This window comes from Choloepus didactylus, chromosome 1 (assembly GCF_015220235.1).
Source record: "Choloepus didactylus isolate mChoDid1 chromosome 1, mChoDid1.pri, whole genome shotgun sequence".
Taxonomy (NCBI): Eukaryota; Metazoa; Chordata; class Mammalia; order Pilosa; family Megalonychidae; genus Choloepus; species Choloepus didactylus.
In genome coordinates, this window is record NC_051307.1 from 223,207,562 (window position 1) to 223,279,650 (window position 72,089).

At 39.2% G+C, this 72,089-nt stretch overlaps 2 protein-coding genes across 2 annotated transcripts; one reads left to right on the plus strand and one right to left on the minus strand.

Annotated features, from left to right (window-relative positions):
* The first annotated feature begins 1,712 nt into the window (after nt 1-1,712).
* On the plus strand, nt 1,713-17,530 carry ARL6IP5 (ADP ribosylation factor like GTPase 6 interacting protein 5). Its single transcript, XM_037800139.1, is given in 4 exon segments — nt 1,713-2,114; nt 2,116-2,158; nt 13,941-14,159; nt 16,109-17,530. Coding segments are annotated over 4 exon segments (582 nt in total). The 5' UTR covers nt 1,713-1,967; the 3' UTR covers nt 16,282-17,530.
* A 9,657-nt stretch (nt 17,531-27,187) lies between these two features.
* Nucleotides 27,188-30,992, minus strand: LMOD3 (leiomodin 3). The gene is made up of 2 exons (XM_037826565.1): nt 30,691-30,992; nt 27,188-28,582 (listed from the first exon to the last, which is right to left on the minus strand). Exons 1-2 carry the CDS (start codon nt 30,982-30,984, stop codon nt 27,188-27,190), a joined length of 1,689 nt encoding a protein of 562 aa, XP_037682493.1. The 5' UTR covers nt 30,985-30,992.
* Nucleotides 30,993-72,089: the final 41,097 nt, after the last annotated feature.

The following is a 72,089-nucleotide window of genomic DNA, read 5'->3' on the forward strand; positions in this document are numbered from 1 at the left end:
GTTAGTTATTTAAGGGTCCCTTTAGAACCTTTAGAAAGAAATTTACAAGGAATACATAGCTACTGCATTGCAAGACCGTTAAAGGCTGTATCCTTCTCACATTTTTTTTTATTCCCCACAGTGCTTTTACAAGCACCTAAAGGACTCAAAATGTCTGTTAACTTTTTTCCCCCTATCATGTCTGATTAGATACAGTCATGACAGTAAAATTGCAACAAAATAGGGGAAAGTCAGTGGATGTTTATTATAAAAGCAAGAAAACAAATCAGGTTAAAACACTGTTAATACCACATGGATGAATCATGGGCTGTAATATTACTAGTAACAATAGCAGTAATACCTACCTGAGCACTTACTATGCAGTAAGTGCTTCCAATACACTTTATCCTAACTTACTAAAGGAAATGTAACTTATCAACCCCACGTTACACATAAAGACACTGAGGCTTAGGAGATTGATAATTTCCCCAAAGTCACACCACAAGAAATGTAAGAACTAGGTCTCTAATTTAGCTCTTTCTGACTTTACGCCTTCCTATTTTTTCCAGAATCAAGAAAACAGAAGCACTCAAAAACATATTCACATTTTAAACTTTATTCCAAAAGCAGCACCTAGGATATATCTTAGTACAGTTCAATTCAATCATCAAGAGTTCCCAAACCAGCAGATAGTAGTGATTCTTAGAGGCACAGTAAACTCCTTCATTGCTTTCTGAATCATCAAGGAAAAATTAAATTACATTTTCTAGACTTCATATTAGGTATATTTCATTGCTTTCCAATTTTTTTAAAATTGGTGATCAGAGTAGACTGAATTCATTTTTTTTTAAGTACCACTTGCAGATTCAGAGACTGTTATGTTAAACTCTGTCATCTTAGAATTCTGCTTACCACACTGTGCAATTAACCAATACTTTTTTTCTCCTGCATTCAAGATTAAAAGGAGGTTTACTCTATTAAGAACCCCCTTAACTGAAAAGAACTGACCCTTTGGAATCCTTAGAAAGAAATTTACAAGGAATAGATGTTTCTAGCCAGTTCTTTTTTGGGTTGGGATTAAAAGCTATCATCTTATCTGTTAAGATACTGAGCTCCCTTAGAGAAAGTTGTCCCCAAATATGGGGATTTTAAAACCAAAAAAGTTCTTCTTCTAGAGTGGTTTGTACCAGATTCTGCCCCAGAAAATACTAGGTTCACTGCAGACAATTGTTTTCTTTAAAGATGTAAACAACATGCCTAGCTGAAGGCTGAAGTGACCAGTGCGCCCCACTTATCAGAATGGCACAGCAACCTCAATAATTTTGCCCCAGAGAGAACAGAGAAGCGAATGAACAAACCACCCTTTCCGTTCTGTACGTCCTTCTTCTCATTTTGCCAATCTGATTTCAGCTCTAGTGACTCATAGTGAAACAGAAAGAAAAAAAAAAAAAAAAAACCAACAACATGAAATTGCATTCAGATGTTCAGAGTTTAGTAACTACTTGGTTTTCAAACCAGCTCATCCTCCAGTCTCACTACAGTGGCTTCCATTCCATTTCAGTTAGTTTGGATCTGAACCAGAGGCCCAGAATTTTTCCCTAAGGTAGAGAACGCACCTCTACGTTAAATACGCAAAAAGGGTATTTCAAAGGGAGCAAGAGCAGTTTTATTCTGACTGCAAAGGAAGGCGTTGCCCCTTCGCCTTAGACAGGGATTTCCGCTGGTTGCTTCTGTCATTTTCATCTCTATTCTGCAGTTTTTGTCCTTTGCTTCCGTCACGGGACCCCTGTTCTCCTGCAAGCAACCATTAGAGCCAATCAAGAATTGAAGAAGAGCAATAACGCCCGCCCGTTCCCAATTTTCTTTGCTCCGCTGCCTGCCAACCGCCAGAGTTGACCGAGCCGGAGAGCCTCAGTCGCGTCTTTAAGCCAACTCAGCTGATCGTTTGCCGCCGCCCGACCGCCGCCACATTCCGGAGACGAAGAAGGATGAAGCCGAGAGACATGGACGTGCAAATCGCCCCGCTCCGCGCCTGGGACGATTTCTTCCCGGGCTCTGACCGCTTCGCCCGGCCGGACTTCAGGGACATTTCCAAATGGAACAACCGCGTGGTGAGCAACCTGCTGTATTACCAGAACCAACTACCTGGTGGTGGCTGCCATGATGATCTCCGTTGTGGGTGTAAGTGGGGTCCCCCCACCCGGGATCAGCGCAGAGGGGTCGCAGGGCGCAAGATCCCCGGGATTAAGAGGACCCTCTCCACACCCGGCGCCGCCCCTGACAATTCTACAAGAGGCCAAGTCAGTGGACATTGCTGCTGGGCGAGGCCCGCAGCGATCTGGGAATCCCCTTTTTTGCGCTTCGGGCTGAATAATCTGGGGAGCCTAGGGGTGAGGGGTTGGGGGAAAAATTGCCAGCCTCGGACAGGGAAAATTGCCTTTTTTTTCTGTGTGCGATCAGTCTCTTCCTGGGAGGGTTTGAGGAGGTATTTGCAGTGCCTCCGTCTTTTAAAATAAGAAGAAAGAGGAAAGTAGTGTAACCTTATAAGGGGGCTGGTGGGGGACGGCACCACCCTGGGAGGCTTGGGGCCACAGGGTGTGTACCCGGGCTCAGACTTTCTGGTTGTGTACAAAGGGCATCCAAGTGGCAACACGCTTTCTTGGTTTCCTCACCTAGTACCTCCCACACTAGACAGGGAAGCTCAGTTTGGGAGCAAGAGGGTGGGTTGTTACCTAGTGACGCATCTCCCAATGTGGGTGAGGGCTGCCCCACCTCCAACAGGGTCCCCTAGCTTTTTCTCCAGGAGATACCAGGTGTGGTCACTTTGTCTTCACTTCCCAAGCTCAGCGTATCTGAAGGCCTCTTAAATACCTGATATTAAAATGTGAGTTATATAATATTTCTCACACACACAGACACACACAGCTTCCTGAGAAACCACCTTTCCTTATACCTCATCCTTTAAAGATAATGCTTCTCTCACTTTTGCAGGGTGGGGTGGTGATGTTATATATCTTGCTGATTGTCTCCTACACATCTTTAAAGAAAAAGCCACCCTCTGACATTACAAAGGATTCACTTGTCACTAAAGAAGTACCTATTTCAGTTTCAGAGCAAACACCAAGGGAAAGAGTGAGCTGGCTGGGGGAGAAAAAGGAGAAAACCCAAACTTGGTTGAGAATGAGGGAAAGGGTGAATCACCTCAAACATCCCAATGACTAAATTATTATTATTATTGTTGTTATTGTTATTGTTATCATTATACCTGAGGCTCAGAAGTGTTAAATATTTAACCCAGAGTCACAGACTGAGGATTGTGTTCTTAGTTACTATGCCATCTTCCTATGAGTCACGAGGTTTAGAATCTATAGTTTCTCAAAGCTGGAAGAAAAATTGATTGTACAACATTTCTCATTCTAAAGTGAACTACCCCCTTTTGTGCTGTTAGTAGATGGGTGAGTGAGAGTAGTGGCCGAGGCTGTTTTATCTGGATCCTCTACAGGCATCTGATATTCCTTGTGATGACTGGGTAGAGCGTGTAAGAAATGTGGCCTGGGTGATGCTGGGGAAATAACTGTGTTCCAAGATTATTCTTCCATCTGCTGCTGGTGAGAAGGGGCCTCAAGAGCATTGTAGATGGGCTCTAACCTTAGCTCTGAACACTCTTATATTGATGAAAACTACTTTGGGTGAGGATAGTAGGACTGGCTCTTCAGATTGCAGGAAGGGAGAGAGAAGACGGTGGTGGATGTATCTAGGCCCAAAACCACTAAAGGAGCTGCCTACAAAGATGGAGATAGAGGGTTTAGTATACAGAAGTCTGTAAATGGGGGGACTGATGAAGGTGAGGTTGGGAATCTATGCTTAGGAGTTTGGTCTTCATCTCAACAGCATGGTGTAACAGCAGGTGGCTCCCTCAGAAGGCTGTCTACTGTGCCTCGTAAAATTACCTGGCTAAGTCTTTTAGCTGGATAGCTCTTTTCGAGACTGTTGCCACTATCTTCTGCCTCGTCAGGTGGTATAAGGTAGTGATTAAGAGTTTTAGCTTTCCATAGTCGAGTGACTGTCATCACTAACTGAGTGACCTTTGGCAAGTTACTGAATTGTCCTGCGCCTTCAGATCCTTGTCTGTAAAATGGGATTAAATAATATACCTATTAAGATAGGGCTGCTGTGAGAATTAAATGAGTTAATATAGGTGAGGCTTTCAGGACATTCTGGGCTCCCCATTTTTGCTCCACAAATGTTACTTATCACTTTTAATCATTATTAGTGTTGTCATAGAGATTCTGAGAATTTAGACTGCATTCTTTTATGACAGTGGCTCCATCCACCTACACTCCAGTCCCCAATTTCCTCACCCACTCCTGTTTTCTCCTGCAGGACTCAACCTTGGGACCCACTTCTTTGAGGAAACATTCTCCCTTCTGTCTCACTCCCTTGTCTGAATTGAGTCCCTCACCTGTGCCTACATCTTGGCTGGTACTTATCCCACAGGTTTTTTTTTTTTGTTTTTTTTTTGTTTGTTTGTTTGTTTACATTTTTTTTTTGAAATATATTCAAAGTTATAGGAACAGTTGCAAAAAACTATACAAACCCCATACACAGAACTCCTGAATCCCTGACCCCCCCCGATATCCCGATCCATTAACTTTAACATGTTGTCACACCACTATTCTTTCCCTGCCTCCCTCCCTATCAATCCATCATCTATTGCTCTGTCTTCTGAACATATGGGAGCTAGCTGCACACATCCTTGAACAAAACACTATAATTCACATATACAATTCCCATGAACAAGAACATTCTTTTATGCAATCCATTAAGCGCAGCTAAAGAAGTACAAGAGATTCAACATGACACAAACTACATTCTATATTTCCTTTTTTCCTTATGTCTCAACTGTGTCCCTTTGAGCCTCCTGTCCTCCATCCTCAGATCCCATCCAGGATCATCCTTGGCATTCAATTGTCATCTATTTAGACTGTCTTTATTTTTTCTTTCTCAATTGTGGAAAACATATATACAGCCCTAAATCTTCCCATTCCACCCCCTCCCTAGCATTCCATTAGTGGGATTAATCACATTTAGAATGTTGTAATGCGATCACCTTCCCACCATCCATTACTAGACATTTCCCTTCACCTCAAACAGCAACCCTACACTCATTTCTTAACTCCCCATTGCCTCTTCCCCCATTTCTCTTAACCCATACTCTACTTTTCATCTCTATGGTAATATTCTCTGATAATTTCTTTGTGTTTACTGTGGGGCTTAAAATTAAACTCTTAAATCCATAACAATCTTGTTTTTCTTTGATATCCCACAGGTTTTTAAGTTGTCTGTTCACTTGTTTACACTTTAGAGTGTAGCCTCCTTGAGGTCAGAATCTGTAGGTTTTGCTTGTGAAGATTTTTTTCCTTTTCTTGTTGTAGTGGTGGTTGTTATTTTATTCTCTGTATCCCCAAGGCCTGCTATGTAGCACATGCTTAGTTGATCTGCCAAGAGTGAATAAATGAATGTAAGGCCTCAGCATGATCGCAGAGGCAACTTTTAACCTACTTAAGGGAGCAAATTATTTTGAGGCACATAGCAGCATGCCAGCACACAGCAATGACATGCTCTTAAAGTGATTCTAAGTGGGTCAGTATTGAAGGCACTATGCTACATATTGGTTAGGATTACCACATCTGTGTAAAATTTCAATTTAAAAAGTTTTTAATTCATACTCTTCACTAATTTGTATTGCCCTTGTGGAATTTTGGTGAAAAAATTGCATGGTTCCTCAACCTCAACACTACTGACATTTTGGACCATGTAATTCTTTGTTGTGGGGAGCTGTCCTGTGTATTGTATGGTGTTTGGCAACATCCCTGCCCTCTACTTATTAGATGCCAGTAGCACACACTCCTGCCCCAGTTGTCACAATCAAAAATGTCTCCAGACATTGCCACATGTTCTCCGGGGGCCATGGAAAAGCATGATGATTCCTCAACATCACCACTCACTGAATGCAAGTTGCTTCATAACAAGTTACAAAAAAAATAGCCCCTGGCATTACATGACTTTATCTCCTTACGTTTAATGAAATGTAAGAATGGCGTGCATTTGAAGTTTGCTCAGCTTTGATCATGTGTTAGCGTTAATTTATTAAATTTGTTACACTATCATTCTATTATTAGTCTTCCTGGAAGACTTTATGGTTTCTTCAGACTCAGCCTTTTTTTTTTTTTTTTTTTTAACAGTATTTTGGCATTTGCTTTCTGCTTAAAAGTTCACTTGCACTGGAGTTCCAGTATTATAAAATAGGAATCAAATGACTTAATTCATATAAAGTGCATTAAAGCCTAGCAAACAATAACACTCCAACATTAGCTGCTGTTATTAATCTATTAAATCCTAGCTTACAGGCATATTTAAAATTCTCATAACTTGTGCTCTCTTAGACACAAGTATTAGATGATGGATACACTTGAGTGGTTTTACCGTAATTGCAACTTGGAGTTTCTTTTAGAACTTTGCTTCCCTTGAAGACTTGAATTTCCTTTTGGGATTCAGGCATTATTTCAGAAGAGATTGAATGATTTAGAAGGCAGAGCAAGAAAAACAAGTTAGTAAATGTGTGCTTTGATGGAAATAGCTTTGGGTCCTTCTTATGGTTTGGAGATTTTATGTACCTCAGAAAACATCATGTTCTTTCAGTCCATCCCTGTGGGAACAGACCTATTGTGGATGGGAACTTTTGGTACAATTGAGATGTGACCCAGCCCATTCAAAAAGGGTCTTAATCCTTTACTGAAGTCCTTTATGAGACGATAAAAGGCAGAGACATTTGGGGAGAGCACATAGAGAGAGAAGTGCCCTGGAGATGCTAAGAGAGGACACACAGATGCTCAGAGAGGAGGCCACTGAACCAGAAGCTGAGAGCAACGAAACCCAGGAGTGAAGGACCAGCAGACACAAGCCACGTGCCTTCCCATGTGGCAGAGGTGTCCCAGAGGCCAGCAGCCTTTCTTCAGAGAAGTTATCCTCTTTTTGATGCCTTAATTTGGCCATTTTCATGGTCTTAGAATTGTAAAATTCTACGCTAATACCTTTGTAAAAGCCAACCCATTTTTGGTATATTGCATTTCAGCAGCTTTAGCAAACCGCAACAGTCCTTTAAATCAAGAAAGGAGAAATGTCTAAGTGGTTTACCTTCTCCATCCTTAAAATGAGTCATGTTGGCAGTAGATAGTATTTTCACATCACTCACAGCATTAGAAGCCTCTGCCTTGATTTTCAAAGTGAAAAGGCAACACCTAAATGCACTTTCAATTTAAGTACTAATCATGTGAGACATTCTAGTTGTGGACAAGAATTTCTATGTGCCTAATAGAATGCCAGAAGATTCGAGCTGGAGCAATTTATTCTATTCACAGTGTGGACCATGGACTGACAGCATCTGTTTCACCTGGGAGCTTTTAGAAATGAAGACTCTCAGGCCCCATCCCAGACCTGCTGGGTCAGAATCTGCATTTTTACAAGATTCCCAAATGATTCATAGGCACATTAAAATTTGAGAAGCACTGATCTGGTCTGATTCAAAAGAAACACTGAGAAAATTTTAATATGTCTATATGTCCAAGTGTCCCCTTCAGAGATTCTAAATATATAGTTATTGTCTGGATCCCAGTATCTGTATTTATTTTTCCCAAGTGATTCCGATACACACCCCCAAGATGAAGTTGAGAAGCACTGATCCCATCAAACTGCTCAACTTTCAGAAATATAAAGGCATGAGGTCTTATAGCTAATTGGAACCAAAACTGCTAATAGTGGTTTGGTTTATTGATATGCAATGGAATATTTTTCCATTAAACCCTATTGCAAATTTTCTAAAGCTCTTAACCAAATTCAACCAAATATGTCATTCCCACAACATTTTCATTATTGTGCTTGTCTTATTTTCACAAATTCCTCCCTGCCATCTGAACTCATATTGCCCCATATGGCCTCAGAAGCACCATCCATGCACAGAATTTGCAAGTATTTAAATGCCTCTGCTGCATATCATTTGTGTACCTTCATGTCTTCACCTTAAGACAGCACAATGTATCTGCTGAATGAATGAGCCCATGTTTTCTTGGCTAAAGTACCTCTCCACCACTGTGACCTGATAGTTCTGCCTGTGGAGTGTTACAAGAGGGTGGAAACTGTAGTTGCCACTTTATGCTTTCAGTTACTTGAGATGGTAAGGGCTCTGAAAGGCTGGCAATTCTAAATTTGAAAAATGTATTACTGTAATCTTTTCAGAATGGGTGTGGTCTCATAATGTGTTCTAGGCCTTTGGCTACCAGCATGTGGTATTAAGAAATGGTCAGATTGTTTCCACCTTTTAACTCTGCAAGGATGAAGAACCAAGTTTCCAACAGGCAGAGGAAGAAAAGGACAAGAGAGTTCTGTGATGCCCTGGATGTGAATGTATTAAACATTTGCAGATGATTTTAATTGCAGTTTGTTGTTGTTGTTGTTGTTGTTGTTGTTTGCTACAGCCTTGAATAATCTTGAGGTTATTCAGCTTTAACAACAGTTCTACAGTATTGCTCTTCTTTGTGTTGCTTCATTCAACAAAGAGTAGGAAGCACTTACCAACTTTTCAGGCACTGTGCTAGGAGCTACATCAGAGAATAAGACAGCTGTAATTCCTGCCTTCATGGAGTTTAGAGTCTAGAGAAAAGATGGCATTGGACAAAATAATATTTACACAGCATAGCAAGCTTACAAAAATATTCATCTACATAAACACACATTCTTTCTGACCTGGCTTAACAGATCTCCCCTGTACATTATGATTCCAGATTGCCGAAGTCTCTGGTAATGGGAATGGGGGACACGTTAAGCATGTGAATAGGGGAAGGGCTAAGTTTTACTCATCCTTGCCTGCAGCAGAAGCCTTCTACTCAAACGTATATTTACTGAGCATCTACTAGGTGCCAAACACTGTCTAGCCTCTGAGGATACAGGCAGGAATACAGCTCCAACCAGTCTTTCCAAATCCCCTTTATTTACACCTGAGGCAGAGCACTTGGAATGCTGGCATATGTCTTACCCAGTGGTTATGTGTTTGTTATGAGTAAAAAACTGTAAGAGTTCTATCAACACTCAGTACAATCTAAAAAGTCTTCATCTAATAAGGATTTCTTGTTAAATCATTTTCTGAGACTATTTATGTAACCCTGATCTTCTTGACTTCTTGCTCCTGCCCCCACTTTTTTTTTTTTTTTTTAAATTCTCTGCCACTGTTTACCTTGGGTTGGTGGTTTCCATCTCTTTTCCCCAGATAAAGATTTACAGTGATTCAGAGTAGCTGTACAAATAAATGAGCATTTGTTGCATTCATGACCTGCTTTCTTAGAAGGCAGAATCCAATTCTAAAAGATGAACTTGACCTATCCACTTAATACTAAATTGAGGAAATTTTCTTATTTTTCATTTGGACAAATAAATTCTACCCTTTATTGCTCACCTTCAGAATACTTACTCTTTAACACCCACCATTGTGTCTTCCAGTGGGTTTGGCTTCCTGTTTCAGGGAACCCTTTCATGCCTATGATCTTAAACAAAACGTACAGATTGCCTCTTGGTTCTGCAGGCATTTACAGATACGGTTTTCTGGCCTTCCCTCCATGGAGCATTTGCTAATAGAGACATCTAGAAGGCAGAAAGCCATTTGGAATAAAAAACTGAAGCTTTGCTTCCCATTTCTACTAACCTGCTTCATAGTCCATCAATGCTGCTGCTTCTTGCTCAGAGGAACAAATGAGAATACAGTAATTAGGTGTTAGTGCAAGGTAAGCAGATTAGGAAATTTCTTGTGGGAGGCGAGTTTGTGTGTCCCCAGGTTCCATAGCATATGTCCAACGCCTGTCTTCTCTCCACAGCTGTGTGAGAACTTGCCATGTGACAAGTATTCAGGAATAACAGTTTGTAAACAAATAGATGATCTTTCCACTTTAGTTCCAAAATATGGTTTGTGAGGATAACCACGGGTTCCTAACTGTTGAAGGCAGTGATCAGTACATGAGGGTTTGTTATAGCATTCTCTCCACTTTTCTGTATGTTAGAAATTTCCATCATAAAATGTTTAAAAAAGATTTGCTGCAATCTAATCAGAGACTTGTACACAGAGTATTATGTGAAGTTACATTGCTGTGGTAAGTGTCACATTTATGGCTTCTAACCCCTATCCAACCTGTTGTTTATTAAAACTAAAATGAGCACAAACAAAAAAATAACAGCTTGATAAAAGCAAAAGAAAACATGGAGGTTTATAAGGTATGTCTTAGTTTTAATACAAATACATTTAACATGGCAACTGCCACAAATACCCTGAGTAGTTTGGACATGTGTTTAAGTTTGGTGGTGACCAGCACCCAGGATGCAATAAATATTCAATACAGGGTGATTATGCAATAAATACTATGGGCTTTCCTAATTCACTCCATCAGGAAAGTCTCAAAGGTAGGTTACTCTAACCTTTCTGTCACAAAAGAGCTAGTCTCCCCTCTCCCTCCCAGGCCCCCAGCCTCGGTTAGCAAAGAGCTTACAAAGTTTCCACCTTCTGGCAAGCCAAACTGCCCTTTCACCTTATCTGATCACTTCATAATAATTATCCCTTACATTTGCATAGGGATTTAGATGTTTTTTGGTGCTTTTGGTTTTTTGTTCCTTTCATCACAACCCTGTGAAGGAATAAGGATAGGGACTATTTACTCAGAATATTTAGTGTAATATGAAAATAAGTAATTTGTCTAACATAAATCTCAAGTCACTTAATTTGTTTCCACAGAAACTTGTTGGCCTTATTTAAATCACACTAAAATGTGCTAGACTCTTACTTTTTTTTTTTTTTCTTTCTTTCAACAAGCATTTATTAAATACCTACTCTCTGCCAAGCACTGTGCCAAATGCTGGAGATAAAAATGTCACGCTCTCTGGCCTCACAGAGCTTGCACTCTAGTAGAGGGCAGTGACATTTATCCAAGACTCATTCAAATAAATTTAAAACTGCCACTGTGCTAAGTGCTGTAAAGAAGAGACATGTGACCTGGGCAGAGAGAGTGGGCAGGCCTTCTCCGAGAAAAGGCTGATTAACCTGAAATTTGAAGGAAGTAGGGGTGAATCACGCAGAGAGCTTATACACAGGCCTGTGATGGCCGGAGGCAGAGTGAATTCTAAGGATTGATAGGAGCTCCAAGGGGATGGAATTTAGAGTCAAGAGGAGATGGCCTGAGAAAGCTGGCAGATACAGGACGCTGCTAGCCCAGAGGGTTCCCTCATGCTAATTAGTAAAGACACCGTTACTCCTAGCAGAGGCAGCCTGAACCAAAATGGGCTATGTCCTAGCCCTACTCACCCCACACCCCTTTAGCCAGGCCTCCTTGTTCTGGGTACAAACTGCACAGCTCTGTTGGGTAGCCCTGGCCTCAGTGGCAAGCAAGGGCCTTGTAGAATGTGTAAGGAGTTCTGTCTTTTTTTAAAAGCAATTAAGACGCAAGAAAAGTGATGGGGTAGATTTATGTTTGCAATGATCCCTCTGGCTGTTTAAGGACTGTAGAAAAACATCAATTTAGAGAAGTCCTCTGTGAGTAAATTGTTGTTCCCCTTTTTTGGTGAGTCAGGCTTCCATGAGAACCACACTTCAGAAATAGCATTTCGAGTTAGAAAACCGGAATTCAGTGCAAAGCTGCTAAGGAAACATTTTGCTGCCTCTTTTGTTTTTATTGGCATTGCAGCATAACAGGAGTTATCAAATGTGCACTTGAGGTGATCTGATGATCTCTGTTTTGCTGATTATTTATCGCCAACTTTGCAATTGGTGGCTTTGGACAAATTTATTAAACTGTCTATTCCTTAGTTTGCTTATACATAAAATAAGGTCGGTTTTCAAGATCCCTCCTAGCTCTAAAATTCTGTGATTGACCAGGATTTTTTTCCTTACAGCAACTTGTGTTGAAACTATAGATAGAGTAGCTGAATCACGTTGGCAAGATTAGGATGTATGTTGAAACCCGCTAATAGCCATCTTCCTTCAGAGAGAAACGAGATGCTGTGGATTTCCCAGGATGATTCTTAGTTACCCAAGTGGAAGAATCCCGGTGGGAAAAAAAAAATCCCTAAAGGTGGTTAACAATTCAGAATGGGTTATATTGTGCATTGCTGTCACAATTACATCAATGGGTACCTTTTTTTTTTTTTTTTGCTTTGTCTCCCTGGATCCCTTTGAATATTTTGAATACTTGACTTCTCTGGGCCTCCATTTGTTCATCTGCATAAGGTACTGAACTTATTCATCTTTGAAGACTATGCTTAAGAAGTCTATGAAGGGATTCTAAACCTTTTTACATCCATAGTGACTCCTAGAATTTTTAACTATTATAGGAAAAGGTTTATTCATTGGAATGGAATATATATATACATATATATTACACACACACACATATATATTAACTCACAATAGAAAAACATATTTAAAGTTTTTCAGTTGCACTCTTGTGGAGGACAGTGACATTTATCCAAGACTCATTCAAATAAATTTAAAACTGCCACTGTGCTAAGTGCTGTAAAGAAGAGGCATGTGACCTGTTCAGAGAGGTCACATTTCCACCAAGGACAGAAAATCAAGTGTTGTTTCTTTCTCCTCTCTCCTCCTCCCCCTTCCCCTTTCCCCTTGCCCTTCTCTCTACCCTTTCTCCCTCCCTCCCTTTCCCTCTCTCTCTCTCATTTGTGGACTATCAGTAAATGAAACTCGATCCAGCAGAGCCCAGCTCACATGAAAGATGTGTGGTATATTTATGGAAAGTTTTGTCCTAAAGGTTCTTGAGGTTTACTGTGACTGGTGTGACTAACCGCCCAACTGTTGATTAAAAGCTTTACTCAGACAAGCACTGGTTCCTGAATTCCTGCACTCACTGGCAAATGAAATTACTCTGGAGGGCCGTGTGTGTGTTTTATTTTGCTCCACGTATAAGTGGGTGCCAGGGCATGGGTGTGCACTTCACCATTGCTTAGAATGGAATTGTGTATAAGCAGCATGCAGAAGAAAATCATTTCTGCTCTGAGTAACTTTGTTCACTTTTTCCGGCTTGGCAACTTGGTTCCTTTCTAATTATAGATTGTGGTTGGGTGTTGCAAGCTAAAACCAGTTCTATAGGACTTCTTGCCCTTTTCTTTTCCCTTGAACATGAGCAACAAGAACAGGTGAAAAGCAAATTTGGAATTGCTTTATTAGGCATGGATTTTTCACTGTTCTTTGTCCTGGGCTTTATTTAGACATTCAATCTAGATGTCTGCTTTATTTTTCCGGAGAAAAACAGAAAAAGTTTGAATTATATGTGTCATGTATTAATGTTTTTATGGGCATTCTGGAAAGAAGCAAGAAATCCCAAGTTTGTTCTATTTATTTATTTATTTCACATTGGTATTCAAGTAAATGCATTTAAAACACTATACAAACCAAGCAAAAATGTGCCTGTAGATTGGATCTGGCCTGTAGATTCTGGCCCATGGAGGCCATTGTGTGATCTCTTTCCTTCATTCATCTATCATGGCAACTTCTATGATGATTTAAACAAGACCTTAGAGCTAAGAAAATACAACCTAATGTGTACTAGAGCCCACCATATACAAAAGCTAAATATAACCCCTCCAATAAAACTTTAGACTTTTAGAATTGTGAGCCTCTAGTGAGATGGACTGACTAGTTTGATGGGTATGACTCTTGGCTCCGCCATTTTCTAACCTCTCTGTGCCTCAGTTTCTTCATTTGAGAAATGAATCAATAGAGTCTACCTCATAAGGCTATGAGAATCAAATGAAACAATTTAGATAAAGTGCTTAGTAAGTACCTTATACATCTATTTACTGCTGCTCCTCCTCCTCCTGGAGCTGATTGGGTCTCCCTTTTTTTCTGTGCTCCAGGTTCTTGAGTCCCTTCAACATGATCCTTGGAGGAATCGTGGTAGTGCTGGTGTTCACGGGGTTTGTGTGGGCGGCCCACAATAAAGACATCCTCCGCCAGATGAAGAAGCGGTACCCCACGACGTTTGTCATGGTGGTCATGTTAGCCAGCTATTTCCTCATATCCATGTTTGGGGGAGTCATGGTCTTTGTGTTTGGCATCACCTTTCCTTTGCTATGTAAGTTAACAGACTTTCTTTTCCTTATGTCATCCAAAAGGTAGGACCAGTTGTTGAACAGCGGTTACATAGCCCATTTCTTTTATGTGTTGGCATATCTGCAAAACCATGAGAACTCTCTAGAACAGCAGGCCGAGACCTAATGGTTCCATAATTCCACAAATATTTATTGGACGCATGCTGTGTGCCAGACATTTGTAAGGGGCACATCAGTAGACAACAGAGATAAAACTCCCAAGGTCCCACAGCAGGAAAGTGGTATAGCCTGTCCAGTGCTAGAGTTTGTCCTCAAACTTTAAATGCCATTCTTATTGTCCTGACACAGGAATGAATTTATTCATCATTTGGAAGTAAACTATTTACTCTCTACTTACTTAGAAGATCATAATTAGTCCTTGGGAATAATAGGCCCAAAATATAGATTCCAGATACTCTGATTCTGGTGAAGAGATACTTTCTAAATTTTACATGCAGTGTTTACTGAGACCCAAACACTATTTATCTGAAATAAAGAACAGGTGCAATTCCAGTGTCATCAGCAGAAATCTGATTAGAATTCTAGTGTATCAAGACACAGGAACATCCTTTTAATTTTTAATAGCATTTTTACTTGTGTGTTTATTCCTTTAAATAAAATAATTTGCTTATTTGTGATTTTGTTTGATTAAGCCCATATATTTATGGATGAATCCCACCCTTTGTTGGACAAAAGATTTGAATTGGCAAATTCAGACTTTTTAAACTATCCTTCAGGTTTTTCTCGTGTGTGTGTGGTGGTGGTGGGGGGGGGCTTTGTATTTTAATGTTTCTGTCGTGATTAAACAAATTGCTAGTTAACTTTAGTACTTTTCTTCATCAGCCTAAGACAAGCCAGTGTGATGAAAGGTATCATAAGTACAGAATCAGAGGTCCTGATTTCTATTTCTAGACCTTCTGGGAACCAGCCATGTGATTTGAACCAGTCATCCTCTATGGGCTGTAGTTCACTCATCTATAAAATAGAAAAATTGGACAAAAGCAGTGATTCCCAAACCTTGGGGATTGTGAGGATCATCTGGGATACTTTCTAAAAATATAAACTTCCTGGCAACATCCCCTGGAGTTCTTGATTCTGTGGGTCAACAGTGGAGCCCAAAGATTCTGTATTTTTAGAAAGCTCCTCAGATGGTTCTGTTGGGCATTTGGGAACCTCTAGATAAAAGGCAGATCAGTTTTTCTCTAAATGAGAATTCAGTGTCATTAGCATCAGAATCCTGCATAGTGATTGTTAAAACCCTACCTGAACCTTTTTTTTTTTTTTTCCCCTATCTCAGTCTTAAAAGTACATTTTGGGTGGTGGAGACTGGGAATTTCCCTGTTCAACAGGCTCTCCAGATGAGTTGTATGTACACTGAAGTTTGAAAATCACTGGTGTAGCTCACTTAACATACCCATTTAAAATAGATTCCCAGGCCCGATCCCTTTAAGGTTCTCATCCACAAGGTTCAGGAGAAGGGCTTGGTAATTTGTGGTTTTTAACAAATTCAGGTACTCTTAATGATCAAGCAAATCTGGGAAACACTAGGCTAGACAAGTTCTATAAAACTTATTTTTTTTAAGTTAAATCTTTTGTAACACAAGTGAAACCTAAATCAACTTATGTAAGTTGATTTTCATGTAGGTTGGAATTGCACTGATTCACTTTGAATTTCAGGGCATATAAGTAGTATCTGCAGGGAATAATGCCAATGCATGAAGGAAAGAGTATGGCTGCCAGATTATGGTCCTTCCTGGTGAATACATTTTCTTTCACACTAAGATCACGCTTAACATGTGCTTAACATATGACTTGATGTAGACTATCATCTAAAGTCTAGTTTGCATAAGTCGAGACCCATTGAAGACCTGGATCAAATAGGGAAAAAAGGAAACTGTCGATTTGGTGCTAACCATGTTTCACTTCTCCGTAGTGATGTTCATCCATGCGTCTTTGAGACTTCGGAACCTCAAGAACAAGATAGAGAATAAAATGGAGGGGATTGGTTTGAAGAAGACGCCAATGGGCATTGTCCTGGATGCACTGGAACAGCAGGAAGAAAACATCAACAAAATCACTGACTATATCAGTAAAGTGAAGGAATAAGCGTAGTTGACCTGGTGGTAGGGTCATGGCAGAAATTCAGTTGCAGTTTTCCCTTGTCCAGACCTACTTTCCATTTGTGTTATTTGAAATAGGAGGTGCAGGTGTCACCCAGCCATCTGTGGCCGTCCACATGTATAGATCAAACAGCATCCCTGAGGTTACTGAGAGAGGGCCTCAGAAACTGAAAACCACCCTCCTATTATGTCTGAAGTTTCAAGTGTGTTTATGAAGACTGATCAGAAAAGGATCACACTTATTTCTTTAGGGGAATAAAAGAAAATAAAAGGATAGTGGATAGCACAGCAACAAAACTGTAATCTCACAGGGAAAAAGTCACTGTAAAGTGTCGAGTTAACATGAGTAAATGAAAAGTAGATGATGTTTCGTGTTAGCATCCCCCTCCAAAAATATTCCCTAAGATTGTAATGTGTGGAGTATTAGTTTAGTCTTTATTATTACTCTTTTAAAATCAAAGATGATCTCTATCACTTTACTGCCTGTTTGATGTGCAGTGGAAACTGGATAAACCAGTGTATACTTTGTTTACAATTATAAAGATTGCTGTTTAGGAGAATATTTTGTCAAATTTTTGTAAATTTTTGAATTATTAGTAGTGTGTTTTCACCAGCAGTTATTTGCAAACTTAGTATTGTCTTCTTTAAGGAGGTTACAGCTAGGTAACCTCTATTAGTGACAGATTTACTAAACAAACAAAATAAAGCAAAACTTGAGTTCTGTTTATATTGCACATTTTTTGTTGTTATAATGGAAAAAAAAGGTGTCCAAGATAATATTTCCCATATTTTTTCATTGTTAATTTTTAACTGAAACATCTAAAAAGAAGGAAATGAATGTGCATTTTATTAATTCCTTAGGACACAAAGAAGTCAATAATGGCTGATCTCTTGGAAATCTGAAAAGCACCTTTAGATGACTGAGCAAAAAAAGACTTTTAAAAATAGCAATGAAAATGGGAGTGATCACCAGCTTGTGCAGGTCATAAAAATTTTAGGTAGCAAGTATTACAAGCATATGCTTTTATAGACAGATATTAGAATTAAGACAGCATGAGTTTTTGTATTCTGTTATTTTCTTCCCTTTATTTCCCATGTATTAGAAATAGATCATAGAAAATGTTTGCCAACCTGCAGCCTTCATCTCGAGCACCGTGATCTCACCATGATTACATAGACATGGTCTAGAGTTTGTATGCTTACCCAAATATGAAGAATAAAATGTATCCAAGGTGTTTTGTGAGACTTTATTTAATGCACATCTGTGTTAAATAGCTGAGAAACTTAATGACAACTCTATAAACCATGGGGTTGAAGTATACAGCCAATGCTCTTAGCTTGTGTTTCAAATATTCTTTAACAAAACCTTAACACTTTATTAATTTTCAGCCAGAATAAAACTGAATTCCAATGGGATCCTTTTATGAACCTGATATTGGTTGATGCACATTTTCTACATGGAACACTCTACTACCTAAATTCAATAACCTAAATTCAATAACTTTGCTGAAGTGACAACTTGAATAAACAAGACACTCACTATAATTACTAATGGTCATTGGTCAATTCTAGAAGGATAATAATACAAAAATGTAGTACATAAATGCCATAAATTAATATTACATTTAAAAAACAAGTTAAAGTCTTCATCAACTAAGGGGTTTTTAGGGTAGAGGTGGGTGGATAGAAAAAGCAAAATGTGAACTGCTTCACCTCTCTTGACAAAACCCATGTATTGAGGCAGTAAGCTATGAAATTGGATCATCTTTTTCATTTTGCACATCTGGGATTACTTTTTGAAATTCCTGACTGTATTGTTGCTGTGACTCTAAAAGCAAAGGGTTTTCCAGAACTTCTACTACTGATAAATATTAAGCTTGTAAAAATGTTCAGAGCCCCTTGTTCTGAGAGTTTAGCCTCTTAGATGTACAAGGGGCTACATGCTTAATAACATTTTATTTATTGTAGCCCTTTCTTAACCATTCTTGATATACAAAGAGGTTTTAAAGAAATATTAGATGAGATAGAGCTATCAGCTGTTGGTATCTCAAAATTACTTGATTGAAAACTATTTAAAACTATTTAAATTTAGATACACTTTTGTATATACTGCATCCTCTTTAAAAGTAAAAACACCATATTTCTTTCCAGTAGCTTGTCCTTCCAAATAACGTATTGTTCTTAATGTTTGTTGCCAATAGCTCCGATCTCTCCTAGCCTGTCACACTTGTTATGTAGCGCCCAGGGTTACTTAAAAGGAGACAGCAGGCAGGTACCAGTTATTCACTCAGGTAAAGAAGACACAAAAGGCACCAAAGCTTGACTTCCTAGTTTCTAGGGTTTGCTCCAACTCTATTTTTATAAAATCTCAAACTCTACAAGTCTAATGACCTGAAGGGATAATTAAGGGTCCTACCTAGGAACTTGGGAGGAGGAAAGAACACGGGTTAGAGTTGTCGGGGAAAGTTTTGGTGGATGAGATGGGACCTGGCCTTGGCCATGAAGATTGGGTTGAACGTGGGTGAAGGGAAGCGCAGGAAATTCTCCTGGGGAGTGTTCTACGGAAAGGTCAATCAGCAAAGGCATAAGTGTGTGTGAGGATGTTTTATCAGGAGGAGAATAAAGGATTGAGGAAGGTAAGACTTGATTAGTAAACCGGGGCCAGGAAATAGAAGTCCTTAAATGATAGGATAAGGTGTTTTAAGTTTAATCCTGTAAGCAAGCTTCCTCTACAAGACATTTGAGGAGAACAAGATCAAATCAGTCTCACAAATTAAGCTTAAACACACACACACACACACACACACACACACACACACAACAGAAAATGTAGCTAGCTAAAACCAAAAGTTTGTCAATAACTATATTATCTAACAAAAAAATTTCCCCTCAAAAACAGCATGCTGTCTCCCATTGTACTTATGGAAACACTGAAGGGAAATTTTTATATATATGCAGAGTTTATTTTACCCGTCCCTCTCTTTCTGGTGACACTTTGTTTGACCACATTCCATGGCTTCAGTATTCTGCCCCTCACAAATACTTCTGTCAGAAGTAAACCCTGAAACACCAGGGGAGTGGTGGGGGAGAAAGCCAGGCAGGGTTGGAAAGCAGAAATCTCAACTGATTCTCCAAAGAAAAGCTATCTAACAATTCTTCCTTTTCAAAGCATCACAAGGGTCTGGAGTACATTCATCCTTCTCGTTCCCATTGGGTGAAACATGAGTTGTTCGCTTTAAGATCTTGCCACTACTGGTAATAAATCACAGCAAGGAGATGGAAGGAATGAAAATGGCAATATAATAGGTAACACTTTAGCACTTTTGGTGTAGTTATTGTTACTTACCAGTAGAAAGCAATAATAAGGGGAACATTTACCAAATCAATAAATAAATAACTTTTGCTTATTTCTGTTTCTGGAAACACCTAAATCTCATTTAAGTCACTCAAATCAATCGGCAATAGAAAATGCTATTGTTGGGTATTAATATTTTATCTGCTTCCTCCTTCCTCTTCAGCTCTATTGAGTCATGTCCCAAACATTCTCCCTTTTACAAATACTCCTATCAGATGTTTGCTTTGCTCCCAGTTCTGCCACCTGGATCCAGAAGAATTGCCGTTGAAATGGTCTCCAAACTCTAATCCAAGCATCGTTTCAATTTCTTGTTCTTCTAGACACTTCTGTTTCCTTAGGCCAATTCTTTTGGTACTTGCACCTGTGATTTAATAATTTGAAGAATAGGGGAAAATGAATCCTGGAAATTCAAGGGCTTTATAGCAAAAATTACAAAATTTATGTTCCTCAAAGGATGCAGAATGGATTAGTAATTCTGGTCAGAGAGTCCCCAAGATCATGATAAAACAAAACAATACAACCACAGATACTATTCATTGGTCATTTACTGATGCCAGGGACTGTTCCAAGGCCTTTGAGCACATATGGTGAAGCATATAGGAGCAAGAGAGCAGGGAGTGGAGACTGCCTGGATTCAAATCCTGACACTAGCACTTAGAGCTGTGTGATGTTGGGCATTCAATGTTCTCAGCTGCAAAATGACAATAACAAATCCAGTTATTTTAGGTTGTTTTTCTTATTTCTCTGTTTTGTTTGAATTGTTTTTTTTTTTTAATTTTTTGATAAAGTAAAAAAAGCTATTGCATTTTAAAATGTTAGCTTCAGTGTACTTATTTTAGGTTATTTGGTTTTGCTTATGCCTATGTTGGATTATGGTTTGTTAATTTTCTTGGGGTATGGTAGGACCACGTCGGAAGCAACGTAGTTATTTTAGGTTGTTTTTCTTAATCCTTTGCTTTGTTTTGTTTGGAATGTTGGGTGTTTTTTTGTTTGTTTTTTAATTTTTCAATAAAGTTAAAAAAATGACAGTAACAGCATCTAATTCACAAAGCTATTAAATGGATTCAGTTATATAAATTAGTAATCAACATTTACACCAATTTTTAAAACATCTCATTTAAAACATTTCATTTGTAAGGAGGGAACAGGCTCAGAGAAGATAAATAATTTGCCTAAGGTCACACAGCTAAGAAATGGCAGAGCAGGGATTTGAACCGAGATATGCTTGGTTTCGATAGCCATGCCTTAACCACCATTATATGCTGCCTTTAAAAATGCCACAATAATATAAAATATATTCTTTCAAAACTCTTTGAAGCACAGTCTTAATTTGATGCTCGATAAAATTTAAAAATAAAGTATTATTTGGAGAACCCCTGAGGGCAAAAAAATTACAAAAGAACAACATAAATCCAAGCCTGCAAATCAACTTTATAGCTCTGAGTCACAGGAACAGCTTAAAGTTATAAAGTGAATTCTTATCAAGTAACTGTTTAACTGTTTATCTTAGGAAGGTAATTCATCCATCATGTTTGTACCTTCTGGAGGATGCTGAAAAAGTCCAGGGGATGCTCAGAGTTTAATAATGACTAAGAATATTTCTTCCTCTGTTGTCCATGTCCACCTGCCAATGTGAGGAACCATTTTGGCCATCTGCTGCAGCCCTTCTTGCAGCTTGCTCTCTGCCCATGACGTTTGGCCTGGAATGTTTCCTGGAATCCTGCCTTCCAGAGAGGACCTTTGACGTGCTGCTGTCTGCCCAGCCTCCAAGCCAAGGGATCTTCAGTGTGCTTCTAACCCTCTCCCTCTCTAGTGCCAGACTTTGGGGAGATAAGGAGTATGAATATACCTTAGTAGGGCTCACCCATGGAGAACATCAGTGAGCAAAAAAGGCAATGCCAGGTGTTTAAAATAACTATAAAGCCACAATCAATAACTGAAACATTGTAGCTCTTTGTATTGTTGAGTGGAAAAAACATTTTACATAATTTTATTCTCCGAATGTGTTTATTTATGCATGGAAGTGTTCCAAAATAATAACAATATTTCAAAAAGAAAAATGTAGGCTACCCCAGTATAGTAACCCAGAAACATATTGAAGTATTTAAAATATGACCAAGCTGGCAGTTCAGATCATTAGGGAGAAGAGGAATGAGTCACTAAATTATCATTGGGTAACTATTAGGAAAAGAAACAATAAAGCAGGCGCCTTGCTTCCTACTTACTTAAAAAAATTCATCTGTAATATGAAATATATTTTAAAGACCAAAAACTGTAAAAGCTGCAAGAAAAGATAGATAAATATTGTAGTAATCCTCAAAGAAAGCCATTTTAAGCAGGACACAAAAGACAAAAAAAAAAAAAAAAAAGATAGCCAGATTTTAATGTGGTAAAAAAAAGATTATAAACAGGAAGAATGAACTTGCAGTCTTGTTAAGGGAGCCATTTCCTCCCTTCATTTTATTGGTTAAAATTAGTTTTTTAAAAAGTGCATGTGGTGTGCAGGGCCTATGTATGTGTGTGTGTTGTGTGTGTGCAGAATTACACACACACACACACACATACTCATATTCCTAGAGATGGAGGGGCCATTAGGAGCCAGGATGGGGCCAAGCACCGCTGTGGGTGTCCGGGATAGAGATGGAGAGACAGGCCCTTGAGGAACTCAGGGCCCGGCAGGAGACCCGCCCCGTGTCCACACGGGCTCTCAATATGAAGCAGAAACTGGGAGGTGCTAAAAGAGGTACAGATAAAGTGTTCTGGAAACATACAGGAAGAGAATTCACCCCTGATGTTCTGTTTTTTTTTGTAAAAAAGTATTTGGGCAGAGCCTCGGAAGTTGGATAGATTTTAACAGATAGAGAAGAAGGAAAGGTAATTTGAGGCAGAGGGCAATATGGAAGCAGGAAAGCTTCCCCTCAGGGAAAATATCAGGAGACACGGTTTGCCATGGATGTCACGGAGCTGTGGTTCCCGAGGCCTGGTCCACAAGTGACATCAGCATCACTGGAGAACTTACTAGATATACAAATGCTCAGGCCCCACCCAACACCTGGTGAAAATGGTGGGGGTGGTCTCGGTGATCTGTATTTAGCCTTCCAGGCAAATGCTCCCAAAAGTTTGAGAATCACTCCCACAGACTTTATATCTATCAAGAACCTTTTTCCCACTAGGCATTATGGAAAGATTTTCTGTAGTCTGTATCATTCCTGGTAACATACACTCTTTTGATATGAGCTTAAAATGTTACATTGCTTTCTCCCACTGCATCTGTATGAAAACCGTAATGATATTTCCAGAGCTATGACTTAGGTTTGACTTTGGTTTCCTTGGAGCCCCCTGATTCCCATTTTGGAGGCAAGGAAGGGGAGGGGGCAGGAAGAAGACGGAGTTGAGAAACGGGTTTTAGACCTAAATGCACGAGAGAACCACGATGCCATGGGAAATTGGGAACCAGGAACGACAAACAGGTTTAAAAATGAAGAGCTTCATTTGGGGACAGATTGAATCCTACCCAAAGAAAATGCCTGGGTGATCTAACAGGAAAGAGAGATTTGGATATTGACGGGAAAGAGAGATTTGGATATTGTCCTAGATTATTTGATAATTGAAACAATGGGAAAAGATAAATGGGAAAGAGGAGAAAATTGGAATGAGAATAGAATCTAGAGAAAGATCTTACAAGTGAGGCAAAAAAGAAATGTCCAGAGATGAAGACAAAGACCCAAGAGACTATAATCTTAAATTCTGTAATCCTAATAACTGTGTAACAACCACCACTAACTAAAGTTGTTCCTGGTATTGTTACACTGAAATATTTCTGAAAGAGAAATTCAGCAGTGTCTTTAGCCAGACTTCAACAACTGTCTGGAAGTAATCCAGAGATAAATAATTAAGCCCGAAGTGAAACTGAGTGAGTGATAAAATAGTCATCTTGTTTGTCACAGAAGCTTGGATTTAATGTAAAGGCAGTTGCCCTCAGTGAATCAAACAGTTGTTGCAGAGGGGATTTTATCTCAGTGAAAAGTATGAATACTCTTCTGGGATGGTAGGCAGTAAACAGAACACAGCATTAGAAAAGATGAAATGAAACGTATTTTTGGAAAGGTACAAACTGAATGTCTTTGCTTTGGGTTGGTATCATATTGACTCAGAGTCATCAACTCATGGGGACATGAATTAGTCATTACCTAATAAATTTAATTTTGTTAGACAAGACAAAGACTTTAAAAACATAGCTAAAGACAAAAAAAGCAACAAAACAAACAAACAAAAAAGAAACTAAAAAATCCTACAGAAGCCAGGTGCCGAGCAGGCCAGATGTTAGACAATAGGGCATGGTGGAGACTCAGAAAAACTGGAGAGTCCCTTGTCTACCTCAAGGGAAAGCCCAACACACAGATCCAGCTGGTTTGTGCCATGAAGTAGCAAGACCAGTGTGGCCAGAGCTGATGTTCCAAGTGTGCCAAGATACCTGGTTTTTCCTATGTGATATTTAAACATTTATACAGCAATCCTTAAGCCAAACAAAATTTATCTGCAGATCTGGCCTGTGGTTTGCCGGTTTTCAACCCCTGACCCACAGAGAAAATATCTCAGACTGAATTGAATGGACGGTGTCTTGGAGAAAATAGCGTTTGAGTCAAGCAAGAAAACAGATTTTCCCTTCAGACCACAGGGGTGGGAAATGGGAGAGTTATGCATTAAAGTGAAAAATATATATATACAAATTTTAAAACACAAATTGACTACCTATTGAGATGTGCTCCAAAAAATACAAAAATAATATTTCCAAATCCATGAGAAGAAAATTCTAGATTATCTGTTTGTTTTCTAAGAATAACTAATTTCTAAGTATGTTTTCAATGCTCTAGTTAGGAACATCAGTAAAAAAAAAAAAATCACAAGATTTTAAAAATGGATTTTAATTTTAATCTCATACTTGAAAATCCAGAGTTTTGGAAAGCATCTTTGCACTCCAGCATAAGAAGGGGGGAAAAAAAGCTTTAGCTTCACCTCTGTAAAGGAAGCATTGTCATGTTTCATTTGACTGGCCAAAAATATTTCTTTCTCTGAGAATATAAGAGTAAACAAGACAAAGTCACACTTAGGATATTTCATTAAGTCTAAGATTCACTTTTAGTGACTAGAATCAAGATGCATCTTGTAGTCAATGAAGTCTTACAGCAGCTGGCTACAGGTGCAGGGAGAACACGGCCTAGGTGAGAACATACCATTATTGCCACCATACAACTGTATGCCCTGTTGGTACTACACACACAGAGATGTACTGCCAACAAAAACATCTTTTAAAAAATGATAAAGCAAATACGGTAAGATGTGATGGATATTTAGGAATTCTTGTCTTATTTTTAAACTTCTCTAAGTCTAAAATGATTTCAAAATAAAAAGATAAGAAGTTCTTTTAAAAGATTACATTATGACTTGGCATTAAAGCAGAAATGTATTGTGCATGCAGAAAGGCAAAATAAAGCAGCAGGGAACAATCTGGTATTAGTGAAGCAAATTTTCTGTCAGTGGAATGATGCATTTTCACTTTATTTTTTCCCAGAGCGTTTTACCGGCCTGATTAGACAAAGTCGTGTGAGAAACATGCAAAAGATGCCAGCGCAGGCCAAGCCAGGCAACTGAAGTCAAGGAGAAATCGCCTATCTCTTGGAATAAATGAAAGCCATTTTAAAGCAAAGAGGCTGATGTGCAAGGCAATCATTCCAAAAGCACATCAGAGTTTATTTTGCAGCATGTTTTTCTTTCTTAGTTAATATTAAAAAAAAAAAGACATGTTAAAACTGACAGTGCTTTAGAACTGATTGAAATATGAAAGATGTGGTACTTAGTAGAGTGTTGAGTTTTTACAATTATTACCATGAATTTATTTTAGCGTCTTTTGCTCTAGGATCTGGACTTAAAGCTTATGTGTTCTCAGTGGACCAACAGGCAGAGTGTGTTGACCATGAAAATTATAAAACCTACATTGTTAAACTCCCTGAGGTCAAGCCTGTGCCTGTCTTATCCCTGACCCTTTTCTCAGTACCTGACATGTGGGAGGCATTACATAAATATTTGTTGCCTTAGTAAGTGGATGGATGGAATGGAACGGACTCTGGGGAAAGCTGATTTACTCAGAAGAACATTCCCTCAGAAGGCAGAGAGTTGGGTCAGGTGATCATTTAAATTTCACGCTCTCTTCTACTCTGATCCACATGCTCCCATTATGCAGATTTAAAATATACTTCTCTTCACTCCTTTCAGACTAATGTTATTTTCTGACTGTCTGGTCACTGAGGTGGGTTGAGTACACTTTCCCCATGACTGGTTGTGGAAGAAATGATAGAGCTAGTTTCTCTCAAAATAACACCCCCACCCAGCCCCCCAGGGAGGTCTGGCAGTAGGGAGATGAACCAGTGTAGAAAGTCTTGAGGTTGTGCCCAAGAGCTGCCAAACGACCTTTGACCACATGAGACCTCTAGTGTCCTCACTGTGGCCCCTGCCCAAGGGAGAATCAAGAATCCTCTCAATCACAGATGGAAGTCCTTTTTGAGTGAGAAGAATGGAACGCTGATAATTCTGCATTTCTAGGAAATGGGAATAAGGGACATACCCATGGATATATGTGAATATGTTACAATTCTCTTATGTTAGAATATAAAGCTCTTTAAAGCAGAAAAAGAACAAGCTTCCATGGAAATTTGTTTAAAATATCCTGAAAAAATTGGGCATCTCTATGATAAAATATACTATTTTGTCACCATAATGTCTTAGCTAAATTACACACTAAATTTGAAAATACTGCAGTTCATTTTCAATCTCCTATGGATAAGCACCTTTCAGCCTCCGTAAATGCCATCAGTTATGACAAAAAAAATTCCATTCCTGCCAGTTAAATAGCAGTTAAAGAGCAGCAAGAAGCAGACCTTTATTCACATTATGAGCAGTAATAATAAATATTAAAACTGAAATAATAATAAAATATTGTAAAAACTCTGTTCATTCATGGAGAAGATAACCTGAAGTTTACCATGTGTCTGCCCACCTAAAAAGTGAAGAGTATAAATGCAACTGTAGTCTCTTTTCATCTAAGAAAAATAACTAAATGTTTTTAAACATTTTAGAAGCATTCAGTTCTCTACAACTGTCTGACCTAATTAGGCCTCCTTCTTACTTATTCTTTGTAGCAAGTTCATCCGGAAATCTGATTGTCAGCTGTGTGACTGGGTTGGAGTTACTACAAATAGACTCTTGCAGAGCTAGAGCAGCTTGGTGGTGAAAGCTTGGCCATGAACTCAGAACTGGGTTTCAAGGTCAGCTTTTTATAAAATGGGGATAATAATAGTACCTACCTTATAGGGTTGTTAAGATGGTTATATGAATTTATTCATATAATGAATCAGGCCCATAATAAGTGCTCAATAAATGGATGGTAAAGCTCACTGGCTTCCCCCAGTTGATCCCAATTAGCATCTCCTTAGATAAAACTAACAGGGACTGGAATGGGGTTACATTTATGTGGTACTGCTCACCATTTCTCCCTCCTTCTACTTACAGGTTTAAGGTAGGCAACGTTGCTGCGACGAATGTCATTCAGGAGCTGATCTCTGGGAGTGATTTCCACCAAGGGGGGCGGCCTGTTTCTCGGCACTGGTTTGAGTGTTCTGATCACATCTTTGAGGTTGGTTTTCTCAGGTGGTTCTCTAGCCTCTGGCATCCGAGATTTGCGCCGGATTCTCTTCAGCTTCACTATCCGGAAGGAGTCAGGGTCCGTCCTGTACTGCGGAGGCTGAGTCGCCTTTCTTGTCACTTCATTTCGGCGCCCGCAGGGGACCGCTTGGGGGTTGGGGGGCCGAGAGGGAGGCTGGGGGAAATCCTGTGTCCTGGAATCCGGCATGGGCCCTCCCAGCATCTCCCACATCCCAGGCGGCAGCCCCAACCCGTTCTCCAGCATGGCTATTAGCTTCCTCTGTTCTTTGAGTTGTTGCTGTTTTTGTTCTTCTTGTCTTTTCTGCCTTTGTTTATCCTGATTCCTGGTGAGCAGATTGGTTACCACCATTCGGGGACCTGGGAGCTCAAAATGGTAGCCCATCTTCAGCAGAGTGTTGTTGGCCTTCAGAAGCCTGGATATCTCCATTTCAGCTTGGTGGCCCAACATGTGCCTCTGGTTGTGAAAACGAAGTTCAGTTAGTGTCTCATTAAACTGGAGGCACCTCATGATGGCCACAATTCCTTTACCGGTGATGAAATTGGACTCGATGTTGAGGGTGGTAATACTCCTATTTTCACGCAACATGTTGGCCAAGGCAAAAGCTGTATTCTCATCTGCACCTACATTTGCTAAACTGAAGGTTTTGATGTGCTTGTTTTTCTTCATTGCATTGACAAAGTCCAGTAGCATTTCTTTGGGGATGTTTTCAATGTTGTTTAGGTTGAGTTCCGTCATGTTGGGATCATTTTGCCTGACTCGCCTCAAGCTTCCATCCAGGTCTGTTTGGTTTCCTGAAGGTCTTGCACTTACCTTCAAAAAACTGGTATCTAGAGCTAACTTCTTAGGATCTAATTTTGATATTTTTTTCTCACTTTTTTCTTGGGCTTCTGGTCTGTCTTTCTGTTCTTCAGTGGCTTTATTCGTTATCTGTTGGCAACTGTTCTCACCATTTCTGATTTGCTCCTTTGCTTTCCCTTCCTCTTCTTTTGTTTTTTCATCACTCTCTTCTCCATCATCTTCATCTTCCTCATCTTCATCATCTTCTTCTTCCTCATCTTCACCTTCCTCATCATTGTCTGCTTCTTGGACATTGTTGTAACCCTTTGATTCTTCTTTATATGCAGCTATTTCACTATTGAGCTTTTCTTTTAAAAAAGCAGCTATGTTTTTATTACCTTTGTCTATTTTTTCATGTGGCTCTTGAGTGTTTTCCTAAAAGAGAAGTTTTTGAGGGTTAAAATAAATAACAGAAGAAATATGAAGTAGAGTATGGATATGGAAAAATCTAAAAGATTTTTTATATGAAAAAAGCAAACCAATAAATGTATGCATAGTGTTAGTGTATTTATGTATGTGTGTGTACACAAAAATATATAAAGATGTATACATGTATAAGACAAAAAAAAATCTGTTGGAATGTTTACCAAATTAGTGTTTGTCTCTAAGGAAGTGGGATAACCATGAAGATAACTCTGAGGAGGGGGAAATTTGGGGGACTTTCACTTTCTACATTATATAGTTCTACAATGTTTGAGTTTTTTTAACAAAGTACATGCATTAATTTTGTAAGCAAATACAACCAAAGTAAAGATAAAATCATATAGATACATATTTGTTGTAGTGTTTATCTCATTCCATATATTAAAATGAAACCTAATTAATTTTGTTTTCAGAATCTGTTTGGTTTTTTAAAATTGTATTCAATTCCAGAAGCAGTTAAAAATCTTTTGTTTTAGAAGCCTTACAGTGCTCTCTATCAAAATAATAAAGTCATTGCTTTGTATACAGCTGAATAGGCATCTTTGTACTGGTCAGCCCTAGGTTATGCAAATAATTTCCTTATTGCCCTAACTAAAATTTGCATTCCTAAAATGCCTACTTACCTAGTATAACATGTACATCAAGTTTTCCTGAAAACAGAGCATATTGTGGAGAAAATAAGAACAGTTTGATATTTTGAAATATGCTGAAAGTCTTGACTTTAATTTTGTCTCCTCAGCTCTGTGAAAACTGCCCTGGCTACTCCAGAGGCAAGTTCCCTAGTTCAGTTTCTTTTCTTTTTTAAGGGAGGGTCTAGGAGGCAGAGCCTGTTTCAAACGGGGCAGGAAAATGGCAGGCTTTTATTGATGTTTATTAGATTCTTGCCCATCAATTAATATACTTTCCTCCCCGATATGTGTACATGACAGGTGTCATTTTGAAAGATGGTGTAGCAGTCTGGGACACAGATTCATCCAAGCAAGAACTTGGCTTATTGCTCAGGACCCGTTATTGGTTGGCAGTTGACAACAGTCAGGCGATAACCACCTGAAGTCTTCACTGCTGCATTTCTCATCTTGCCCAGCAGGGGGAGCCAACCATTAAGCCGTTCAAATTACCCAATGGGAAGAAAAGTGTTAAAAGGACCCAATTTCTTTTCTGAGTTGACTATATAGATTTGGCTTTTAATCCATTGACCTCCAATTGCAAAGCATCTTAAATTCTAAGCTGATCAAGTCATCAATTTATTTTCTTAAACACAATGAATGTTTAAATTCTCTTGACCATGAAACCAGTTTACAACTCCCCTTAATTACAGCCAGCCTGAAAGTAATGTGAGAAGACATACGTGTATCAGCAGGCATATCTGACAGAGACTTTATCCAGGGGGGAAGAGGAGAGGTATCTCTGTATTGTATTCTTTTTCCTAAGTTATTTTTAAGTGGAACATTAAAAAAAAATTATGCTGACATACAGGTTCATAGATTCAACCACAATTCATATTTAAGGAAGTATCTTGAAAACAGCTTAATAACTATCAATTTCTAAATGGCATCACTGATATCCAATGCACCATGGGAATAGTAAACATTTTTGGTTATTTGACTTGGTTTAATTGCACGGCGTGTTGTTGGGCTTCACAGGGAACATGGAACACTTGCAATTATATGTGAGATATTTCCTATATAAGAATGTGCCAGAGGGAGAGAGCCCAGAGCCTTCATCAACTTCTCAAAAGGGCAGTGAGTCAAAAAATAAGAGAGTTAAGGGCGAGTGCTCTGAATTAAGTCATTCAGTATCATGGTTATCTATAGAATACAGGTTTTCTTACAGCAAACCCCACGGCAATTTTTTTAAAGAGACATTTACAAGAAATTACCAGCTTTCCCTTCACAACTATGCAATGTAAGTATTTCTGAGAGTAGGATTAAACATTATGATTTAATCTATATGTGGCAAAAGAAACAACCGGGGTCTTGAGAAGTCACAACCACATCATGGACACCTGACAGCCCAGTCCCAGGCAGCCATTTCGCTGTTGTACACAAATCCCTGGTTACCTTGGATGGCACAAAGCTAACAGGAACACGTTCCTCTTCCAGCATGCGTCTGGATGCCTTTTGCCAATACATATAATCAACAAGAGATTTATGGTCGAAGTTTCCTGTCGGTGGCTTGTCAGTTTGATCTTTCTGAATCATTCCCACGGGAAGCCTGGGATCAGGGGCCATGACTTCCATTTCAGATTGCAGTTCTTTAAGTTCCTCAGGGGACAAGTTGGCCAAGAGTTCATCCTCATTAATCTCCTCATCAAAGAGTTCTTCTTCATCTGAGGTCTTGCTGTGCTTAGACATTTTTCTTCTCTCTACTAGAGAAGAAGAAATAATCCAAGATGATTAAAGATCCTCTAGAAGCTTCCCCAGTTGAGAAGAGTCCCAGATCAACATCAACTTGAGATATTTTTTTTGCGCAGAACCCCAGTGGTGTCTGCTGTTGTGTGCTGAGTGGCAACTGCAGCTGACCTCAAGCAGGAGCTAGATTAAGCTGGGCTGGATAGGATCAATTTATGGAGCTACGATGCTGCTCTCTTTTTGGCAAGTTGAGTCAGCTGTGTAAATCCATCTGACATTTCAGTACAGCTGCTTATGTTCACAAACGGGTAACAGGTCTACGTGATCCCTGCAGGAATAAAATTAGTTCTCTTCCTATATGCTCTCACATTACTATACACAAACTCATGCAGACCATACATAGATATATCCAACACTACAGGGGAGCCCACTCCTTTTTATTTATATGAAAAAAGCAACTTACAGTACTTCAGAAGGGGCATCCAACCAGCCACCTGAGTTCTATTGAAGGGAAAAATTCACTTGAAGGTGGAAATCAAGCTTTCACAGCTTGCGTGTTCACTGCAATGTGACTGGAAGCAAGTAAAACCTGCACACAGCAGGACAAAAGTCTAGGCATGTTATTCATCTGCTGTGTAAACTGAACCGTTGCAAGATGTCCTTATTTGCATCTAGATCCTTTGATCTAACTGATGGGGACAACCAGCACTTGAATTTCTAGTGAAGAGTTTAATATTTTAAATAATTTGGTTATCTTATTAAGTAGCCATTAAGCTAGATTAAATAAAAATGGATCAACACAAAGTGTAAAAAATCTCAAACCATTAAATACTAAAAGAAAGCATGAGAAGATTTTTTTTTATAATCTCAGAAGGCAATATGGCAATATTGATCAAAATTACAAATACACATGCCTTTTGACCCAGTGATTCCATTTTTAGGAATGTATCCTCCATATATACTCTGACTTGGATGAAATATTAGATGTACAAGATTATTCAAAATAGCACAAAACAATGTGTATTGCATGCTATTAGTTGTGTAATAAAAGGGAAAAGAATAAATGTAAGTGTACAAATTTTATAAATATAAAATATCCTTAGAAAAATATGCAAGAAATCAATAACTTTAGATACTTTTGGAGAGAGGAATGGATTGTCTGGGGGACAGTGGATGAGAAAAATACCTTGTCACTGTATACCTTTTATAATTATCAAATTTTGAACTATGTGACTTATTTTAAAAATTAAGTTGAAAAATACATATTTATTGTACAAAAAGTTACTATAACACAGGGAAGCACAAAAATAAAACCTGCTTCTTCTCCCACCACAAGAGCTACTATAATTAACATTTTGACATATCATTCTACTCCTTTTTTTTAGGCATATGAACTCTATAATCTTTTGTCATCTGGTTTTTCCACTTACAGAGTCAGATTTTTTCCTAAGCAATTATATACTCTACTACTATATAATTTTTAGCTTCCTGTTAGTATTCTTTACATGGATTACCATAATTTATGGTATTGTTAGATATATAGACTGCTTTCAATTCTCACAAACACAAGTAGATTGTACACTCATGTAGCTACATATTTGTATACATAGAAAGTTATTTCCTTAGGATAAATTCCATGAAGTGAAAGTACTGGGTCAAAGAATGTGGGAGAACTAAAGACTTTTCATATGGATGGCTAAGTTATTCCCCTCAATATTGTTGAGCACCTATCTTCAACATATGTTTATAAAATTATTTGCAAATTATATGTACATTACTTTTCCAATATATTATGCATATATAAAACAAAACATACACCAAATAGAAATATTTAGTATGAGAAATAAGTAGATTTAAATGAAAATTTTAATATTTGCTTCCAACCAAAGTGGTTTCTCTTGAGCATCTCAAGGTTGAGAGGTTTTTTTATATGTATGGCTAAGTTATCCCCAGAAAAGAAGATGACATGTTTTTTTTAAACTTTTTATTGTAGTAATATATACACTACTTAAATTTTCCCATTTTAACCACTTTCAGGTATACAATTCGGTGATATATATTCTTAATGCTGTGCTACCATTACCAACATACATTCCCCAAACTTTTTCATCACCTCAGAGAGAAACTGATCACTTCTCAAGTGAAGAATACAGTCCACACTGGCGACTTACTGCGGGCCTCTGACCTGCCAGGTGGTCCTTTAGTCCCTGCACAGGAAGTGTCAGAGGATGGCATCAGTGGGTGGGGGGCAGGAGACAGACCACTTCATAGACCACTCACTAATTTGTAGACCATGTTTTCATAGAGTTAGTTTGCAGAACAATGGTTTAGAGAAACTCAGAAAAAAAAGAGCTCTGTGTTCAAGTTTTGGGAAATGTCATATTCTGCATTTGGCTGTCAGAGATTTACACAGCACATTAGGTTTTTAGAGACTGAGAAATCCTACTCTAAAGGGACCCATTTGCTTAACTCAGTATTTCCCTACCTTATTTAGTTAACACAGGCTTTTTCTTTTAAAAATTACTTACTAATATCCTGCGCAATTATCTTTCCAGTTGTTGGGAAACACTGATCTAAATATAAAAGAGGAAGATCTGGAGTCAGACTGCCTGGATTCAAGTCTCAGCTCTATCCCTTGAGTATGTGATACTGGGCAAGTTACTTAGTCCAGTTTCCTCATTGACAAAAGGGATCTGATAGTAGTATTTACCATAAAGGATTATTGAGAAAAGTAAATGAAGCAATATATAAAAATTAAGCAGTATAGTGTATGGCACGGAGTAAGCCTTCAATCAATGCTAAATATTATTATTCTCATATTTCATGGATAACTGCAGAAACATTTAAAGAAAAACAAAACCAATTAATATGTAGCACATTTTGTAAATCACTTCCATGATAGAAACCATTACATTAATGGCCATAAACAAGAGGTCTTTAAAAAACTTTGTTGCTTTTACAGAAAGCAACTGAAAGACTTTCAGGTGGAATTGTATATAAAGAAAATAGAAAGCTACCATTTGCATGTAAATATGAAATATGCATGTAAATACCAAGAAAATGACCTGAATTGTTGCTTGTAAGCTCTCAGATTCAAATGCTCTTCTGATGAATTTTACTCATTTTGATGTGACCCATGTGCTTTTGAAGAAAAAGCTGACTTAGGAATTTCTGTAAGGGATTCTCCTTCAGCTAACTTGCATCTTGCTGAATATTCGAGTTGAGCAAGTAGATTTACTTACTTCCCAGCTGCTTCCACTGCACATTTTTTCCATATGCTGAGAGGGATGGTTTTGCTGGTGTAATTAGCCTCACTTGATTAACAGATCATTTAGTTGGGCTTTCTCTTAATGATGTTCTGCTGCTGCCACCTCATATCTATTCACATCAGAATTCAGCTAAGCTACCAAAAGAAAATAACTAGCTGTAGGATAATGGAATTTAGAGCCAGATAGGGCCTCACCAATCATCTTGATTCAGGATTCTCAGGTTTGGGCCCAGGAATCTGTATATTTTAAACTGTCCAGGTGATTCTGATGTGTAAATAAGTGTGGGATTCAGTCATTCATTTTGCAGATCATGGTCAGAGCTTAAGAGACTTCACATTCCTTCATTCATACTGCAGTATTTAAGTGCCTACTTTGTGCCATGTGCTGTGCCAGGTACAAGGAATACAAGAATAAACTAGACAAATTCACATTCCAGTGATGGAGACATAAGTAAATAATTACTGGTTGTGTCGAAAGTTACGAACAAAAATGAATGCAGTCTTAAGAATACCAGGGGACCTATTTGGATAGGGAAGTCAGGGAAGGCCTCCCTGAGGAGGTGACACCTGAAGGATGAGCTTGGCCACGTGGAAAGCAGGAGGACGATCAATCCAGGAAGAAGAAACAACAAGTGCAAAGTCTCTGAGGCAGGCAGGGTCTCAGGATGTTCTAGAAGGTGATCTAAGACTCACGTGACTAGACCATAGGGCAAGGAAGAGATGAGGGCAGGGAGGTAGGCAGGGGCCTGATCAAGTAGATCCTCATGAGCTGGGTAAGTTGGATTTCATTCTAAGTGTTCTTGGAAACCATTTGAGCACTGTAAGCAGGGGCATAACAAGAGACAATGTAACTTTCTAAAAGATCACTTTGGCTGGGGGATGGAAAATGCATTGGAAGGTGTTGATGGTAGCACAACAATGTAAATGTAATTAATGACACTGAATTGTACACTTAAAAATGATTAAAGGGGCAAATTTTGTTATATATGTTACCCTATAAACAAACAAAACAAAACGAAAAATGTATTGGAAGGGTTAGGGAACAGGCAAGAATAAAATTAGATGGTCAGTGAAGACTAGTAACCAGACAGCCCTCCAAAATCAAGGATATTTCAGTGTCTGGGTGATCTGAGAGATCCTGAGTGTTTTGTTCTGCCAGTCACAAATACAGCTTACAAATATGCTGACAAATGTCTAATACCTCTTTCTAGGGCTCTGATCTTCGGTGATCGCAGCACTTTTCCATTATCTCTCCCCACAACCATCTACCTTCGGCCGCACACCAAATCTTCAATGACAGGGAAAGAAAATAAGTTCATGACAAAGGAAAATAATTTCCAGCTGATCTCAACAACTGAGAAATTCTAAGATGTAGTTTTAAATGAATCAGTTTTTTTTCAAAGGGAAATGCATACGTGGTGACTTATCTCTGGTGAGAGAAACAGTGTTCATACATTTGTACAGAAAAAAATAAATTTAGATAAACTTGCTTACAAATGCATAAAGTAGCTCTGGAAGGAGACACAAGAAACTGAGAATATTGGTTACCTGGAGGGAGGGGAACTGGGTGGCCAGGGGCTACGGCATAAGAGGGAGAGTTTTTGCTGAATACCCTTGTATATTTCGAATTAAAAATTTTAAATACTGACTGAATGGCAGTACCTTTTCTGTTATAGAGCCTGCAGATTTCTTCTTCTTTGCTCAATTTGCAGCTGAAAGAGTCCTCATATCCTCTCCTGGCTAAGTCCTGCAGTAATTTCCTACAGCCTCAAGGATAAATTCAAATGGCCTGACATGGTCCTTCAAGATGTGAACTTTGTTTTCTTTTTTAGCCAAGTTTCTTGCCAGTCCCCACCTCACTCTTTCTGTTCCAACTAAATTGTAGAACCCCCCAAAATGAAGCTGTCATACCTAAGTTTTGTGCACCTTGTCCCTTCTGCACAGACCAACCTCTATGCCTTGCCCCTCATCTTTTACATGGCTCAGATGTCACCTCCTCCAGGAAGCCCGCCCTCTCCCCAAAGACTGATTTTGGTGTCCCTCCTATGTCCTTGCCTGGGACTGTGCATTTGTCTCTCTGTATTGTCATTGCCAGTCCACTGCTGCTCTTTCCCCAGTGGACAGTAACTCCACGAGAACAAGGATGGTCCTGTATATCACTGCATGATTGGCACCTTGCATGCTCCTTAGTGATAGGTTTTTTTTTCCCAGCTAATCTCTGAATGTTATAACCACAGAAATGTTCAAATGTTTGCAGAGAATAGTAAGCATTTCAAAACTTCTGAAATCTACTTCATTTGGTCTTCATCTCTGAAAACTTGAAATATAACCTGGAGTCAATAAAACAAAGCATTTCAAGGGCAAGTCTCCGGAATCAGACAGTCTGGATCCAAATCCTGGTGCTACCATGGACTGGGTAACCTAGGAAGTTACTTCTCTCTGGGCCTCATTTATTCCATGTGAATAGTATAGAAGTTTAATTCAGTGGTCATGCAAGAGGCTGAACTCAGGGTGCCAGGCTGCAAATACCAACCCCCAAAACCTGCTCTGTTTAATAATGTCATCCTGGGCCAATCAACCTCTCTGTGCCTCAGTTAGTTCATCTGTAAAAGTGTTACAATAAATGGACCTACTTTATAGCAGTTTTGAAACTATTAAACAAGGTAATCCATGCCAAACACTTTATAAAATTTAGTTCTCATTATACTTTCATGCAATAAATTTTGTGGGGATTCCTCTATATCTCACTCATCATTGACTTTTTTTTCTGCCCAGAAAGTACCCGATATCTAATAAATATTTGTGCAAAAAAGGAATGGCTTTTCCATTTTTTCTTTTGCAACAGCACTTATGATACATGTAAACATTTTTAAATGTTGATACATTTATGAAAAGTGCTTATGGTAAAGGAAGTGTTTCTTTATTAGATCCATTTATATTTCCATCTCACATTCATTCATTAAGGGGAAGGCTGTGGATAAGCTATCCCATCTCTTTCTGCAGCTCCAAGCACTGGCTATAAATGGACGCAACTTCTGTAAATAGTTTCCAAGTGTTACTAAATAAATCAGTTCTGTCCAGTGTGTGGCCTGCTACTCTCTTGGGCAATTCCATTTGCATCACCAAGACTCTGGCCACTGGCTGCAAACTGCCTGAAGATTGCACAAGTGCCATGTAAATGCCTACCTCTCTCCTCAAATTTCCCTGACCCATGGCTGCATGGCCCCAAGATGGGCTCCTAAATTTATGAGGCAAGTGCTTCTCCTGAGCCAAATACCCTGCCTGCCTTGCTTTCCCTAGACCCTGGAATGTCTTGAATTACCAGGGGATATTTACTAGTTTGCCTTAATTGTTTAATAAGCCATCTCAAATTTTTAAAGTTAAATTGATTTGACTGTGATTTAATTTGGAAGCAAATTAGTTCTATATACTTCTGCAGCATGTGGGGATATTACTACACCACTACCTATCCTGCTGCTATACTAAATGCTACTGCTACTACTAGTACTGTCATTACCACCTCTACTACTACTACTGGTACTTCTATTGCTACTTAGTACCACTGCTATGGAGGCTGCTACTTTTACCATTACCGTGCAGTCCTGCTGCCACTCCTACTTCTGCTATTGATTACACCGTGCTAACATTAATTGAGCACCTAACATTGCTAATTGCGGGCTTTAAATGTGATATGTCAATTTCTTCACACAACCTTGAAAGGTCGATATTTTTATTAGGCCTCAGTTCAGTTTGAGCTGAAGTCAGGACTCTAAATCAGCATCCCCTACTGCTTCCTATCAGTCCAGCAGCAATGTCAGCTCACATTCCTTAAAGGTGGGAACCACAAAACAGAAAGTAATCGCTCTGCTTGTTAGTGCAAATAAAAAGATAGTGAGGCTGGCAGAGTGCCGGTAATGTAATCAGCAGCAACAGCATTTCCATCATCAAATACCTATTGAAAATGTTAAGTTGTGTTAGCCATAAGAAGAATTCCTGAGTCAAATTGGCTGGAAAATGCTGGGTTAAAAAACTAAAAGGTCTTGAACATGCCAATGAGAATTTGAATCTCCAAAAAGCGAAAATAGTATTTCCTGAACTGATTTGACCATAGAAAGCTTTTTTTTCAAGACATATGATAGGGTACTGTTCCTCAGAACACATTTTATAAAATGTTGGTCTAAGTAAGTCAAATAAAAAAATGAAAACAATACACAATATGTGTTTGCATAGAAATAAAGACTGAAAGGAAATACCTTAAAATATTACTACTTCAGGTAGAGGGATAACCAGTAGTTTTTATTCTATTAAATTTTATTCATTTCATTTCATTTTTTGATCCATTCCTTCTTGTGTTTCCAGAAAAATAAGTAAATGTTGCTTAGATTTTAAAACACAGAAAATATCTCCAAATAATCTTTAAGTGAATTTAAGAATAACTGTCTTAATTTCCCCATTATCGTGTGCTATGAGTGTCCTGGCTAAAACAAGTGGGATGTAAACAAAGGTCTGATGAATTTTGCAGGACAAAATATTTAACCCCTAAATCTTTAGCACCTTTTAAAACAACCCATTCATAGGTTTCTATGACTTCTGTGAATACAGCAGGTAAATGTTAAGTTTTTCTTTTTGGATACCTCGAGTATATGACATTTCCCAACTAATTTGACAAAAGTCCACCTTCTCAAAGGCAGAAATGCTAAAATACCACAAAACAAGCCTCAGATTTCGTATGGCTTGTCTCTGACACATTTTGTCACAAAGATTTCTTCAATCAATCTGTGAAATTAATGGGAATTCCACCAGATTAAAAGCAAGGATAATGAAATATATATAGGTAATATGTTTTATTTTGAGAGATCCTTATAACTTTGGACACATAAAAGTGTGTTCACAGCATTGTTTTTAACAGTGATCCAGAAACAACTTAAATGCTCAACAATGGGGGACTGATCAAATAAACTATATCCTGTTCCTGCAACCTATACCATAAAACTTGTCTTTTAAACTGATGTAGAGTAGTGTTTATTATTATGGAATTGAGCCTACAATTTATTAAGTGAAACATGCCTGTTATTAGATGACATATTTTGCTAAAAAATGAATAAATATGTAAACATAATCCATGTATGTATATTTATGTTGTATGTAGGTGCAGAAAAAAAGTCCAACAGGATATATATACATATATATATGAAATAGTGATCTTTGTTTTCTTCTTTAAACATTTCCAAGTCATTTGAATATTTGCAAATATATATAAGATTTTATGACCAGAGAAAACTTAAACCATATTTTGAATCTGTGTTAATAAGTAGATAGTATTCTTGTAGGGATCGTTTTACGTCATTAAAATGTAGGCTGTTCTGTACTGGCATAGTTTTCTCTCCCTTACTATCTTTAAATGAAAACTTAAGAATGGAGACAAATATATGTGTGTATATATATATATATATATATATATATATTTTTTTTTTTTTTTAAAGAACAAGGCAATAAGTAAACAGGTAACAGAGTCAAATCTTGTGAAGAGGAGGAACCCACGGTCAACAAAATCAGCATTCTGAACATTTTTTCTCTTCATACTAAACTGATTTATAGAATTTGACAGACTAAAATAATCATGTTCAAGATGCATAGAGAAATAAGTAAAGTATAACGTCCATTTTAAAAAGCAGTAAGTAATAAGTAATGGATAAATATGAAAAAATAAATTTAACATCTTGGAAATAAATCATACGGCTATTGAAATAAACCATATGAATGGTATAAACTCTAGCTGGACACAGCATGCATTTTTGAATTAGAATATAAATCTGAAGAGTTCAGAATTTGAATTGAGAGCCCAAAAGGTAAAGCATGGAGAATGATCCCAAGGCTCCCACATCTGTCTAAAAGGAATTCCAGAACAAGAAAGTGGAGAGAACGGTGAAGAAACAACATTTGAAAAGAAAATGCTGCAAATTTTCCAAAATTAAAGGAAGACGTAAGTCCTCAGAGTAAAAGCATTCTCTGAATTTGAGCAAAATAAATTTTAAAACATCTGTTCCTGCGATGCTCAGACAACTTGTAATAAAACTGCTGAGCTTCAAAGAAACTACCAGAGAAAAAAGACATTACTGAATAACAAAAATCAGAGTGACAGCACACATCTTGTCCACAATGACAGATGCAAAAAGTCATAGGGTAATATAAAAACATGCATGGGCAAGAGAAGCACCAAATTTAGGACGGTGGCTCTCTCTGGATAGAGAAAGAAGGAAGTGGAAGGAAAAGGTAGCCTAGTGCCTAAACTCTAAAACTGCAATATTTGACTTCTTTAAAAAATATTAGAAGCAAACAATTAGATTGATAAAGCTGGATGATATGTCCACTGGTGTTTCTTATGTAACACTCTATTCATTTTTTTTCCGAAATATTTCACAAAATAAAAAGCCACTTTTTAAAAAGTTAATGGTATTAATTCCATCAGTAAAGGAATGGATAAACAAATTCCAATATAGACATACAATGGAAGACGACTCAGCAATAAAAATTAACAAACTATCCATATACATAGAATTATGACTGAATCATCAGAACATCACACTGAGCTAAAAAAGTCAGGCACAAAAGAGCAGGATTCCATTTATCTGAAGCTCAAGAATAGGCAAAGCGGGACTCGGGCAAGATGGCGGCATAGAGAGGAGTGGAAGCTAAGTAGTCCCCCTGGAACAACTACAAAAAACCAGAAACAACTAGTAAATAATCCAGAATAACTGCGGGGGGACAAACGAGACCATCCATTCATCATACACCAACCTGAATTGGGAGGAATGCCCGAGAACACAGCATAAAATCTGTAAGTAAAACCTGCGGAACCAGGTCAGGAGACCCCCTCCCCCATAGCCTGCGGAGCCGCGTGGTGCCAGAGAGAAGCTCTCTCTCAGCAAGCGAATACAGCTCAGCTGAGCTCCAACTGGGGTTTTAAGTAGCGAGTGTGAACTGCTCACTACAGGTACGCAGCCCCAAAAAACAGACAGAGGCTTTGGGTGACGACTGACCTGGGAGAGCCGGAGGGTTGCCTTTGACTGGGTCTGAAGGGGACTATCTGTTTCTTTTTTGGCTCAGTGGAGAAAGCCCCAGTCATTTTCAGTTTCCAGGGCTGTGGCTCTGGGAAGGGTGGAGACACCACAAGCAGAGAGCGAGACCATTGAAATGCTAATGACCTCCATCTGAGGGGTCTCTCTTCTCTGGGAGGAAAGGGGTGGGGCCCTTTCCATTCAGAACCAGACCCCAGAGCCTGGGGGAACACGGCCATACCTCCTCACACCAGTCAAGAATTATAGGCTAACAGGCGTCACCTGCTGGGCAGACAAGCACAGTGACCTGAGGCATCAAAGGGTGGAGCAATTTTCTAAGACACACCCTCAGGGAAACCAGATACTGAATATTTCTTCCCTCTGGGACCTGAGCCTGTTCTGGTCTGGGAAAACCTGATTTGGATAACCAAGGAAACCATGCCTAGACAACAGAAAATTACAACCTACACTAAGAAAAACAAAGTTATGGCCCAGTCAAAGGAACAAACATACACTTCAACTGAGATACAGGAATTTAAACAACTAATGCTAAATCAATTCAAAAAGTTTAGAGAAGATATTGCAAAAGAGATAGAGACTGTAAAGGAAGCACTGGACATGTATACAGCAGAAATCAAAAGTTCAAAAAACCTACCAGTAGAAACTATGGAAATGAAAGGCACAACACAAGAGATGAAAGGCACAACACAAGAGAGAAAGACACAATGGAAACATACAACAGCAGATCTCAAGAGGCAGAAGAAAACACCCAGGAACTGGAGAACAAAACACCTGAAAGCCTACACGCAAAGGAGCAGATGGAGAAAAGAATGAAAAAATATGAGCAACGTCTCCGGGAACTCAAGGATGAAACAAAGTACAATAATGTACGTATCATTGGTGTCCCAGAAGGAGAAGAGAAGGGAAAGGGGGCAGAAGCAACAACAGAGGAAATAATCAATGAAAATTTCCCATCTCTTATGAAAGACATAAAATTACAGATCCAAGAAGCGCAGCATACACCAAACAGAAGAGATATGAATAGGCCTATGCCAAGACACTTAATAATCAGATTATCAAATGTCAAAGACAAAGAGAGAATCCTGAAAGCAGCAAGAGAAAAGCGATCCATTACATACAAAGGAAGCTTAAGAAGACTATGTGCGGATCTCTCAGCAGAAACCATGGAGGCAAGAAGGAAGTGGTGTGATATATTTAAGATACTGAAAGAGAAAAACCACCAACCAAGAATCCTGTATCCAGCAAAGCTGTCCTTCAAATATGAGGGAGAGCTCAAAACATTTTCTGACAAACAGACAATGAGAGACTTTGTGAACAAGACACCTGCCCTACAGGAAATACTAAAGGGAGCACTACAGGGTGATAGAAGACAGGAGTGTGTGGTTTGGAACACAATTTTGGGAGATGGTAGCACAACAATGTAAGTACACTGAACAAAGGTAACTATGAATACGGTTGAGAGAGAAAGATGGGGAGCATGTGAGACACCACAAGAAAGGAGGAAAGATAACGACTGGGACTGTGTAACTTGGTGAAATCTAGAGTATTCAACAATTGTGATAAAATGTACAAATGTGTTCTTTTACAAGGGAGAACAAGCAAATGTCAACCTTGCAAGGTGTTAAAAATGGGGAGGCATTGGGGGAGGGATGCAATCAGCATAAACTAGAGACTGTAACTAATAGAATCATTGTATTATGCTTCCTTTAATGTAACAAAGGTGATATACCAAGGTGAATGCAGATAAGGGGGGGATAGGAGAGGCATGTTAGACACTTGACATTAATGGTATTGTCTGATTCTTTATTCTACTTTGATTTAAGGTTATTTTTCCTTTTGCTGCTTCCTAGCTGTCATTTTTTTTTGTTTGTTTGTTTCCTCTTTCTTTTGCCTCTCTATCTTCTTTGACTCTCCCTCCTGCCTTTTGGAAGAAATGTAGATGCTCTTGCTTAGTATGAGCAGAATGTTCAATTAGGATGAACTTAAATATTTGGAAATGAACAGGGGTGTTGGTAGCAAGATGTGAGAATAACTAACAGCGCCGAATGGTGTGTGAATGAGGAGGAAAGGGGAAGCTCAGAGTCATATATGTCACCAGAAGGAAAGTTGGAGGTCAAAAGATGGGAATGTATAAAACTGAATCCTATGGTGGGCAATGTCCATGATCAACTGTACAAATACTAGACATCACTTCATGAACCAGAACAAATGTATGACAATACAATTAGAAGTTAATAATAGAGGGGCATATAGGGAAGAACTATATACCTATTACAAAGTATATACTACAGTTAGTAGTATTTCAACATTTTTTCATAAACAGTAACAAACGTACTATATCAATACTAGGAGTCAACAATTGGGGGGGTTGGTTATGGATAGGGGAGGATTAGAGTTTCCTTTTCTTTTTTTCTTTTTTCATCTTTCACTTTATTTCTTGTCTGGAGTAATGAAAAGTTTCTAAAAATTGAACAAAAATTAAGTGTGGTGATGGATGCACAGCTGTATGAGGGTACCCAGGGGCAAGTGATTGTACACTTTGGATCTTTGGATAATTGTATGGTATCTGAACAATCTCAATAAAAATGAAAAAAATAAAAAATAAAAAATAAAAAAATAAAGATCTCAGACATAACTGAACCAAAAAAAAAAAAAAAAAAAAAAGAATAGGCAAAGCCAAATCAAGGTGAGAGAAATCAAAAGGAGTCAGAAGGGAACTTTCTGGGCTGATAGAACTTTCTGGGGTGTTAGTTACATAGGTGAATACATTTGTTAAAACTCATCTAATTGTAGAGTTGAGATCTGGGCATTTCACATAATACAAAATTTACTTCAATATATACGTAAATTTCTAAACAAAAGGTGAAGCTAAAAGTGTTAGGGCCTTCATAAGTGGAAAAAGGAACCACACCACTGGTAGCATCAGAAGCCTGAAGACACAAGGCAAAGGGCACTTCAGTTGATTGAAATGCAAGGAGAAATGTAGATAGCACAATTCTGTTACTCAAGAAGCATTCAGGACGTTGGAGAAAAGGCCAGAGCTTCCAGAAACATTAGAAGAGTAATCTGAAACTGTGTGCTTTGTGTCAAGCATTTTATCAAATCCTCTAAGGTACAGACAAGACTCCTCTTTGGTCCCTTTCCAAAATAGGGCTGAAAAATATGATCGTTGGCAACATCTCTCTAAGATAATTTGATTTTAATTATATGTCATATATGTTCTTTATAAAAAATAAAAAATATAGATAAGCAGAAAGAAAAACTTGGAATCACCAGTTAACAGATAACAGCTTAACTCCTAACATGGTATAATTTCCTCCGGGATCTTTTTTTATTTTATTATTATTATTATTATTTTTTGCTATAATTTTTTTTTAAGATTGCTTCCAATCTTTTCAATCATGTAGGCAATTCTCACTCTGTAGAAATCTGTGGCTGTCTCCTTTGGAAAGGATGCTGTAAGCTCCAACAATTAAATCATACAATTAACTGTATTCACCCTTATAGCCACGATGTGATCTTAAAATGCTTTCCTCAATTCCTCTTTTCTTAGAGTTAGTCTATTGTCATCTAAGAGGAATTAATATTGTGTTTCAAATTTTACCATTTATTGGAATGTGCACAATAATTTCAGGGTAGTAGCATTTTTCCATGAATGATTTCTTCCTACAAATATAAAAACACTATTACCTATATTTATATTGAAACATGACTACCTGTAGCTGTAAAAACATGATTTTTTAAAATGAATCCACCAGAGTTTACATATCCAAATGAGCTTATTCCCTCCTGCGGGCTTTTTTGTAAGATGTACACTTACCAAAATGGCTCTGCCATTCGTCAGAGCATCTTAGCAATGCCTGTTGGAGAGCTGCCTTCATCCTATGGTGGATTCTATTAAATATGATCAGTTACACTATTCACTAGAATACAAACCGTGTGAGATCAAAGATGTGTCTGCCTCATTTATTTTGTTATCCCCAGTGCCTAGAAGAGATAGAGAGGGCCTCAGAAATGATTTATTGAATGACTGAACAAATGGTAATAAATTTTCACTTACTCAGAGTCAATTGTATTGCCGAAATAATTGTATAGTCTCCCAAGATGACCATTTCTCTCCTTCTCGCTTCCCCACCCCACCCCTTGTTTCCAGTGTGGTTGGTAGTAGGTGAGTGATAGCCACAGTATTATGAGACAGGTTTGGGGAGGTAGGTAGGGACCAGAGCCTTGTAGACCACAGAAAGGAGTTGGTATTTTATTCTAAATGCAACTGGAAGCCACTGAAAGAAAATTGCAAAGGAATAAAATGATTTGGGCTTTAAAAAATATTCCTCTGGTTGCATGTGGAGAATGGATTTTATGGAGGCAAAGTGGAAGCAGGGAGACAAATTAGGAAGCTGCTGTGGAAACCCAGAAAAGGGAAGATGATAGCCTGAACTAGAGAGGTAAAAATAGCAATAGTGAAAAGTGGATTCTTTCTGGATATATTTTCGTGGTAAAAGAGACAGGGCTCTAGGAATATAGTTAGCAAAAACTAATGGGGGACTTTTCCACATGCCTTATATAAGAAACAGATACTTTGCTATGTTCAGTCTTTAAATTTCTGTTTACAATTCAAGAGAATTCCAGAGACTGGGCATCTGTTTGGCTTAAGCTGGATGCCCCGGGTGAGGTGTGGCACCTTCACACAGTGTACATAATGGGGATGAGGATGGTGATCTGAGAAATTCTGGGGTGCCACTTTCTGAAGAGGAAGTAAAGGCTGCTAGAGTGGCAAAAATAACAACAGATATCCCCTACATGCATGCTAAGTTTATAATCACATTGAGTCTTGGTAAAAAAAAAAAAGAAACAATCATAGTATATCACATTATTGAGTACATTAATACTAGTTAACAAAGACAGTATTAAAACATCACATAGGTAAAATAAAAGGGTAATGAATTTAATATATTAATCCCTAATATTTTCCTCCATACATAGCCGTATCCAAAATCAAGTCAAATTGGCAAATTTTACCGTTATTTTTTTTTAACTCCTTCTGTTGCACTTTTAATTCTAATAGCTTTTCCAGAATTCAGGTGAAGACTCTACATTCAGTGATGAAATCACATTTTCTTTAGAGCATCCTAGAAGTTGCTTCCCCTATCTCTTTTTCTTTCTGGCACTGTACGCCCTCTAACATGTATCACACTGTATCGGTTCAGGGATGCAAGGCTGTTCTCGTTTGCTAATGCTGCCGAATGCAAAACACCAGAAATGGATTGGCTTTTACAAAAGGGGAGTTATTTGGTTACACATAGTTACAGTCTTAAGGCCATAAAGTGTCCATCAACAAAGGGTACCTTCACTGGAGAAAAGCCAATGGCATCCAGAAAACCTCCGTTAGCTGGGAAGGCACCTGGCTGGCCTCTGCTTGATTCCAGATTGCATTTCAAAATGGCATTCTCCAAAATGTCTGCATCAGCCTCCAAGGGCCATCTTCAAAATGTCTGTCTCAGCTCCAGCTCACTATGAGCTCCTTCTGTCTGAGTTTATATAGGGCTCCAGTAAACTAATAAAGGCCCATGCTGAATGGGCAGGGCCACAGCTCCATGGAAATTATCCAGTCAGAGTTATCACCCACAGTTGGGTGGGTCACATCTCCATGGACACTGAACCAATAGGTTCCAACCCAATCCACACTAATACGTCTGCTCACACAAGAATGCATTAAAGAATATGGCAGCTTTTTCTGAGGGACATAAATATATAAATTAGCACAAAGGCCCTCTCTCTCTTTTTTTTTTAAATTCAGTTTTATTGAGATATATTCAATGCGAGGTTTAGGCCCTGGGCCCTCACTCCACCTCTGCCCTTAGGAATTCTGCAAGTTTGTGATAATGTTTAAAAATTTAAACTTTCCCACTCCCACTTCCCCACTCCCCATTCCCTGCTTTCCAAGCTCCCACTCTCAAACCAGTCAATGGAAACCTGCCAACTACCCCCATTCCCCAAAGTAGCCACTGAGAAACTGCTAAACCTAAACCTGCCAGCTCCCTGTCCCTGGGCAGAGAACTTCCTGACAACCATCCTTCATAAGCCCTACCGTTCCCCTTGCTCAGGACTGTCGCCGTCTTAGGCTTTAGCCCACCTGTGCATGGCCTGACAATAAACCTCCCTTGATCGAGTTTTCGTCTCTTCTCTTCCTGATCGAGAAACCTTACATTCACATACACTACAGTCATCCACAGTGTACAATCAGTTGGTCATAGTACCATCATATAATTGTACATTCATCACCAAAATCAATTTTTGAACATTTTCATTACTCCAAAAAAAAATTCAAGTAAGAATAAAAATACAAGAACACCCTAAACATCTCATCCCCCCATCTCCCCTATTATTCATTTAATTTTTGTTCTCATTTTTCTACTCATCTGTCTATATACTGGATAGACGGACTGTGAGCCATAAGGTTTTCATAATCACACAGTCACACCATATAAGCTATATAGTTATACAATTGTCTTCAAGAACCAAGGCTACTAGGTAGTAGTTCAACAGTTTCAGTTATTTCCTTCTAGCTATTCCAATACACTAAAAACTAAATAGGGATATCTATATAATGCATAAGAATAACCTCCAGAATAACCTTTCGACTCCATTTCAAATCTCTGAGCCACTGAAACTTTATTTTGTTTCATTTCTCTTCCCCCATTTGGTCAAGAAGGCTTTCTCAATCCCATGATGCCAGCTACATGCTCATCCCCGGGACTTAAGTCCCACGTTGCCAGGGAGATTTACATCCAGCAAGGGCCTCCCTTTTAAACTCTATCGCCTTGTGTTTAAGTTCTTCTGCTTAAGGATTTTGTTGCCTTCCTCACAACACTGTTGTTCTCATCTGTTTGATGATTTCGCGTGTATGCTTGCCTTTGCATTTGAGATGCACCTGTCATGAACCCAAGTATCTGCTTATTACGGCCTGATTCTAGTGACTATGAGTGAAGGCTGGGCATGCTGCCAGGTAGGATATGCCAAGAGCTAGTTCTCTGAATGGGGGTGTCTTCAATTACCACATTTTCCTCCTTTCTTCACTAAGTAAAAGGAGAAGATATATTTTTTTTTTTAAATCTTCATTTTATTGAGATATATTCACGTACCACGCAGTCATACAAAACAAATTGTACATTTGATTGTTCACAGTACCATTACATAGTTGTACATTCATCACCTAAATCAATCCCTGACACCTTCATTAGCACACACACAAGAATAATAATTAAAGTGAAAAAGAACAATTAAAGTAAAAAGGAACACTGGGTGCCTTTGTCTGTTTGTTTGTTTGTTTCCTTCCCCTATTTTTCTACTCATCCATCCATAAACTAGACAAAGGGGAGTGTGGTCCTTTTGGCTTTCCCAATCCCATTGTCACCCCTCATAAAATACATTTTTACACAATTGTCTTCCAGATTGATGGGTTCTGGGTTGTAGTTTGATAGTTTCAGGTATCCACCACCAGCTACCCCAATTCTTTAGAACATAAAAACGGTTGTCTAAATTGTGCGTAAGAGTGCCCACCAGAGTGACCTCTCGGCTCCTTTTGGAATCTCCCTGCCACTAAAGCTTATTTCATTTCCTTTCACATCCTCCTTTTGGTCAAGAAGATGTTCTCCGTCCCACGATGCCGGGTCTGCATTCCTCCCCGGGAGTCATATTCCACGTTGCCAGGGAGATTCACTCCCCTGGGTGTCTGATCCCACGTAGCGGGGAGGGCAGTGATTTCACCTTTCAAGTTGGCTTAGCTAGAGAGAGAGGGCCACATCTGAGCAACAAAGAGGCATTCGGGAGGAGGCTCTTAGGCACAACCATACGGAGGCCTAGCCTCTCCTTTGCAGCAACCGTCTTCCCAAGGGTAAAACTTATGGTAGAGGGCTCAACCCATCCAACCACCAGTCCCCTATGTCTGTGGTCATGTCAGCAACAATCAAGGTGGGGTAGCCCTACACCCCTGCATTCTCCACAGGCTCCTTAAGGGGGCTCCACACATTCTTTTCCTTGTTTTTTTTTTTTTTATAATCAACTGTATGAAAAATAAAAAAATAAAAAATAAATAAGTAAAAAAAAAAGAAACATACAATAAAAGAACATTTCAAAGAGACCATAACAAGGGAGTAAGAAAAAGACAACTAACCGAAGATAACTACTTTACTTCCAACATGTTCCTACTTTCCCCCAAGAAAGTTACCTAATATAGCAACATTTCTGTGAACTTGTTCCTACTATATCCATCAGAAATTAATAAACCATAGTCATTCCTGGGCATTCCCAGAACATTAAATTTACCCACAATAGCTTATCTGTTCTTCTTGGATTATTGTTCCCCCTTCCTTAATTGCTCTCTATTGCTAGTTCCCCTACATTCTACATTATAAACCATTTGTTTTACATTTTTCAAAGTTCACATTAGTGGTAGCATATAATATTTCTCTTTTTGTGCCTGGCTTATTTCGCTCAGCATTATGTCTTCAAGGTTCATCCATGTTGTCATATGTTTCACGAGATCGTTCCTTCTTACTGCCGTGTAGTATTCCATCGTGTGTATATACCACATTTTATTTATCCATTCATCTGTTGAAGGACATTTGGGTTGTTTCCATCTCTTGGCAATTGTGAATAACGCTGCTATGAACATTGGCGTGCAGATATCTGTTCGTGTCACTGCTTTCCGATCTTCCGGGTATATACCGAGAAGTGCAATCGCTAGATCGAACGGTGACTCTATATCTAGTTTTCTAAGGAACTACCAGACTGACTTCCAGAGTGGCTGAACCATTATACAGTCCCACCAACAATGAATAAGAGTTCCAATTTCTCCACATCCCCTCCAGCATTTGTAGTTTCCTGTTTGTTTAATGGCAGCCATTGTAATTGGTGTGAGATGGTATCTCATTGTGGTCTTAATTTGCATCTCTCTAAGAGCTAGTGAAGCTGAACATTTTTTCATGTGTTTCTTGGCCGTTTGTATTTCCTCTTCAGAGAACTGTCTTTTCATATCTTTTGCCCATTTTATTATTGGGCTGTCTGTACTATTGTCATTGAGTTGTAGGATTTCTTTATATATGCAAGATATCAGTCTTTTGTCAGATACATGGTTTCCAAAAAATTTTTCCCATTGAGTTGGCTGCCTCTTTACCTTTTTGAGAAATTCCTTTGAGGTGCAGAAACTTCTAAGCTTGAGGAGTTCCCATTTATCTATTTTTTCTTTTGTTGCCTGTGCTTTGGGTGTAAAGTCTAGGACGTGTCTGCCTAATACAAGGTCTTGAAGATGTTTTCCTACATTATCTTCTAGGAGTTTTATGGTACTTTCTTTTATATTGAGATCTTTGGTCCATTTTGAGTTAATTTTTGTGTAGGGTGTGAGGTAGGGATCCTCTTTCATTCTTTTGGATATGGATATCCAACTCTCCCAGCCCCATTTGTTGAAAGGACCATTATGACCCAGTTCAGTGACTTTGGGGGCCTTATCAAAGATCAGTCGGCCATAGATCTGGGGGTCTATCTCCAAATTCTCAATTCGATTCTATTGATCTATATGTCTATCTTTGTGCCAGTACCATGCTGTTTTGGCAACTGTGGCTTTATAATAAGCTTCAAAGTCAGGGAGTGTAAGTCCTCCCACTTCGTTTTTCTTTTTCAGAGTGTCTTTAGCAATTCGAGGCATCTACCCGTTCCAAATAAATTTGATAACTAGCTTTTTCAAGTCTGCAAAATAGGTTGTTGGAATTCTGATTGGGATTGCATTGAATCTGTAGATGAGTTTGGGTAGAATTGACATCTTAATGACATTTAGCCGTCGTATCCATGAACATGGAATATTTTTCCATCTTTTAAGGTCCCCTTCTATTTCTTTTGGTAGAGTTATGTAGTTTTCTTTGTATAGGTCTTTTACATCTTTGGTTAAGTTTATTCCTAGGTACTTGATTTTTTTAGTTGCTATTGAAAATGGTATCTTTTTCTTGAGTGTCTCTTCAGTTTTTTCATTTCTAGCATATAGAAACATTACTGACTTATGTGCATTAATCTTGTATCCCGCTACTTTGCTAAATTTGTTTATTAGCTCTAGTAGCTGTATCGTCGATTTCTCAGGGTTTTCCAGATATAAGATCATATCATCTGCAAACACTGACAGTTTTACTTCTTCTTTTCCAATTTGGATGCCTTTTATTTCTTTGTCTTGCTGGATTGCCCTGGCTAGCACTTCCAGCACAACGTTGAATAACAGTGGTGATAGCGGGCATCCTTGTCTTGTTCCTGATCTTGGAGGGAAGGCTTTCAGTCTCTCACCATTGAGTACTATGCTGGCTGTGGGTTTTTCATATATGCTCTTTATCATATTGAGGAAGTTTCCTTCAATTCCTACCTTTTGAAGTGTTTTTATCAAAAAGGGATGTTGGATTTTGTCAAATGCTTTTTCAGCATCTATTGAGATGATCATTTGATTTTTCCCTTTCAAATTGTTAATGTGTTGTAATACATTGATTGATTTTCTTATGTTGAACCATCCTTCCATGACTGGAATGAACCCCACTTGGTCATGGTGTATGATTTTTTTAATGTGTCTTTGGATTCGATATGCAAGTATTTTGTTGAGGATTTTTGCATCTATATTCATTAGGGAGATTGGCCGGTAGTTTTCCTTTTTTGTACCATCTTTGCCTGGTTTTGGTATTAGATTGATGTTAGCTTCATAAAATGAGTTAGGTAGTGTTCCATTTTCTTCAATGCTTTGAAAGAGTTTAAGTAAGATTGGTATAAGTTCTTTTTGGAAAGTTTGGTAGAATTCCCCTGTGAAGCCATCTGGCCCTGGGCATTTATTTGTGGGAAGATTTTTGATGACTGATTGGATCTCTTTGCTTGTGATGGGTTGGTTAAGGTCTTCTATTTCTTCTCTGGTCAGTCTAGGTTGTTCATATGTTTCCAAGAAATTGTCCATTTCCTCTACATTATCTAGTTTGTTGCCATACAGTTGTTCATAGTATCCTCTTATAATTTTTTTAATTTCCTCGGGATCTGCAGTTATGTCACCTTTTTCATTCATTATTTTGTTTATATGGGTCTTCTCTCTTTTTGATTTTGTCAGTCTAGCTAGGGGCTTGTCAATCTTGGTGATCTTCTCAAAGAACCAACTTTTGGTGATATTTATCCTCTCTATTGATTTTTTGTTCTCTATGTCATTTATTTCTGCTTTAATCCTTGTTATTTCTTTTCTTGTGCTTGGTTTAGGATTGGTTTGCTGTTCATTTTCTAGCTTCTTCAGTTGATCCATTAGTTCTTCGATTTTGGCTCTTTCTTCCTTTTTAATATATGCGTTTAGTGCTATAAATTTCCCCCTCAGCACTGCTTTTGCTGCATCCCATAGGTTTTGGTATGTTGTGTTCTCATTTTCATTTGTCTCTATATATTTAGCAATTTCTCTTGCTATTTCTTCTTTAACCCACTGATTGTTTAGCAGTGTGTTGTTTAACCTCCAGGTATTTGTGAATTTTCAAAGTCTCTGATGGTTATTGACTTCTAATTGTATTCCATTGTGGTCAGAGAATGTGCTTTGAATAATTTCAATCTTTTTAAATTTATTGAGGCTTGTTTTATGTCCCAGCATATGATCTATTCTGGAGAAAGTTCCGTGAGCACTAGAAAAGTATGCGTATCCTGGTGGTTTGGGATGTAATGTTCTATATATGTCTGTTAAATCTAATTCATTTATCAGATGGTTCCGGTTTTCAATTTCCTTATTGGTCTTCTGTCTGGTTGATCTATCTATAGGAGAGAGTGATGTGTTGAAGTCTCCCACAATTATTGTGGAAACATCCATTGCTTCCTTTAGTTTTGCCAGTGTTTCTCTCATGTATTTTGTGGCACCTTGATTGGGTGCATAAACATTTATGATTGTTATTTCTTGTTGAATTGCCCCTTTTATTAGTATGTAGTGACCTTCTTTGTCTCTCAAAACATCCCTGCATTTAAAGTCTATTTTATCTGAGATTAATATTGCTACACCTGCTTTCTTTTGGCTGTAGCTTGCATGAAATATTTTTTTCCATCCTTTCACTTTCAATTTCTTTGTGTCCCTGTGTCTAAGATGAGTCTCTTGTATGCAACATATTGATGGTTCATTTTTTTTAATCCATTCTGTGAATCTATATTGTTTAATTGGGGAGTTTAATCCATTTACATTCAACGCTGTAACCGGGAAGGCATTTCTTGAATCAGCCATCTTATCGTTTGGTTTATGTTTGTCGTATATATTTTTCCCCTCTCTCTATTAATATCCTTTAATGTACCCATACCGAATCTCTTTAGTACTGAACCTTTCTCCAGGTCTCTCTGTCCTGTCTTTGTTTCTCTGTCTGTAGGGCTCCCTTTAGTATCTCCAGTAGGGCAGGTCTCTTGTTAGCAAATTCTCTCAGCATTTGTTTGTCTGCGAAAATTTTAACCTCTCCCTCAAATTTGAAGGAGAGCTTTGCTGGATAAAGTATTCTTGGTTGGAAATTTTTCTCACTCAGAATTTTAAATATATCGTGCCACTGACTTCTCGCCTCCATGGTGGCTACTTAGTCTTATGCTGTTTCCTTTGAATGTGGTGAATTGCTTTTCTCTTGCTGCTTTCAGAACTTGCTCCTTCTCTTCCATGTTTGACAGTGTGATCAGAATATGTCTCGGAATGGGTTTATTTGGATTTATTCTATTTGGAGTTCACTGGGCATTTACTATTTGTGTATTTATGGTGTTTAGAAGATTTGGGAAGTTTTCCCCAACAATTTCTTTGAATACTCTTCCTAGACCTTTACCCTTTTCTTCCCCTTCTGGAACACCAATGAGTCTTATATTCAGATGTTTTATATTATCTATCATATCCCCGAGGTCCGTTTTGATTTTTTCGATTTTTTTCCCCATTCTTTCTTTTGTGCTTTCATTTTCCATTCTGTCATCTTCCAGGTCACTGATTCGTTGTTCAACTTCCTCTAGTTTTGTACTATGAGTATCCAGAATCTTTTTAATTTGGTCAACAGTTTCTTTAATTTCCATAAGATCATCTATTTTTTTATTTAGTCTTACAATGTCTTCTTTATGCTCTTCTAGGGTCTTCTTGATATCCTTTGTATCCCATACTATGGTCTCATTGTTCATTTTTAGTTCTTTGATTAGTTGCTCTAGGTACTGTGTCTCTTCTGATATTTTGATTTGGGTGATTGGGCGTGGGTTGTCCATATTGTCTGTTTTTTTCATATGCTTTATAATTTTCTGTTGTTTTTGTCCTCTTGGCATTTGCTTAACTTGACAGGGTTCTTTTAGGATTCGTAGACCAATTGAAGTCCTTATCTCTAATTTATCAGATCTACAGCTTCGTGGAGTACACTTTCTCTAACTAACCAGCAGGTGGCGTCCATGAGCCACCTGTTCTCCACAAGCCAGTTCTCCCCTGCTTTGCCTTTGTGGTGAGTGGGGGAGTGAGTCTTGTGGGGTCCAATTGGTGTACCAAGCTTGCATGTGTAGTTGGTGTTGCCTGCCCTGTATATGGGGCGTGTGTCTGGGTGGTCAGGGGGGGTGGCTCTAACAATCAAATCTCCCTGGTGTTCCTGGAGTTTTAAAGCTGCTGCAATAGTCTACTCCTTCAGTTCAGTCCTGCCACAGTTTGTCTCTGCCACTGACCCACAAGTCCTTGGTATTGGCGTATGGCTCCTGAGACTTGCAAGTGGGCCCCTCTTCCAGGCTGTGCACCCCAGGTCCTCTGTTGAGGGATGACTGTGCTATGTCACAGGTGAGTGCCGTCCCCTCAGGGCGGTTCTGGGCTGCTGGGCTGTGTAGGGAGGCTCCCAGTCTGCTGAAATGATGGCTGAATGGGGCTTTGTTAATTCACACTGCTCCACCTTCCCAACTCTGGGACAATCAGCTGAGGTTGCAAGGAAGGCTAATGTCCACACCCAGTTTTGTGATGTGTGCCTGTTATTTGAAGCACTTCCATCACATTGGGTTGTTTGGGGCAGCTGTGGGCTATGGGACTGGCAACGGGCAGGAGTGTTTCCTGTCCACTAGGATGATGGCTGTTAGCAGACACCCCCCTTTTCTTGGGAAGTTGTGTTGTTTAGTGAATTTTCTCAGCCACTGGATTATTGCCTTTTGTCTCAGAACTCTCTTAGTTCTGCTCTTGTCTTGACCTGCCAAAATTGCAAGTCTTTGAGGCTTTCTGTATTGGGCTTCTTAGAGTAATTGTTTTAGAAACAGAGAAAAAAAAAAGATTAAAAAAAAAAAAAAAGCCCTCCTCACAGATCTAATGGGTTATTGAAATGCTAAGAGACAAAGCAATTAGGGCCATTAAGGAAAGATCCGGGGGCAGAGAGATCAGTTTTTCTTCGGGATTTGCATATGAGCCTCAGGGCCTGAGCTCTGCCCTTCCCCTTTCTATGTTCACTAGAACTCCAAAAATCCTCTGCTTTTATTTTGGAGTTTTTCTTGCTGTTTTATGCTATGCCTGTCTCCTCTCTGCTGGGCTGGCTGCTCTCAGATTCTCTGGTGTCTGGTCTCAGTCTATCTATGGTTGGAGTTTGGATCAGTAGAATGAGTTTCCGATAAGAGCTGCCACTGCAGTTCTCCCTTCTCCTTCCCAGCGCTGATGGCCCCTCCTCCCATGGGACTGAGCCTGACAGGGAGGGGCGTGGGTCCCCTGGCCACAAAAACTTACAGATTTCGCTGATCTCAGCAGTTCAGCGTGTTCATGAGTGTTGTATGAGGTATGCCCAAAGTCAAATTGCTCTGCGGCATCCAGTCCATGCAGTTCCTGGCTTTCTACCTACTTCCCTGGAGGAGTAACTAAAACATACACCTCACCAATCTGCCATCTTGCCCCACCTCCCGAGATGGTATTTTAATATATAATAAATAAAAGATAGCTATTAGTAATACTTGATCTAAAGTTATTTTTTGAATTTTTTTATACCAATGATTTGCCAATGTCTCAAGCATCAGGAAACTTTTTAATGGTAAGGACTGAATCTGTTGTTACGTATTCTCATGGTTCAGTGCACACAAAAGGTTATCAAATATTTTGGTTGAGTGAATGAATGAATGGCCCTTTAGGTGGTTGGGTAGAAATGGAAGATACATGTGGTAAAAAAATAATTTGATAAATTTACAAGGTCAGTGAGAACACAAAGAATGCCACAGCTCAAGCATTCCTTCTCTACCCTGACATTTGAAAACAAGGCCTTATCATTGGAGTCTCTCCCACAAAAAGGAGTTTATGCAAGAGGACTTATCCCACTCTGTCAGGACACATCTCATCAGCTTGCAATTGTATGCAGCCTGGAGAGCAACCAGAGTGTCAGTTTACAAAGCAAGTCTGTTGGAGGTTGTAGGAGATTTTTTTCCAAAAACTTGAACCAAAAACAGCTCATGGTAGTTCCAAATAGACAACCACGCTGCAATTGAAAGTCACAATCAACTCACCTTGTGAACTCGTTATTCTATATAAAATGGTGGAATTAGAGGTGAGAAAATGCAACAATCAAAAATAAACCCTACAGGCTAGGCCTCCCTATAATTGTGCCTAAGAGCCTCCTCCCGAATGCCTCTTTGTTGCTCAGATGTGGCCCTCTCTCTCTAGCTAAGCCAACTTGGCAGGTGAAATCACTGCCCTCCCCACTACATGGGATCAGACACCCAGGGGAGTGAATCTCCCTGGCAACATGGAATATGACTCCCGGGGAGGAATCTAGACCTGGTATCGTGGAATGGAGAACATCTTCTTGACCAAAAGGGGGATGTGAAAGGAAATGAAATAAGCTTCAGTGGCAGAGAGATTCCAAAAGGAGCCGAGAGGTCACTCTGGTGGGCACTCTTACGCACAATTTAGACAACCGTTTTTAGGTTCTAAAGAATTTGGGGTAGCTGGTGGTAGATACCTGAAACTATCAAACTACAACCCAGAACCCATAAATGTCGAAGACAATTGTATAAAAATGTAGCTTATGAGGGGTGACAATGGGATTGGGAAAGCCATAAGGACCACACTCCCCTTTGTCTAGTTTATGGATGGATGAGTAGAAAAATAGGGGAAGGAAACAAACAAACAAACAGACAGACAAAAGTAACCAGTGTTCTTCTTTACTTCAATTGCTCTTTTTCACTTTAATTATGATCTTGTTATTTGTGTGTGTGTGCTAATGAAGGTGTCAGGGATTGATTTAGGTGATGAATATACAACTATGTAATGGTACTGTGAACAATCGAATGTACGATTTGTTTTGTATGACTGCGTGGTATGTGAATATATCTCAATAAAATGAAGATTAAAAAAAAAAGAAAAAAAAGAAAAGAAACCCTACTCATTTTTCTCCAGTTCCATGGCCCAACCTACAAGCAGGGTTATTTCAGAGCTTTTCAGTCTCAGGGGTTCATATTACATTTTTCATTCAGCAAGCCACTTCTTTGGGCTCTGAACACTTGAGCAATACAAAACCTACTTAAAAATTTCATATTTGAAAACACTTGTTTTCTTCCAGGAGTTCATAAATTTACCCACCCAGCAGGAGAAATAGCACAAAATGATCAGCAGAACTAGAATTGGAGATTGATTTGTGGTCACCCCACTGCCAACATGTGTTTTGTTTTTTAAGTTCTGAGACTGTGTACTGAATCTTGTGACCAACATCATGTTTGAAAAATCATTCCTTAGGTACTTCGCATATTTAGTGGGGTTCTATTTTTAAATTAGTGAAAGTGTCATATGCTAAATGCTTCAAAACAAATTTCACACCACTTGCTTAAATTTTTTTCTCTGATAAATATTGTTAAGGGTTTGGTTTAACCAGTGCTCATTCTGTTTGGGTGCCAAACATTCTCTGACATTGCTCAGTGAATGTTTCCATGTAACACAAACTAGCATCACTTTCAAAAATACTTGTAGGTATGATGGAGGCTTCTAAAATTGAGGAAAATATTTATCTGCCACTGTCCAACTGCAATCCACTGAAATGCAATCTGGGGATTATGGAGGGTCAGCTGGTACCTTTACAATAACAGTCACTTAGCAACAGGAATAAAAGTGGAAGGCTCTGGAAAAGAGGCAAGGATGTGGAGACAGTTTTTGAATGCTTAGCAGTTATCGTGGACGCTGACTTTTGGAGAAATTATTCTGTTGCAGTTTTTGCTAAGATAATTGTGTTAGTTTTCTATCCGCTAAGCAAAGCCCATACAATGGGTGGGTCTAACAGCAGGAATTTATTGGCTGGTGGTTTCAGACGCTGGAAGGCTTGCTTCCTCCCGAGGTTGGTATCTTCTGGCTGGCTGGCAATCTTTGGGGTTGCTGTTTTTTCCGTCACATGGCAATGCACATGTCGATGTCTTCTCCTTTCTCCTCTGGGTTCCACTGATTTCTGGCTTCTGGTTGCTCTCCGTGGCTTCCTTTTGTGTCCAATATCCTTTGCTTGTAAGGACTTCAGCCATATTGGGTTAAGGCCCACCCTTCTTCAGTTTGGACACCTTAACTAGTAACTTCCTTCAAAGGTCCTGTTTACAGATGGGTTCACACCCAGAGGACCAGGGGTTGAGACCTGAACATACTTTTGTGGGGACATGATTCAATCCCCAACAGTAATTTTTAAAGCCTTTTATATGGTAGAGCATGTATGATTTCTATTAAAATTATTTTCCTCTTTTTCCAAAATGTATGTCTCAATAATGAAGAAAAATGGCATTCCAAAGTTTCATGAAAAAATAGAAATAAGATCATTAGCATATTTCAACCTAAAGTAAATGTATTTCTTGCATTCATCCCAATAGATTTCCCATCTTTAGCATCAGAATATATTTAAAAAGCTTAAACTCCTCTTGAGAGATCAAATGTGTGTACAATGTTTATTAATCAGTTATTTAAATTAAAATACAATTTTAATTAGTGTGAAATTAGTCTTGTACATTAGACAAGCTAAATAAACAGCAAAATACCCAATTGCTAACAAGGCATCCGCACAGCCAGCCGAGGCCATGTCAGGGCACGACCCAGCAGAAAATGACAACTACTGCCACTGGCTGAAGCTCACGTTACAGATCAGGATGACAAATCCATGGTGCACGTATCCCGCTCCTCCATATCATTCCCATGGCAGACATTACTAATTGATCACGGTACTCTTTCTAAGCCCTTCAAGAAACAACCTCCAAATCCTTCACAAGGCAGCACACCATGCAGCCATTACCAACTGAGTCAGTGTCTGAGACGAAACCCATATTCAACCCCTAATTAAGACCATTTATCAAGAAATCGGATTTTGTTCATTTTATATATACCTGACAATATAATTATTGCTAGGGCTTTGGCATATCATGCACTCCCTTTTCCTTCTAAGTTCCTGATCTATGGACTATGTACACAGGGATCAAGAAAGGCACAGTGTTAAGTTGATTCATTGCTAGGGAAGAGCTCCAAACCCAAAGCAAAGCCAAGGGCCTGGCTCAGGCCCAAAGACAAGGTGGGTCTCCTCTTCCTCACTCCCTTTCATAGGATCTAAATCTTGGGAGCTGCACACGAGGGTCCTGTCCGGAGGATGGGATGTAAGACAGAAGCAGAGAGAGTAGGGTGGGGAGCAGGCGGCAGTATAAGAAGAGGGAAAGAATAGGGCAGGGCAGACCCTAAGAGGGGCCCTGAATTAGCCTACTGATTTTTACCACATTTCCTTACAAATAATAGTAAAGTTAATAATTGCTACAATCATTATTATTAGAGCTAGCATTTCCTGAGTGCTTACTGCATGCTAGGTTCTGTGCTAAGCTTGACATCATCACATTTAATAATCCCAATATCCCTCTAAGGAAGTCTATCAAGTAGAAATCATGCTGGGTGACACTGCAGCAATCAGAGTCCCCCTAGGAATTAAGTGGCACCCTCAGACCAGAGGTGGGGGCAGGGATAAGGGAAATCCTCCTGGGATGGTGAAGACTCCTGAGAGAGGACACAGGGGGTGGACAGGGGAGGTTCTTACACATCTAGACATGAGGGCTCAGGGGAGCAAGGTCAGTGGAACCTGGAGAAGGAGCTGTAGCTATTGGAGAGGGCCACCAGGCCAGACGTGTGGCCTTTGGTGGAGGTAGGCAGCCACCACCAACCCACAGCTAGGAGGGTGGCAGTAGGGAGAGAAATAAATTCTCCAACCTCTTTCCTTCCCTCTCTCCAGTTTCCTACTGGTGCCTTCCATTGGCTGAACCCTTTGGAAGCCAGAGGGCAAGGGGCCCTTTGAAGTAGACTGTATAGGTCAACTTCCAGGGGACAGAGCACAGGGGTACAAAGTAGAGCGGGGTCTGGAGGGTCAAATCATATGCAGCAGGGGCTTGGGACAGAATACCCAAACAACAGTGACTTAACCTTAGAGGAGACAGAGAAGTTACAGCTGCTCAGCAGGGAAGCTGTTAGCAACCCAGCCTCCTACTAGTTCTAGCTTTGCTGGAAAAATGGCTCCTCCAAACCTAGGTATCACATTTTTACTCCAGGCAAGAAGAAGGAGTAGGCCCAGGAGCAGAAGCCAAGTTCCACCTGAGTCTATCCTTTTTAATGAGGGGAACAGTTACTGTTCCCCATATACTTTCGCTACTTCTCACTGGCCAGATTCAGGGCCTGTGTCCTCCTCCAGGTGCAAGGGAACCAGGGGAGAGAAGTATTTTTAATTGGGGTAGGGCTGCCAGATAAATGTCCCATTTATTTAAAAAATTATGAGTTGTTTATTTGAAATTCAAATTTAATTGTGCAGCCTGGGTATACAGCCACCTGAACAAAAACGAGGCTTATAGTATAGAAGAAGGAAGTATGAATATTGAGTAAGCAAGGGACTATGCTGCCACAGGTGAGTACTATTGTGTTTCCCATTTTACTGATGAAGCTAACCTTTAGAGAAAGGGAGGAATTTAACTAAGGTTGTACAGTTAATAAGTGCTAAAGCTAAGATTTGATTCTCATTAGGCTAAACCCAGTGTCTTTTAACCACACATTATTGACCTCCCTGATTTATGAGGCTTCAGGAAGCCTAGGAGCTGTCATGTTAACAGTTCTTTAACACAGGGACCACCACCAGAGAAGGCTGGTCTGTCACCAATTGGATTAGCAGCTCCTCCTCTTAGAAAAATGCTTCTCTATAGGGGGTTACTCGGCCCCTCCATGGGACACTTGGTGATATCTAGAGACATTTTCAGTTGTTAGAATCGGGAGCAGGTGCTATAGGCTTCCAGAGTTTAGAGGCCAGTGAGGCTGCTAAATATCTTAGAGTGCCCCCACAGAAAAAGCCCCCACAACAGAGAATTATCTGGTCCAAAATGTCAGTGGTACCAAGGTTGGGAAATCTGTGCTGGAGGAAAAGTGTGCAGAGAAGTTCCCTCCAGTATACCCCCAAATGCAAAAAGGGAGCCTGGGCAGGGACCCGCATGCGACGACGTTCCTTAACATCGGCATCTTAAAGAAGTGGTCACATGCTATTTTCCTTATTATATTTAGACATTTAACTTTTCCTATAGCACAGGAGTAAAAATGAATAATATTCCAGGAAAAGATACTTTACAGCCAGAGAGACCAGGGCCCTATCAAGGGACTTAGTAATTTACAATTATGAGAGCAGTTATTAGCACCATTATGGAACTATTTACTGAAAATAAATAGTAGTGTGCACCCAAGGAATTTAACAGCATTTAGTTTTTCATAAAACCAAGCATAAGTAGAAGTAAATATGCTGCTTAAAGTCATGTTTATATATCTAAATAGAGGTTCTTTGGGATCAGTTGCATTGCTCCTGTCCTCTCTTTATAATAGTTAAGATCATAGAAGATTGGGGTGCAGACAAATGTGATCTCTCCTGGTTGGCTTTTTTTGTTTATTTGTTTCAAGAACAGAAACAAAGAATGATTATTGATAAATGTTGACTCATAGCTCAATCCATTTAAACTGACATACATATTCCTTTTCATGGATAAACTTTAAAGAATTGACAGTAGTTACTTTATAAATGTTGCTAATCAATGATTGAGGGCAGAGAGCTAGGTTTTGACCATAGTCCTAGTTGTTAAAAATATATTGTTGGTCTGAATCTGAGGATTCTGAGTTTGGAACTATTTTCTTTCTCCTCCCTGTTTTATCTGACTACCTCGATAGCCGTATGCCATTGTACCTGCCACCCCACCTCCCTACTCCCTGACAAGGAGATGTTGGGTTAAGGATGTCTGTATCCCCTGAAATTCTTGGTAGATCTCCAACCCAAATCTTCTTGCTCTGTTGTGACCATGCTAGACCTATAGTGAATATCATGCCAAATGTTTTTTAAGGGTAGATTGGACCTTCATTGCTTGTCTAGTATTATTTACGCATCAAAACTATGAATTACTGTTTGATTCTCAAGGTGCTTGTGTAAACTGGAACCAGAAGTTAAAACTTCTTAAAGACATGAATTCTATGAGGCTTTTCCAAATGGGACTCCAGCCAAAAGGTATTGGTTACTTAAGTAACCAAAAGGGATCATTACAGAGAGGGCTCATTTCTAAAGGGTTCATTCTAAAGGGGTCCAGTGGTACTAACCCCAAGGAAAGGAACCAGCTTCTGTCTATCCTCTACTCTGTTGGGTGCTACACGTATCTATTCCTCAACTATTTCTCCCAGCAACAAATCAGCTTTCTCATTCCCATTTGAGGAATGAGGAAAATGACCTTGAGTATGTAACTTAAACTTAATGCATCAGTTTGTTTGTCTATAAAATGAGAGTAATGACCTCATGGTTGTGTTGTGAGGATTAAATGGTATAGCACAAGCAGAGCTTAAGTATATGACAAGAGCTTAACTCTGTTTGGTCTTATCATCATTACTTCTAAGAAGACATCTCACTATGAAAAAGTAACTCAAAAAAAAGCCTTTGTTCTCTCCACTATACAACACAACCTCCAAATAATAAGAGACATAATTCCTGTGGTTATTCACATGAAACATTAAGGATGGCTCAGATGGACTGTACACATTGACCTTTTTTCTATCTTCCAAATTTAGTTTAACCTTCTATTTAATTTCATAACCCCCCTAACTCCTCAAAAAGGAGAAAAGACAAAAACCCATAGGCCAAGCAACTGGTGAATGTCATTTCCTAGTGTTGCGGTACCTTTCCTTCAGATTTGAAGAAAATCATGATTATTTCAGTCTGGTCTGCTTGGGTTACAGCAAGATAAAGGATCCATTACAGATGCTCCTGTCACTTCAGGTCCTGGACAGGAACCCGTTAGTTTGCTGGTGCCCGGCAACGTTAATACACAAATTGCTCGCCACTGACTCTGGTGCTGGTTAGCTACCACATAATATTGCTGAGGCTTTATTATTATTTTTTTCTGATTACAAAGTAACACATATTCTTCTTTTAAAAAAAAATCAGCAAGATAACAACAATCTTGGATACGCACACAGTTAGCTGTTACTTCCTTCGGAAACCTTCCTGACTCCACACTGATCTCCTCTGGGTTGGATGCCCACACTCAGTTCCCTACACATCCTTGATCATGTCACTTTGTACTGTATTATAGTCCCCTATATACCTGACTGACCTGCTGATTAAACCGGGAGCTCCTGGGGGACAGGGCCTGAGTCCGAGACTATGGCATTCTCATTGCCTACACATTATAGGTAATGAATAAACTTTTAGCAAATAAACAAAGAACACGTGAAAAATCAAGGACATATGTATAAATATGTGGTGCGTTTGCACACACACATGCATGGTTGCATTGGAGTGTGTGGGGAGAGAATGGAGAGCATTTTGGACAGAGTGGGTGATGGCGCTTGGAGATTAATTAAGCAGTAAAGCAAACTGGATTACGAAGATCTTAAATATTCAGACCTAGTGACCCAGACAGCAGGGAGTCACTTTTAAGCAGAGGATTGATTTAGACATAGCAATATCTTACAAAGACACTGTTATTAGCATATTAGCTAATTACTGCATATTAATGAGATACTTGAGCACCTCAATCCAATTACTTCAGCACCCTGATGTACCTTAAATATTTCACAAGTGTGTCACCAAGTTTCAATCAACATTATAGAAGTTATTTTTGTTATGCCTGGGGTCACATGTGGTTGACGATATCCATCAGATATTGATACCTGTTACCATGACACTGCACAATGTGGGACACTTGCTGGGGGAAAGGAGAGGATAAGTGAACATGAAGTAGAAAGATGAGTGACGAGCATGAGAACTGTGGATGCTTTTAGAGGCAAGCGAGGTATTATGTTGCAGTAGTGGCTGTGTAGTAATTATGGCTAACTTGTTTACTACTACATGGAGCCTTCAATACTTTCTGGTGGCTACCCAAAATGCAAGAATTGGAGAGTTCTGTAGCAGGCACAGTGCTAAAGATTTTCAGGACTTACTTATTTAATCCTCATATCAGACTTATACAGGATGCATTTATACTATTGTTCTCACTTTACAGATGAGGAAACTGAACTTAAAGAAGATACGCTATTTGCCCAAGGTCACATGGCCAGAACATGGCCAAGTTGGAATAGGAACCCTGTTCTTACTGGATTTGATTAGTCTAGCTTGAGTCAGACCTCCCTCCATGCATCCATGCTACACCCAAGGAGGTCAGGTCATGAAATAGCAAAGCTATCACCACCACCACTAACACATAATGACTATCCACTATGGGCCTTCCTCTGAGCTACGCATTTTATATACCCTATTTCAATTATAACTGAACATCAGTCATTTGTAGTAGGGAGAGAAACAGCTTAGAGAGGCGAGTAACTTACCTGAGTTCACAAGGCTAGTAGGTTTCAGTGCTGGGCTTTGAACCACACTGCCTGGCTGTGGAGCCCCTGTGCTCCACCAGCTCTAAGATATGCCCATGCAGGCTGCGGGAGGGGAGAGGGAACCCTGGGTTTGGTGGGGAACAATTTCCAGAGGAAGCAGAATCACTGTCAATGGGGCAACTGATCCCTAGATTTACTACTTAGGTACTAGGTTAGTTTTTGCTGAATCACCATAAAGGAGGGGATCTGTTGTGTTACTGAGGTTTATGGTTTGCTATAAATCACACCTGCAGGGAATTGAATTATGTACCCATGGAAAGACATGCTCTTAATCTCAATCTGTGTTCCTGTGGTTGTGAATTCATGTGTAAATAGGACCTTCTGAAAATGTTATTTTTAGTTAAGGTGTGGTTAGCCAAATCAGGGCGAGTCTTAAATCCACATTACTGGAGGCCTTTTTTTTTTTTTTTAAACTATGAAAAAAATTTTTTTAAATGAATAATAAAAAAGATAATAAAAAGAAAAATAAAATATCACGGAATACAATATAATAGTAAGGGCAGACAACAACACCATACCAGAGGCCTTTTAAAGGAAGAAATTGGAAGCCAAAAGTAGGAGAAAGCCACCAGGAGGAGCCAGAACCAGAAGAGTAGACACAGGGAAAGAGAGATCGCCGCTGGACGTAGCAGGAGGCAGAGAGTCAAGCCAAGGAACCCCCAAAGATTGCAGCAAGCCAGCACCAAAACACTATTGACTTCGGAAGGAAAGCACGGCTTTGCCAAAAACTTGATTTTGGACTCCTAGCCTCTGAAACCATGAGCCAATAAGTGCCTGTTATTTAAGTCAGCCCATTGTGTGGTATTTGTCATAGCAGCCTGCAAACTAAGATGATACCCCACTTTTCATCCAAGTTAAGAAAAAGGACATAGGTGTCACATGAGACCAAAGTATATATAATATATAGAGAAGATAAAAGCTGGAGTAGTGGGGATGGTTTCAATTCTAGCTCCTTGCTACCTAAAGTGTGTGCCATGAACAAGAAACATAGGTAAACCTCAGGAGCCCGTTAGAAATGCAGGTTCTCAGTCCCCAGCCCAGGCCTACTGAATCAGAATCTACCGGTTAACAAGATCCCCAGGTGATGCATAGGGCTTGGGTTAACCCTCCCCGGAAGTGGACAAGCAGCTCTGGACAACTGCAGGACTTACTTTTGGCATTCTTGCTTGTAGAAACTTCTGTGCTAAATTTTCCTCTTTGCTGGCAAGCAGACCAAAATTCACCCTCTCTTATAGGCAGGAAGCCTGAAAGAGGAGGAAGAGGGTTCCCTGAGAAGGGGGAGAGACCAGACATCTTGCTCCATCTCCTTGGTCCTCATACCACACTGCACACGAGTATCCCTGGAGACTTAAAAACATCAATGATCAAATTCACCTGCACACATTCTGATGTAGTTGGTCTAGCATAGGGCTGGGGCTCAGTGTCTTTTATTTAAAAGCTTCCTGGGTGGATATAACATACACTGGTCTAGCTGAAGTCTCTGTATGGAAACAGAAGTGGGAAGTGACTGTGACCCCCTTACAGTTACTTTAATACTTCAGGTGTAAAATGACGGAGACCTCTTTAGAGCCTGGTTTCTCTGAACTCAATGTGCCTCAGGTGACAATGTTGCTAAAATGCAGATTCTGCAGTCTGGCACTGGAGACACTGCTTTTCTAACAAGCTCCCGAGTGGTGTCCTTGTTGCTGGCCAATGGACACTTTCAGTAGCAAAGATCTAGAGCAGGAATTCTCAGGTTACATGACAATTGCCAGGGGGCATCTTCTGAAATGCAGACTCCCAGGATTCATCCCAGAATTTCTGATCTTGTAGGTTTGGTGAGGAGGCCAGGATCTGTATTTTTAATAGGCACTTCTGCAGTGAGCTGGAGAAGTATATCGAAACCTAAAAAATGATATAAGAACAGAGAGAGACAGGGAGAAGGAAGAAATTAAAGACAGAAAAATATCTGATCATGATTCTGAGCTCAACATTCTGATCTGGTTGAGCTATCTTTACTTCATTGTCATTATATTCGGGGTAATTTTGAAAGAGAAGCTACCTGCCCAAAACCTTACCTTGAGAATCTCTGTTGAGTAGAGTTTTTTTTTTTTTTTTTTTTCCTAAATACTAGAGCCTGTTAAGTCTTTAATTCTATCTTATTTCAGAACTTCAAAAACACTTCCTTTGTGGTGAAAGTTTTGGAACAAGATTCACAACTTTGTGAATGCTCTGTCACTGAACTCTTCACTTAAAAATATTTAATTTATGTTTTGTGAACTTCACCTCAATAAAAAAAAATTCAAAGGAGAAAACCCCACATCCTTCCTGTTTGGGTGATTTTTTCTTCTTATTTGGTATGTATGCATTAATAAACCCTATAAGCACTCAGTGGCAAGGAATTGTTTTCAGACTTTTTTTATTTAAATAAAACATGGTCCTTTATTTCTAAGAGCTTACAGTCTAGGGAGAGAAAGGTACACACACACGTACACACTGGTAATTCTGAAGTAGGTGGGTTGTGAAAGTGTTAGGTAGCCATTCTGGGAAGGTTCTGTTTATCTGGGAGGGATGAAGGAAATTTTCATTGGGTAGGTAAGTTACAAATTAGAAACTGAAGCAATTTTCCACAAATCCACTGAACCTTTTAATGTTCTACTCTTTTATAATTAAAAAACCAATTCCTCAATTTTTCTCAAATAGTAGTTCAAGGTAGCCTGGAAATAGTTTTCCCTTCTCCATCTGCATACAGCCACTTTTTTAGAATAGCCCCAGAAAATATATTCCATTTACAGAGAGCTCCAAGGAGGTGAGATTTGCTAACGTTTCAGCTCCAGGTAGCCAACGTGATTACCAGTACTTTTAAAGAACAAATTTCACATGTTGTCAATCATTTTCATTGCATGGTGGATGGAAGCAAATCATTGGGGTTCAGAACATTGTTTCACCAAGGAAATAACTTTATGTTGTCTGGAGCTGGAAATCTTAAAAATAAATAAATAAATAAATAACATTTGCAGGACACATAACACAAAACACCCAAAGCATTTTTTTTTTCTTTTATTTCAACTCGGGTTTCTATTTTCTCTAACAAAGCTTCTTAGGCAAAGGCAAAAAGGCGGCTTTGGTAAATATGAGATGAAGCTCACACTGTCCCTTTGCCTTTAAGCCTGAGACACAAAGCCAGTTTTAGATAGCTATCAAAATACCTATCAAATCTATTTATTATTTCTGATCTGTGCCCAGCACAGAAATGGTGGGCTTTATCCTGCTGATATATTCCATTTTAAAATCGTGAGCTCGATTTATTAAATGTCTGGTAGTGTTGGTGTTAGGGGTGGGGGAGGGTGTCAGATAAAATTCAGGACATGCACAGGACATGGTCATGATAAAAATTATTTCTTGTTTGCCTCTAATTCAAATTTAACTGAATCCTGCATTTTTGTTTTCTAAATCTGGCACTCTAAACACAGCATAGGTGAAATTACAACCCGGGACAGGAAAACTTTAGCCTCATCACATCAGGAAGGGAAGGTGTGAATAAGAAGGAAAGGGAAAAGCATGACGTTTAGAATCATTCTGATCTGGGGTTGATTTCTGGTCCTATGACTTAATTATCCGAGCAGTTCCTCCCAGCCTCCTTTATCTCATCTGTAAAATGGGCTTATATAACACTTGCTTTATCTGGTTGTTAGAATTAAGTATAAGCACTTTGGAGTCTGAGGTAAAACGGAAAATCTGTAATACTGACCCTGTCTTTATTTAAAATGTTGATATTTTGTTCATTATGGATTTTTTGGCATAAATTTTGATTTTTTTTAAACATTGCATTAAAATATTATATATCTAAAGAGAATGAAAAAGAAGCCACAGACTAGGAGGAAATATTTGCAAAACACATATCTGATAAAGGACTTGTATTCAAAATGTACAAAGAATTCTTAAAACTCAACAACGAGAAAGGAAACAACTCAGAGAAGAAATAGGCAAAAGACCTCATCGGACAACTCACCAAAGAAGATACACAGATGGCAAATGTGCCTCTGAAAAGATTCTCAGCCTCAAAGGTCAGTAGGGAATTGCAAATTAAGTCAACAACAAGTTATCACTACACACCTATCTGAATGGCTAAAATCCAAAACACTAACAGCACCAAATGTTGGTGAGGATGTGGCAGGAACTCTCATTCATTGTTGGTGGGATGCAAATGGTATGGCCACTTTGGAAGAGAGTTTGACAGTTTCTTACAAAGTTAAACATAGGCTTACTGTACAATCCAGCAATCATGTTCCTAGGTATTTGTCTAAGTGAGTTGAAAACGGATGTCTACACGAACACCTGCAACTTTCTTCATAACTGCCAAAAATTGGAAGCAATTAGGATGCCCATCCATAGGTGGATCGATAAATTAACTGTGGTACATCCAGACAATAAAGTACTATACAGCAATGAAAAGAAGTAAGCCACGAAGCTACAGAAAGACATGGAGGAAACTTAAAGGCATATTGTTAAGTGAAAGAAGCCAGTCTGAAGAAGCTCCGTACCATATTGTTCTAACTATATGACCTTCTGGAAAAGGCAAAACTTTAGAGACAGTAAAAAGGTCAGTGGTTGCCAGGGGTTCAGGCACTGGGGGAGGGAAGTGAAAATATTCTGTCCGATACTGTAACAGTAAATACATGACATTTTGCATTTGTTAAAGCCCATAGAAGTGTACAATGTCAAGAGTGAATTCTAATGTCAACAGTAGGCTTTAGTTAATAATGTATCAATAATGGTTCAGCTAATGGCAGTCTGTGCCTGTGCTTTCAGACAGTTCCTGGGTACTGTTCACTTGTGGGTTTTCTATCAACCACTTCTGGGGTTCAGTTGTGCAGGATTCTGCAAATAAGGTGTCACCGTTCAAAAGTACTGGCTGTGCTTCCAATTGTTGTAGAGAAAAATAGGGAGAACTTTATTTTTCAATAAACTTCTTTTGTGAAAAAAGTAATAAATGTATCACACAGGTACAAGATGATAATTATAGAAGGAACTCGGTACTGTGAGCACAATTTTTCTGTAAACCTAAAAATGCTCTAAAAAATAGTCTATTTTAAAAATCTAAAAAAAATTCTTTATCCTGATAACTAAAAATTTTTGGTGCCCCTTAAATTTTGTGCCTGAGTACATACCTTACTTGCCTCACCCTTATCCCAGACCTGCCATGTTGCTGGGCCAGATTAGGTATTTAGTGAATGTTAAATACTATTAACTCTCTGCCTCTCTTATATTCCACTAGCTTGCAGTATCACGTTGGAAAATTATGATGACAACTAAAATTTATAAGGGCTCACTCTCTCCCAGGCACCGTTCTAATAAGCCCTTTAAGTGCTTAATTTTATTGAATCCTTACAATTCTCTGAGATTGTTGCAATTATTTTTTCTGTTTTACAGAAAAGTGATTCTTTAAGGAATTTAAACAACTTTCCCAAGAAGACACTGCTGATAAATTCAGTTGCAGGGCATTTGAGATTCAGTTTCTTCCTCCAGGGCCACTGAAACTTGTTTGTACACATAGTGTTGGAACTCACGTGCAATGAATTCAGGCTGCAGCTGCTCATCAGAAACCTCCTGCCTGTGATAACCCAGGCTGGCCTCCAGGTGTCCTCATTGACCAATTTTGCAAGCGCCTGAATTGTAGGGCGGAGAAATCGACCTTGGAGGAAAAGTTTTCTCGGGCATTCTTGTACATGCTTACAGACCAAATGGGGCCTGACCTAGGGGGTTGGTCCCCCAGTCTGAAGAAACTCTGCGATTAAGCAGGGCCAGCCTCTCCAAGGATGGGGAGGGGGCGACCCCCATCTCCCTAGTGCACAAGTTTCACCTCTGGATCTACAAGAGTTATGCAAGCATCCATTAGTGTCTCACCTGGGCAGGGGCCTGGCACGTAGGGTAGCCATGCATCCCGTATCTGCAGGACATGTCCTGTAATTAATGGTTTTATCCAGTGTCTTGTATGGAGTTTGTCTATTAGCCCTAAATGTCCTGTAATCAGCCTTTTTCAAAAAATCACAAAAATTTGGCAGAGCAATTTTTCAAATTTAACTGGCCATTCTGTCTTTTTATTTGCTAAACCTGGCCATCCTACTGGCAGGCACATTTGAGTTCTTAGGCACATAAAAGGGGAGGTAGCAGCTCAGAGAAGGCAGCAGGGCTAAGACCATGGCAAAGAGAGGCACCAAGGGCCCACGATTTAAGGAGGCACACACTCTCAGGGTCTTGCAAGTACATCTCACCCTAGTCCCAGCCATGCAGGTGAGCAGAGGCTGAAGGTTCAGGAAACACTTTAATTGGCTTGCCTCCTCAAGTTAAACCTTTGTGGAGCCTCCTTCCACAGTAGGTTCAAGAGGCCTTACGAAGTTTCTGTGTTACACCTTTGTGAGTTAGAATCCAGATCTGGATACCTTTTAGATACATAACTTGGGCAGGCTACTTAACCCCTTGACATTTTGCTTGGGATTAGTAGTCACGAACTTGCTGCGAGAGTTATATAAGAAAAACCCAAGTGCCTATCACAGTGCCTGAGACATAATAAGCCCTTGACGTAAGAAGGGATTCCCGAGTTGTCATTTCAGTGACTAAACTAAGGCAGTGCAAATACTCAGAACCTCAGTCTTCTAGAGTTCGTTCAACACTCAACATCATTTACCACCTTTTTTTTCAGGAAATACTTTATATTACGAAACATCTGCTAGGGATTGATGTTGTGTGAGCTGCTTATATGCACTATTTTTTTCAGTCTGCACAATACCATTGTGTTGTGGGTTGAATTATGTCCCCCCAAAAGCTATATTGAAGCCCTAACCCCCTTATCCTAACCACAGTACTTCAGAATATGACCTTATTTGGAATTAGGATCATTGCAGATGGGTTT

Bases quoted from the DNA above. Each gene is read 5' to 3' on its own strand.
- LMOD3 (XM_037826565.1), bottom strand. From the start codon at position 30,984: ATGTCTAAGCACAGCAAGACCTCAGATGAAGAAGAACTCTTTGATGAG. The intron at 28,583-30,690 runs GTAACCAGGGAT...CTTCTCTTTTAG, and splicing joins TTAGCTTTGTGCCATCCAAG to GAAAACACTCAAGAGCCACA.